Genomic DNA, 72,089 nt, shown 5'->3' on the forward strand with positions numbered 1-72,089 from the left:
CTTACTTTGATGGAGCCTCTCAAAATAACAAAGCTGGAGCAGGTCTAATCATCCATATAACCGAAAGACATTCTCTAAAAGCTTCTGTAGGATTAGGCAGTGGCTCAAATAACTATGCAGAATTATATGCTCTTAAGCTTCTCCTATGTTGGCTGATTCACAGGAACATCTTCACAGTTCAGATTTTTGGGGATTCATTAAATGTTATCAAATGGGCAAATGATCAAAGAAGATGTCAAAATTACATATTGTATCCTTTATTAGAAGATATTCAGCATTTAAAACTATCTTTTAATGCCTTCTCTATTCATCACATCTACAGGGAACGCAACGACGCTGCAGACAAGCTTTCTAAAGAAGGTTTACAACAAGATATGGGCAGATGGAGAATAGTGGAGGAAATCAATGGAGGCACTCACATCTCGGACCAGCCTCCTTATGTATATATTGCATGCATATGCACATAGTAGAGCTGGTCATACTAGGTTCTTTTTGTTTATAGCTGGAAAGTCTGCTTATTGAAATCTGTTATAGTCTTTTATGATAGTGTTGCGCATTCTTTTTCGTCTTGGGTTGTTTTCCTCGATAGAGGAAACCCGGGGAAAGATGCCAGTAAATGTTTTTGTTACCATAAACATTAAACTGTTGACTCTTTTTGAAAACGCTGAGGAAGGGAGTTGTTTTCCTCTGTGGAGGAGGCTCTGTTTACGCTCAGAATGACCCATAACTCTCAGTTAAAGGAAGGTAGAATAGCCTTCCAGCAGGTATTATGATGCTCTATCATACAACAAAAGGAAGTTGCGGCATGTATATGTAAATTTTTATTATGATTATAAAAAGTTCATTTTTTTCTTTGGAAAAAAAAAATAAAATAAAATCACTATTAGAAATATCATCTAATTTTGCTTATAATTGTGGTTATATAATTTGGAAGCTTCTCTTGTTCTAATTTCTATATCACATAAGAGGAAGATAATCCTAATGAGCACATATAAGTAATCAAACATCATAGTTATAGTTTCTTTCCTTGTGGTTGTTCCCTTAATTCATTCTGATTTAATTGGTTGGATGAATAGGTTCTCAAGTTCTAAAATTTTTAAATATTACTTGAATATTCTAAACATAGAGAAGTTACTTGTAACTCACTTGTACTATTATAATGTTATTTTGGTTTCGTCAAGATGTTTCTCAACATCCCTGATGACACTCGCTAACAATTTCTCCCATTTGGAGTCTTATAAGACTTCCAACCAAATAGGTATTTTTCATACCTATCTTTGTTGAGTGATAGAATTTTAGGTAGGATAGAAGAAATTGACCAAACATTTGTTATGTCATCTAGGAGGCAAAGATCAACTAGAGGTGAAAAGATTAGAAGAAAATTCCATAGACGCATGGAAATTTTTTTCACTAAAGAGGGTTCATGTTCTTATGATAATGAGAGCATAGATGACATGGAGGTGCCCTTGAGGTACACACATCTAGTGAAATAATGGGTAACCAAGGATATTCTTGGAATAAACACTAATTTTTCTATCAATGAAAGGATATACCACATTGCCCCATTGCCATTACATGGTTTGCGTTTATTTTCCATGGCTGTTGTAAAGGTATGTTATGGCGAATTAACTGAACTGATGGAGTATGTCGGACCTTGTTACATCCAGAATGATTGGGTATGGTTAATCCAATATACCAAAAGTATGTGAAGATATGGCGTGTCCGCAAATTGTATACAACTAAAAGACAATGATCAAAATAAAGGGGCAACTATGCATTTTGATGGAAGGCCAAAAGAAGCAAGGAATATTATAGGGTTTATAAATAGTACGAAGCTCGCGACCCCAAATAAGCAATCCAATTTCATATTCGAGGGGTGTGAAGGAAATTGTGTATTTGTATGTGCCATAAAATCAATAGCTGCAGAGGAAGAGTTTCTCATTGATTACAATTTGAATCAAATAGATACAAATGTTGTTATTATGGGGGTGGTATGTATTCTATTTTACCCAACTTGTAAACAATGTCTATTATATGTTATGATTGTCATTTACTACAATATATTGTCATGCATCTTGTAAGTTAAGGAAACATTTTAATATGTCATGGTTATAATATTGTCAAAGGGCACCGACCTCGCAGCAGGAAAACATCAATGTAATCGTACGTAAAATAATATAACCATGAGATTTATTCTAGTGAGAAAGTTTTATCATTTTATCCATTATAGGGTAAGTAAAATTCATATTCTTAGGCATCATATAGCTAAATGAAATATTCACTATGCATATGACCAACCTTCCTTACAAGATTATATGAATCCTATATTCCAAATGTTACTTTAAACATGCATTCTTAATATTTCACACAATCATTTAATTATTTGTATCTTACAATGAGCTTGCAACTTGACCGAATGCATTACTTCATCTTATTCAAAGTATTGTTTCTATACAATATGGAACGTATATTGATCCTATCATAATGCCTATTCCAAGAACCTTCCAAGATGATGACTCTTACAAGATCATGATGATCCATATTAGCAAAAAGACTTCCTTTAATATTATTTTAGACATTGAATTGAGGAATATTTATGCAAAATGGTCCCCAAGATTTTTATTCTTCAAATACTAGATGATTTCAAGCAACTCAACCAATATAATTTTAAACATGCTACTATCATATGCTTCTATCCATGATGCCATACTAAATCAAGATGATGCATGCTCTTTAGGGATATTTTATCCTTTCATCCTTTCTAAGACAGCTTGTAGCACTTACTGCAATTTTGAACCTCAGGTAACCCTAGACTTCCATATAAAAATATTTTTTCTTTCTTTGATACAAGTGCCCAAAATATAACATGAAGTTTTTATATAAATTGAGATATATGTCAGTAGCGGTTTTCTTATTAATATAATAATGAATAATTGTGGATGAACTGCTTGATTTGATTTTAATGTGTCATTATGAACTTTCAAGATATCATAATATTTACGAGTAACTATTTAACTAGCTAAATTTCCCCTCTTATGTAAAAAATGGAATTTTTTATTGATCTAAAATGTTTCATCAAATTAAAATCTTTGAATGTTTATAGTCGAGGATGGTAGAATAAAATTACAAATTACAGTTATTTCATAAATAGGGTGAAAAGGGGAAGGCACTAACTTCAAATCAATCCACAGATGCTCCTGAGGAATTTCTTAGTGAAGAAGCAATTTTTTGTCCATCGATCTGATCCAAACAATAAAGAAGCTTCAAATGAAATTAAACAAGAAATTAAGTTCTTTAATTCAAAGTAAGTTGTAGGCAAAAGAGATAAGAGGCCAAATCAAAACCGTTATGGGAAAAAATTATCATTATGGGATGAGAAAATCATTTAGTTATCCCATTTATTTATTTATTATGATTTTAATAATCTCATCCTCTATTAAAAAAAAAAAAAAACTCTTTATTTTACAGGATTTTTTGAGTGAGTGTGATCCTTATGTTGTGACTATGGTGGTCGTTGTTGGTATCAGTTTCGATGTTCCACTTGTGAGTGATGCACCAGTCACTGAGACCGGTACGCCTGCTGAACCACACATGCCAAGATATGAACCCCCTGAAAAACATACACCAAGATCTGCACATGATGTTTTGGATGTAGAGCATGATACCATTGCACAATTTGAAGTGAGTTTTGAAGTGAGTTTTCCTAGATCTTCCTATGTTACTAGCACAGGAACATTATCGATTACAGTTTTTGTAGATGATGACAATGTCCTTGTGAAATTAGAGAAACTTTTGGGTATTTAAGAAGTGTTTTAGATATTAACTACAATCTAATTGAAATTAATGTATAGCCTGTGACTATTTTAAACTAATGATAATATTGTTTTGTAGAAAATGATGTATTTTATAGGTGTTCGTATGACCTATCCTTGGAAATATTTGAGCCCACCATTCACACAAACTAGAAATATCAAAGTTCCAAGTTGAAGGATGAACTTATGAACAGGACGGTTGGCATGTTCGGTGAGAGTACCTTCAATAAACTAGAGTTACCTCGAAGGTAGGATTACATTTAAACATCTGTGGGTTCCATTTGGAAAGGACTAGGTCGTATGAGTGCCCTCCAACGATTTCAAAGAAGGAGTGGAAATCCCTCGTGGAAGAAGCAAATGAGAATGCACTTTGAAAAGAAGGGAAGACACCACCTGGACCAAGAAGGTATGAGGCATTTTTAATAATGTAATTATGATGCTTTATCATCATTGTGACATCTAATTAAGTTTTTTCAGTGTTTTCAATATAGGCTCCCAAATACATCCAATGCCACGAAGGCTAAAATAGCTAAACATGGGCAACATCATTTATGCCTGGGTGGTTATTCAAATCTAGCCACAAAATGGTAAGTATTAAAAAAAATTGCATCCAAATTAAAAATTCTTAACAATTTTAATTTAAGATCACTGAAGAAGAAAAATTCATGTTCTCATGCAAAATTGCAGGGATCACAATTCAAAGAGGATCCCATGGAGGAATACCTCAAGATTACTTTCAAGCATGGCTATCAAGTCGTGGTTGAACGTTGGACAAGCTTAACATCTTCACGATCTTCCAGTGCCCAACCTAACACTCAGGTAAATAAAAGCAATGAAGAGCATTTATAAATTATTACTTGTACAATCTACTGGTTATTATTTTTTACCATAAATTAATGTGCTTGATTGTAAAAAGAAGGAAAGAAATGTAGATACAACACGTGATCCTAGTGACGATGGAGTGCCTCTTGAAACTGATTTTCAACTCGGTACTGGAGGTATTTCAAGTGTTATAAAAAAATTGTAGTATGGATTACAATTAAAAATATTTAAATACAAACAGTGTATTAATTATAACCTTTCATGTTTCTTCTCCAGAGCATGTACATGATGAGTCCAGACAAGAGGAGGAACATATGGCCACGTCTTAAAGTATTTTGTGTCCCTCCAATACCGAAACATGTAAAGAACACTCTACTACTATTTTTATTAATAAAACACTTGTAATAATAATAACTATAAATATGAATTTAACATTTATTTATTATTGTAGTTGATGCTTCGCCTCTTTGGAGCAGCATAGACATATGACCATCTCAGGAGCAAGGCATGCAGAACCCATAATAGCTGAAGGGAAAGCACAAGACGTCCTTACAAAATACCAAAAAAATAGAAAGAGACCGAATAATAAATTATCGTACTTGTTTGTTTAGAACCTGGTTTTTTTAGTACGACATTTTTTACTAATAGGTTGAATGCCTCATGGCATGTGCACATGTAAATTTCACTATCTTAATAAAAAGTTATGATTTTTCCATTGGAAAAAATTAGAATGACCTTGTTTGTGTTCTTATCATCAAATAAATGTGAAAACAGAAATATTGCAAGCATTAAAATCATTTAAAATTTTATATTATGCATCAAATATCTTTTGTATCTAATACAATGGAAACTTTGTGAACTTGCTTGCACTAGGAAGAAATTTAATTTGTAAATTCTAGTACCTAATAATTCTAGGTTTTACAGTACCTTTGAGTGAATCGCAATCTTCTCATCTTGTGTAGATATTAATTTAACAAGAAGACAAGGTAGTCAAGTTGGGAGAAGAAACAACTATATGATATATTTAGGAGCAACTACTGATGTCATTCCTTTGAAAGTGATGATACAAATATGCCTTACAACCACTAGGGCATATAGGAATGTATGTGGCATGGATTCTAAGAAAATCAGGATGGGAAGAGGAATAACTCCACATTTTTGTGATATTAAGTAACTCAAAGCATGCATATATACAAAAGGAAGTGGCTACTTTCTTCACATTCCACGAGGGACTACTTTTATTTCTTAAGACTATTCATTTCACATACCTCTGAATTATGTAGAACAACAACAAATCCAAAGTATTATGTATCTAACATTCCCCACTTAATTTGAATGGGTATTTTTGAGTCTAAGCATCATTTTAAAAATTTTAAAAGTTTATCTTCCAAGTGATTTGGTGAAGATGTCAATAATTTTCTCATTTGTGGAACAATATCTCAAATGAGTAGCCTTTCCCTCTACATGATATTGAATCATATGGTACTTTATCTTGATGTGCTTGGTTTGCTCAAGTAATATGGGATTCTTGGCCACCTTTATTTCAAAAGTATTGTCAACCATAAGAAGAGTAGTGTTCACTTGTTTCTCCTTCACTTCACTTCATCATAAGTCAAGGCAGACACATTGCATGGGAATGGTGCCTCCTTTGGGAGGATCAAATTTCTATAAAGTGAGGTTTAATGGCCATTGTTTCGTATAATGTGTTTTAATGCTTCATCTCTATCTCTTCTTTACTTATTTCCTTTCTATCTATACTATATGCAAGATAGGTTATTGCAATCTATTTATTTCACTACTTCCAAGAATGTTTATGAAAGGAAAAGAAAATGTTTTCTTTATTTCACTACTTCCAAGAATGTTTACGAAAGGAAAATAAAATGTTTTCTTTTGCTGTAAATATATTTCAGAAAAATTGGTAAGGTCTGAAAAGAAGGTAGGATATTATTTGTTTAAATAATTGAAATAACTTAATGTGAGATTGATTATTTGTTTACATAATCGCAAAAACTTTTATTTTGTTTAAATATGTAGTCTGGGAGACATGACGACAGTGATCCTGATTGGTTTGATGATGGTGGGTTGTTCATTTCTCCCGACCCAATCATAACAGTCAATAAGCTTGTGGTTAGAACGAACAAAAAACTTGTTCGTTTGGTTCGCATTAGAAATAAAATTCTAGATATTAAAGATAGCATCAACATGTTCAACCAACATCTTCAAATATATCAAGTAATAACCATATTTTAAAGTGATTTTTTTTGTCATAAGTTCAATTATGATTGTTTGTTTTTTAACTTTTACATTATCTAATAAAAAAACATTTTCTTTCTTATATAGGATTTTTTTCGCATAGATCACACCACAACATACAGACACCTCAAGACAGCTTTCAGTGGCAGAGAGTGCCATACATAAGGATCATGTACCAAAAGACGAGCATAGGGCTGTTATTCTAGAAGTGTCGACTAGTGCATGAGATAAAGAAAATTCTAATGGTTTTTTATTAATGAAATACTTGTAATAATAATAATAATAAAATATCAATTTAACATTTCTTTCTTGTTACAATTGATGATCCACCCCTATTGCGGTAGCCTCAATGACGTGATGAGTACATGACTAGGCTGTCAAAAATAAAGAAAAAGAAAAAGAAATGATTGTACTAGTTATATCATTGGAAACATCATGTATCATATTATGAAAACATATTTTTTATGATGAAAATTATTGAGATGAAGTATTTTATGTCTATGATTGATGAATGAATGTTATATGTTAATGAATAATTCATATATGTTTCTTTATGTACACGACCTTGTTTCATATTATGTAAACATATTGTTTATGATAAAATTTATTGACATGAAATATTTTGTGGATATACAAATGAATGAATGAATGTTTGTTATTTGTTTTTTTAGGTATCTTAATGTATTGATTTCAATTATTTCCTAGATAGATTGGGTATTGGGGAATTTAGAGTCATGCGAGGGGGGGAGGGACCATGAGAGCTTCCACTTTCAAGTGGTTGGTTGTCTTCAGTAGAGAATCAATTAGGATTTGGATAATCTCGTAGTAAAAAAAACCTCAATCCAACAGAACAACAACAAAGTCAATGTTGACTTTGTTGTTGCTTCGTCGAGTGGAGGGAGGTTTGCTCCAAGATTAAACTACTCCAATAAATTTATTCTTGAAAACGGGAGGATCTCATTCAGGTATTCTTGCACTCAAGTCCTTTTCATTATTATTTATTCATGCAATTAAATTTAATATTTGGTCAAACTTAATCTAAGTTTTCCTCATTGATCTCATGAAAATGTGAAGGACAACTAGTATCAATTCGTATGTTGAAGTGGAACAACTATCGAAAGAAAATAGCTCAAAATGGTAACATTACATTTATCATTCAAGGTAAGTTACTTTCAAGTTGATTCATTTTTGCTTCTACATAATGCACTTAACTACTTACTATACTTGTAGTCATATTAGTGGTAGATATTTGAACTGACTTGACATGTATTCTTTATTTTAAAGGGATTTGTTACACAACCTAGTAATTCCAACTTACAAAATTATTCATATTAGCAAGAACATACTGCCATGGATGGAAGAAGGTATGAGCAACGGTAATTCAAAGGTGTATTATTTGTTTTTATTTGTCACTATCTAGTCAAAAGTGATGGAACAGGGTTGATATCATGTGTAGAAAGATGAGGGATACATGTAGTTTTGATCTTGTGGTGTTTCCCATTACTTACATGTTCAATTTCTATTTAGTTAATGCCTTCAACAGAAATACTACAAGCATTCAAATCATTTACAATTTTATATTACGCAACAAATAACTTTCGTATCTAATACATTGGAAGCTTTGTAAACTTGCTTGCTCTACGAAAAAAATTAATTTGTACATTCTAGTACCTACTAATTCTAGGTTTTACAATACCTAAATTAAATTACACTTTTGAGTGAATTGAAATTTGTTGATCTTGTGTAGATATTAATTTAACAAGAAGACAAGGGATTCAAGTTGGGAGAAGCATTTAGAATTGATGACACCAATTGAAGTGAGATAACACTAGATTTCTATCATTGTATATATTGGTTAGTTATCTTAATATATGATAACTAAGGTAAAAATATGTTTCATTTGTGAGATCTAACACATTTATTTATTGTGATTTGTTGTTTACAAAAAAAAAATGATTTTTGGTTTCACTGACCTTGGTTGGAATTATAAAGAGCCTCTCATACCCCTCGCTTCTTTCGATGCCTTCACCTTTCTACATCCATAGGAAAGGAATTGTTCACGACTTATACCCACTTTTTCGTCATACTAGATCTCACATTTGGACAACTGTAGGTAACTTCACTTGAATAAATAGAGTGTTGCTTTAGACTGAACATAGACAAAATTCTTGTTATCTAGCACAAGTAAGATCTCTCTAAATAGGAAAGCAATAATCAATGAGTTATCTTGGTGGGCCTATGGCCATTACTCGTACCACTTTCCGAAGCTCCCCCAATTCAATATTCCCTTGTGGATTATCGCACAAACCCAACTATACCACCTATCACACTTGCATTAAATCCTAGACCTACCTTCTCCCCATAACACTTAATCAAGGATGGTGGCAAGGAAAAAAGGAAAAAACCCATGTCATCATTAGTCAAATGTTACTTTTTTTGCACCAAACCATTTGCATAAGTAGATGAAAAAGGTACATAATTTTTTTTTAACAAACCTATCCATGAGGCACGATCCTTGTTTATGTATGTACATAATATTGCTAGTTTGAAGAAGTACATAGCTTTGTTTACATTGATTCTTTCAAAAACCATTCCCATTGGAGGTGATATCTCAGATGTAAATTTTATCTATGCAGTGGATATACCACGTTTGGATGAGAATAAAAAGGAGGTTTATGACTTGAATTGACATCTTCTAATACATATTGATGGCATTGGATTTATATGTGAAGATTAGGCTTCATAATGCCCAAAACATGTATTTGAAAGCAAACATTTAAGAAATCATATTTCATATGCCTACCCCTTACACATTCAGTGTCGTCTTTTCTATAATTTCTATGCAGTCAAAGGAACATTTCTTGTTAACAAAAAATTTCCATGTAAAATGATCCATTTTCAATAGTCGATGATCAAAGTTGAAAGAGATGAAAATTATGTTCGTTACCCAAGTATCAACTCATTGGAAATTTGTGGAACCAGCTATAAGTTGAGCATAGAATCTCTTTCAAGACATTTGATCACATTGCTTACTTATGGAGGGGTTCCAAAATATTTCTTCATTGAGCTTGTAATCAATGCTATAGAAAAAATTCAGAATGAACTTAAAGATGAAACAAAATCTTGGAAAGTTGTAAAGAAATATAGAGATTTAGATGATGACCACATATGTCTTAAAATGTTATCATGTGGAATTCCTTTGCATGAATGAATGCTTATTGGATTGACCGGAACCACCCCTAGGGTACCATGAATTCATTGTGAAACAAAGACCTCAAAATAGGTATATGGCATAAGCACATCCTCCTATAAGCAATGCAAAGGAAAATTTATGGCCAGCTATAGACATAGAGTCGATTGGAGTTTACCCAGAATCTGGTCGTTAGTTAGTCCCCTGATGCCAATAGGAAAAAGAGAGGAAAAGCGTATAAGTCCATCAGCTAACGCAATATTCCCATGCTAATGGTAAAATACCCTAATAATTAAAGATAAGGTTAGTTTATGTGTTGCATTTTTGGTACCTTTATGTGTTGAATTTCACATGGTATTCAAACATTTATGATCATTTGATGTCCAATACTTGTATCCATTTCACTTGAATGAATTAACTTATCTATGTGAAGTCATTTATAGCTTTGTTTGATCGCTATTGACTTAATCATAAAATACAAGCTCCTAGGGACCTCTTGATCAACTAGAAGCTTTATTGAAGTGTTTATTCTCTAATTTTCATTATTGGCATATCGTTTATCTATAATTAGTTATAGTTCGCATTTATAGTATGGTTCACACTTATTTGTTTATGTATCTTAATGTCTTTCTTTCAACTATTTCCTATATACTAGATATATTAGGTATTGGGGAATTGAGAGTGATGTGAGGGGGGGAGAGGGGCCATGAGATCTTCCACCTTCACGTGGTTGGCCTTGTTCAGTAAACAATAAAATTAGGATTTGGATCATCTTGGAGCAAAAAACCCTCGATCCGATATAGAGACAACAAAATCAATATTGACTTCGTTGTTGCTTCGTTGAGTGGAGGGAGGTTTGCTCCAAGATTAAACTACTCCAATAATTTATTCTCAAAACCAAGAGGAGCTCATTCTGGTATTCATGCACTCGATTCCTTTTAATTATTATTTATTCATGCAATTAAATTTTATATTTGGTCAAATTTAATCTAAGTTTGCCTCATTGGTCTCATGAATATGTGTAGGACAACTAGTATCAATTTGGATGTTGAAGTGGAACAACTATCAGAAAAAATAGCTCAAAATGGTAACATTACATTTAGCATTCAAGGTAAGTTACTTTCAAGTTGATTCATTTTTGTTTCTGCATAATTCACTACACTACTTACTATATTTGTAGTCATATGAGTGGTATATCTTTGAACTAACTTGACATTTCCTCTGTATTTTAAAGGGGTTTGTTGTACAACCTGGTATTTCCAACTTAAAAAGTTCTTCAAATTAGAAAGAACATACCTCCATTGATGGAAGAAGGTATGAGCAACGATAATTCAAAGGTGTATTGTTTGTTTTTATTTGTCACTATCTAGTCAGAAGTGATGGAATAGGGTTGATATCATGAGTAGCAATATGAGGGATACATGTAGTTGTGATTTATGGTATTTCACATTGTTTACATGTTCAATTTATATTTAGTTAATACCTTCAATAGAAATACTAAAAGCATTATAATCATTTACAATTTTATATTACGCAACGAAGAACTTTTGTATCTAATACATTGGAAGCTTTTTGAACTTGCTTTCCCTAGGAATAAATTTAAATTATACATTCCAGTGCCTACTAATTCTAGGTTTTACAATACCTGAATTGAAATGGAACTTTTGAGTGAATTGCAATCTCTTGATCTTGTGTAGATATTAATTTAACAAGAATACAACGGAGTCAAGTTGGAAGAAGAGTTTAGAATTGATGACACCAATTAAGGTGAAATAACACTAGATTTTTATCATTGTATGCTTGGGTTATATATCTTAATATATGATGAAATTCTTTATAGATTCAATATACATGCATATTCTTGACATTTCTAGAAAGTAATCTCTTCTTTTTTCGCAACTGCTCAAAAAATTATTCTCAAGAAGTATTCCTTTTGGCATTTTTCATGTTAGGAAAAATAAATTTGATAATCATGTTTTAATTCCATTTCATTATAGCACATAGATCCAGACACATTCTAGTATCACTACCAATCTAGGTATCATCAAGCTATAGCAAAAATATTGATCCACCAGGGTACCATCTAGGCTATCTTGCAAGGTACTCACTCACCTCATCAACGATCCAAGTGTCATATATATATGTACACAAATATACGTACAAGAGCATGAGATTAGCTTTATCAAATGAGGGTTATCATGTAATAATAAGGAGAGCATCTAGGGTTATCAAAACTTTAAATGAGAAATTAAAATTTAGATATTCAAGACCTAGTTAGGGTCAAAATCATGGTGTAAGAAATCAACTTGGGTTACACTTTCATGCCCTAGACACTTACAACAACCTTTTATATGGTTTTGTTACAAACCTTATATATTATCGTCAAAAATTTAATAGTAAACCTTATATATCCAAAAACTATGCCATGTTATGGTTTCAACCATAATGGAAGCATCTAGGGTTTCTTTCTCAAGTTCTAGAATCTTATTTAAGATTTTACTAGGTTTTTATCGTAAATCCTAGATAATATCATATAATCCTAACAAGCTAGGTTTTTATCGTATGCCTAGCAACAACCCCTAAAAGTTATGGTTTCACCAAATAGCTCAAAATGGTAACATCACATTTAGCATTCAAGGTAAGTTGCTTTCAAGTTGATGCATTTTTGCTTCTGCATAATGCACTGCACTACTTACTATATTTGTAGCCATATGAAAGGTAGATATTTGAACTAACTTGACATTTCTTTTGTATTTTAAACGGAGTTGTTGTACAACCTAGTAATTCCAACTTAAAAAGTTCTTCAGATTGGCAAGAACACACTACTATGGATGGAAGAAGGTATGAGAAACGATAATTCAAAGGTGTATTATTTGTTTTTACTTGTCACTATATAGTCAGAAGTGATGGAATAGGGTTGATCTCATGAGTAGCAAGGGATACATATAGTTGTGATCTTATCGTGTTTACCACTGCTTACATGTTCAATTTATATTTGGTTAATACCTTCAATAGAAATACTACAAGCATTATAATCATTCACAATTTTATATTAAGCAGCAAAGAACTTTTGTATCTAATACATTGGAAGCTTTGTGAACTTGCTTGCTCTAAGAATAAATTTAAATTCTACATTCCAGTACCTACTAATTCCAAGTTTTACAATACCTAAATGGAAATGGAACTTTTGAGTGAATTGCAATCTCCTAATCTTGTGTAGATATTAATTTAACAAGAAGACAAGGGAGTCAAGTTGGAATAAGCATTTAGAATTAATGACACCAATTGAGCTGAGATAACACTAGATTTCCATCAATGTATGCTTGGGTTAGTTATCTTAATATATGATGCAATTCTTTATAGATTAAATATACATACATATTCTTCACATTTCTATAAGTAATATCTTCTCTTTTCGCAACTACTCAAAAAGTTTCTTCTCAAGAAGTATTCCTTTTGGAATTATACCTGTTGGGAAAAATAAATATGATAAGCATGTTTTAGTTCCATGTCATTATAGCACATAGATCCAAGCACATTCTAGTCTCACTCCCAACCTAGGTACCATTAGGCTACAGAAAAAATATTGATCCACCAGGGTACCATCTAGGTTATCTTCCAAGGTACCCACTCACCTCATCAATCATCCAAGTGTCATATATGTGTGTGTGTGTGTGTAGACAAGAACACAAATATATATGTATAAGAGCATGAGATTAACTTTATCAAACGAGGGTTATCATGCAATCACAAGGAGATCATATAGGGATATCAAAACCTTAAATAAGAAATTAAAATTTAGATATTCAAGACCCAGTTAGGGTCATAATCATACGGTAAGAAATCAACTTGGGTTACACTTTCATGCCCTAGACATGTACAACAACCTCTGTTGTGGTTTTGTTACAAACCTTATATATTATCATCGAAACTTTAATATTAAACCTTAGATATCCAAAAACTACGCCATGTTAGGGTTTCAACCATAATGGAAGAATCTAGGGTTTCTTTCTCAAGTCCTAGAATCTGATTTCAGCTTTTACTAGGTTTTTATCATAAACCCTAGATAATATCATCAAATCCTAACAAGATAGGGTTTTATCATATGCCTAGCAACAAACCCTAAAATTTAGGGTTTCACTAAAGTGAATAAATAGAAAAAGATAGTTATTACAAGGGTTGATTTAATCTAAAGATCAAACACCTTAATAATATAAGAATCTTTATGATTCTGTGGAAAAACCTTAGAGATGATAGAGTCAATACCATAAATAGATTTTAAAGACAAAAATGATCATACCTGCTCATATAATGGGGACTTGCTTCAAATCTTAGAATTTTAAACATCTCTTGAGTTGCTTCTTCTACAATTTTGAAAGGACTCCATATTTAAGGGCTACCTCTTATCATGATAGCATATTCAAGGTCCACCTCCATATGAGTCTACTTTTAATAGAGTTCCCAAGGATCCAACTTGATTACCAAGTTTGTATTCATAATACTCTAAAACATCCTTATTCTCCTAGTAACACATCTTCCTCTTCTATCTTTGCTTATCATGAAAAATATGCAAATGGCATTATATGGATGATTGTAGGCTAGTATATCCACTACCGCTAGGATGAATATGAAAATAAACCTAGATATATGCTCCTAAATGACATCTTCAGAAGGGTTCCAAGACCAAGTTCTACTACATGCTTTTTAGATTTATTATTAAAGAAGGTTTCTATATGAGGATATCAAATGTTGTTCTAATATTTTTTCAATGGGATATTATGACTTATAATCTTAGATAGGTTGTAAATAAAAACCCAAATTTTGATCTTTATCCTTGTAGATTTTATTACCTTCTTCATTATAACATATAGGGGATAATTCTCAAATTCTTTAAAAAAATTAGGATTGGCACACTCCCTTTGGAAAACTTTTGAGCATCTTCCATCATAATGAAACCATAAACACGTTTTGTGGTATTCCCAACTATGCCAATGAGATATGCCAAGTCAAGTGTTGGGACAGGATCCCCTGGGTCAAATTTTGATAAAATATTGTAAAGTCTCTGCATTTTGAGGAGCGGAGCGCGCATCACGCAAGTCAATAAGATTCAAGGGGTTTTCGGAAGGTCAAAGCCCCTTAGTTTTTGTATTGTTTTGAGATCCATCCATGGTTTACGGACCATGATATTGTAATAGAAAAGAGTATATAAAAGGGTGTCTTAGCGAGTCTAAGGATATAACTTAATGAACAGAATGGGATTTTGATATGTTCTAAGTCTGTACAATGTTTCTGTTTTTTGGTGAAGGGGAAGGCTCCTATAGCTAAGTACACGGAAAGCTTGGTAAGCCTGCAGTTGAGTGCGTGGACCCCTACATCTGTGTGCACAGGGTCTGGAAAGATTGTATAAGGAAGATCTGAAGTAATAAAGGATATTTGAAGCAATTCTATGTATATTTTTATATACTTGTGTATTTTTTGTATTTACGCACAATCGAATGACATTTATCTGTATTTTGTCTTAAGTACTCTGCGAAGATCTAGATCCATTGTTATATGTTACCTTATGCATGATTAGACGTTTACAGGAAGTATATAGCTCTGTTTAACTGAAAATCACTTTAAGTTCATAAATTTCATGAATAAAGGTTCGCGAAGGTAAGATCAGGCTTGAAATTGAAGAAACGCCTCAACCCCATATCACATAGCCTTCTAGTTGTAGAATCCTAGTTCTAGCATCCCCCAATACTGCCTCGGGTGAGACTGCAACCTGCGCTACGCAGGTTGTTTCCGAAAGCGTTGGTAGTGTAGTGTTTTGTTGGTTAGCGCAGCTAACTCTGAACCTGGGTCCAAGCCCCCTCAAGCCAACAAATGGTTATGTTTCTGGGACGATATCTATCTGAGGGATGTGTGATGTGGCGTAAGTGGATACCGACTAAGAAGGAAATCGAGAAGTGGACAAAACAGCCAGAGCCATAACAAACAAGACTCAGGCTCATACTGTTATCACTCCAGGAAACTCTCCTAGGTTGCAGCTCGGAGATACCTGGTAACATATAACCTTCAATATTGTTCTCAGAACTATTGGAATGGATGATGGTTTGGATCAAGTCAGATAACCATTTCAGCTCTATTCTCACTCAAGACATACATGAACACCCTCAACAATACAAGGCTTTAGACCATTATCCATAGTTTATAAATTCAATGGATAGATGGAGAATACCAACTGTACCAGCAGATGCATGCATAAACACATATGAATGGCTAGCTACAGGAAGTAAATGGAGCTTGCAAATCTAATATATCAATGTAGAGATAAGATGACAGTTATCTGGCATTAGACACAGCAGAAAGCATGAATAAACTATTCAAGTGCAAGCATAGAACAGTAGAGAAAATGGGAATTGAACATGTAATAGCAAAAGAAGCTTATATTGTTGGAGTGAAGATGAGAAGATAGAGAAGTAGAGTCTCCACAGTCTCCAAAGGTTGAACCCTCATTACATTTTGCTTTCAGATATTTATAGCTCTTTACAATGCTCTCGAGCCTTCTGAGGCTCGAGAGGTCTTAATCTATCCCTGTGTCTCTTCAACAACTTTGATGCCCTGACTAGGCAAGCATGGCTCAGAGGTTCCTTCTTCTGACAGCAGAATAACCTCATTCTGGTATTTTGCAGCGCTGGCAGGGAGCTCTCTCGTGCCGGAGATACTCCATGATGTTTGTTTTGATGAGCTGCATTGGGTTGTTGATGCTCCATGATCATTTGTTGTTGTGGCTGTGTTGCACTGTGGCCCTTTTTATTCCCTTTCCAACCTTCTATCTCTGTCTTGAAATGGCTATTCGGGCCTCTGTTTTCCCTTTAAAATGTTTAATAATGAGCGTTTTCTGTTTTACACAAAAAATACTGCAATAATGTAAAATCTCTCCAATATCTGTTCCTTTTGGACTTCAAAAGTCCTCAAACATGGCACATATATCTATCGGGTCCGCCCTTTGGGTCATTGTCGCCTATCGCAAGTGGCCTGGCCCTGTGTTTCCCTTTGTATTGTGAAATACTTAAAAACATGGGAAATACACTAAAATATGGCTTCCTCTAGACTTCAAATTTTATAGATTTCATTCCTGAACCCTTTCGAGTCCGGGACTCATCGCAATCGACATTGCCAAGCTTCCCTTTGTGTTTCGTTATATAACGAAAAATACATAAAATGCATTAAAAATGGATTTGGCGCGGACCTCAAATATTATATAATATTATGTATATAACCATCAGGTCTGGTTATCGCATCGCGCATATGAATGTATAACGGCCCTGCCCCTTAGTGCTACTCCGCTGCGATATAGCGTTGCGATCTGATCGCAATCGCATATCACAAAACCAGAGGTCTTTCATATAACACGGCGTATGTCCCTACCGATTGCGATCTTCGATATCGGAGATCGCGATATCGCATCGGCCCGGTTCTATCACGTGTCCGCCTTTAATTCGCCGTCTTGCCTCCGCCGATTGCGACCTACCGATGATCAGAGATCGCTGATCGGGGGTGTCTTGCGCCCAGTCTTAAGTCCTCCTCTCTGCAGCGCCGATTGCGATTTGCCGCTTAGATCTGGGCCGTTGATCGGCCAGATCTAACGGCAGCTGTGCGTTGCTAGGTTCATGCCTGCAATACTCTGTTTTTTCACTGTTTTGGAGTGTTTTAGCCTCCCGATAGTGTTTTTCTGCCCTTCCAAGGGCTCTCGGCATGTGATGGTTTCACTCTTTGGGTGATCTTAAGAAGATTTTGAAGACTTCAAGAGCATTTTTGGATCCATTGGCATGATTTTGCTGGCTTATGGAGACTTTAAAGAGCATATTTGGATCCATTTTTGGGCCATTTGCCAACAAGGTTAACACTGGCTCCTTCTAGGGATGAAATCCTCCCTGTGAGGTTTCAAGAATCACAGAATAATACCTTTCCTGTAAAAACAAAATCAAATCTTCCTCCTAGTGTTCCATTGGGCATGGAATCTATTTTGTAAAACAAAACAAAACAAAAAAAAAAAACATATTTACAATACCAAGGCTTTAAAGCCTTAAATGAAATAAAGTTTCAAAAACCGCCCATTTACTACGCTACCAAAAACATCTCCTCCTTCCAAACTATGCAGAATAAAGGTACTGTTCTGCTGAATTTGAGCGATGACAAACGGACATGTCCATAAGGAGTCAAACTTACCATGATTACCTTTTCTTTCCTTAAATGAATCTCATTTAAGAACCCAGTCACCAACTTGGAAATTGTCCACTTTTGCCTTCCTATCAAAGGTTTCTTTGATTATCTTCTGATGAGCTTTGACTTCTCAACTAGCTGCTCTCTGATCTGTTGTAGTTCAACCAAGTTATTCATTCTTCTTACCATGTCATTCTCTTCATCTTGTTCTTCTTGCAAGAATTTAGTCACGGCGAGAATCAGCTGGATAGGGAAAACAGCATCAGCGCCATAAACCAGCTTAAATGGAGAATTCCCTATGGATTTTTTGATGGTAACTCTGTCAGCCCATAGCACAAACTTCAACTTGGAATCCCAACTCTTTTTGTTGTCCTCTAACAATTTTTTTATTACCCTTACCAGACTCTTGTTAGATGATTCTGTCAAGCCATTGCCTTGAGGATAATATGAGATAGAATGCATCACTTGAATGCCCATGGATTCAGTGATGTCCACCAATTATTTTGCCTTGAAAGCTGTTGCATTATCAATTACTAGTTTGGTTGGGCAACCAAATCTAGTGAAAAAATTCTCATTCAAGAAATTTATGGCAACTTGATGATTGGCATTCTTAGTGGGTATAGCCTCAATCCACTTGGTGAAATAATCAGTGGCTACTAAGATCCATTTGTGTTGGCCACTGGAATGTGGGTTGATCTCACCTATAAAGTCCAAGCCCCACTGCTGGAAGGGACCATTGACATGTACTGGCTTCAAGGGCAGAGATTTTAGCTGCTGTCTTCCTGCAAACCTCTAACACTTGTCACAAGATTTCACAAAAGAAAACACATCAGAGAACAGAGTAGGCCAATAATACCCAGCCCTCAGGATTTTGTGGGCTGTGGTTTTCCAATAATGATGCCCTCCACAGATGCTAGAATGGAACTGGTGTATGACTTCCACAGATTGTTCTTTATCTAGACATCTCAAGAGGATTCCTAATGGGTCTTTCCAATAAAGCATATTTTTATTAATGCAGAATTTGGCTAATCTGAGTTTAATGGCATGGTCTTAACTTGAGCTAAGCCCTGGAGGGACTTATAGCTTCTAAAAAAAATGAACTATGCTAGAATACCATTCACAAGTGGCTAGATTTTCAGCCAGAGACTGATTTTGTTTTTACTCTTTTGTTGCTCCCTCTGTCTGCTGATCTTCTAAATTTAGACCCATGCAATTTATGTCTAACAAGCTGCAATTTTCTTCAGCCATAAGTTTAGCCAAGCCCTGGCCTTTGACAAGTTTAGTGGGCTTCACCTCTATGTTAAACTCTATGAATTTGGCAATCCATTTAACTCTCTTACCATCAATATCTGGCTGAGTTAACACATCTTTTACTTACGCTGAAGGTACATATGCAACCACTTTGGAATGCATAATATAAATTTTGAATGCCTTTAAAGATTTTATGAGAGCATAAGATTGTTTTTCAATAACGTCATACCTCAGTTCAACATCCCTTAGAGTTTTGTTGAAAAAGGCCACGGGGTGTTCTATGCCTTCATCATTTTTCTGCAACAGAACTGCTGCAAGTGTATCATAAGAGGCAAAAGAGAAGATATAAAACTCCTTAGTGTAATATGGGTTGATTAGTGTGGGAGCTTCCATGATAGCTTGCTTGATGGCTTCAAAAGAGCTTCTTGAAGCATCCGTCCATTTTATTTCCGATTCTTTCTTCAGCATGGAAGTGATGTGCTTTACTAGATCTGCAAAGTTTGGAACGAACCTCCTTACAAAATTAATCTTACCTAGGAAGGATTGAATGTCCATTTTTGACCTTGGGATGGACAATGTCTGAATTGCTTGAACCCTTGCTGGATCAATCTTCACACCTTCAGCAGAAACATGTCCCAAAAGTTTGCCTTCTTTTAGAGCAAACTGTGACTTCTTTGGCTTCACCGAAATTCCAAACTGTCTGCACTTTAGGAAGACCTTCTTCAAATGTTGCAAATGGTCTTTGTGACTGCTGGGGAAGACTGTTATGTTATCAAGGTAAATAAGGACAAACTTGTCCTTCTCTCCCACAAAGACTATGTCCATGGCCCTCTGAAAAGTAGGCCCAGCATTCATCAGTCCAAAAGGCATCTTGGATTACATGAAAGTGCCCCAAGGAGTAGTGAAGGTGGTTTTTTCCTGATCTTCTGGATGTACAACAACCTGATTGTAACCTAAAAATCCATCTGAGAAAGACATGACTCTGGCCCGTGAAACTCTTTGCAGCAAGTGTTCCATCTTAGGCAAGGGGTAATTATCTTTTTTAGAGCACTTGTTCAAATTTCTAAAGTCAACAAAAAGCCTGATTTCTCCATTTTTCTTTCTTACTACCACAAGGTTAGCTATTCACTTTGAATACCTTAGGGGAACTATGATTTTGGCATCCAACAGCGTCTTGATTTCTTTCTCAATCAAATGCAGTAAGAGAGGGCTGATAGGTCTTAATTTCTGCTTAAAAGGGATGGTGTCCTTTTCCATAGGAATCTTATGCTAAATGATGTGTGGGTCATAGGTTTTAAGATCGTTGTATTCCCAGGCAAAAATATCAGCGAATTGCTTCATGATGGTGCAATACTCGGAATTCTAGGCAGAAGACAAATGAGTGGACAGATTTATGTATTTTGGATGGGCCAGGCTCCCTATACTGTGTTTACGAACATCAGACTCATTTTTTGTTTTGGCAGGGTTATAAGGCACATCGTTATGATCGAACAGTGTCTCTAGAGGCACCAATCCCTTTGGTATATGGTTACTAGGCAGCTGGACAATGCTTCCTCGGCCGATCTCGTTTTTTAGCTTGGACTGGCCGCATTCTTCCATGGTTTCATTTTCTTGGTCGATGTGTGCTTTAGAAAATTCCTCAACGACTTGTAAAAACCTGTTAATTTCATCATCGTCTTCAAAAACTTTCCAGTATTTGACATTGTCAGGTAGAGACGGTCTATATTTCACCTGAACTTCATACGTCAATTTAGGAGGCAAAGGAGGAATAAACGTGCTAGCAGACACAGCAAGGGAGTCAGAAAGTTGGTTCTTCATTCTCGGAATGTAAGAAATGCTAAAATTATTAAAAGAATCCTTGAGCCTCCATACCTCATCTCTGTACGCCAGCCTTGGATGTTTTTCTTGGAAAGTTTTATTGACCTGCTGAATGATGACATTTGCATCTCCAAACACTTTGAGGCCTTTGATGCCCATTTCTTTAGCAGCGCTTAAGCCCAAAATAAAAGCTTTGTACTCTGCTATGTTATTTGTGACCTGAAAGGTTAATTTGAAAGATAAATGAATGTATTCTGTGTGGGGGACACAAGGACTACACCTGCGCCTGCAGCTTCCTTAGAGCAAGCCCCATCAAAGAACATGTCCCAAATTTGTGGGCCTTCTTCCTCAGCGATCTGGCAAACTGGTTTTTTAAGTTGCGTGGAGGCCAACTGAGATTCTTCAATATGAAGAATACATGCTCCAAAATCAGTGTCAACAGCGTAGATAGGATGATTAGTGGGATTCCTTTCATCGCTGATGATATAATCCAACTAAGCTTCTCTGTATAATCTCCTGCTCTCACCTCCGAAAACTGGGATAGTGGGGTAGGACAGATCATTTTGTAATGTTCCACCTAATCTCTTGATCCAACCTCTGGAAAGTAACATGCCAAACTTGGGGGGTACATCTGCTACCACAATATCCATCATCATGCTCTTCATGGGCAGTTGAGACAAAGTGATGGCTAGGTCCTTGATTAATCCCAAACATTTCACTTTTCTAGAGTCAAAAGAAAACAAGTCATGATAAGACTTGGTAATGTCAAGACCCAACTCATCCATGACAGCTTTGGGCATTAGATTATGGCTGGCTCCAGTGTCCAGAAGGCAGTTGTGAAGGATTTTATCATGAATAGTCAGAGAGACATAGAATGATGGGGAGTTGTCTTCACAATTTTCAATCATTGGGCTGAGGATAATAGCTGGCTTGTCATCTTGCAGATTTACATAGTTAGTGGAGGCTTGGATGGCTTTAGGCTCAAGGCCCTCGAGGATGGATCTTTTGAAAGACTCATTCTTCACTAGTTCAATCAGAGGCATAGGTATTCTTAGTTTCTGAATTTCTGTTTGAAAACTAAAAGGAGAAGGAGACTTGTCAAGGCCTCTTACCTCATGAGCTGGAGCTTTGAGGATGATAGGATCAACTACTGGTCGCTTCTGATTATTAGCTTGTTGTATTGCAGGGACAGCAGCTCTTTGAACAGGGGTTTCCTTGGCATTATTCATCTTCGACCTCAGATTATATCTTTGTTGATCTTCAGTTTGTAGAACAGCTTCACCATCCCATTCTTGGTTAATCTGGTCATTAAATAATGACTTTTCATAGGCAGCTGAGGTCAAAAAGGAGGCATTGCCTTTGTCTTCCAGACAATGGATCTCATCATCTTCTTCAAATTGCTCTTCTTCCATGACTACATTCTAGAAAGGGATCTTCACCCTTTGATCTTCATTGGCATCTTTGCTTCTTTGCAAAATCTGCAACTGCTCATTATCTCTTCTATATGGATTTGGATTTGGATTTCTAGGAGCAAAGGTAGTAAGAACTCTTCCTTTCCCAGGGTGTTTCTCAACCTTTAATTTGGAGATTTCAGAGGCTAATGACTCTATCTTTTTGGTAATTTTATCTATCTTGGGATCTGAAGATGATGATGACTCACCCCTCTGTCTTCTTCTATCAACACTTCCCTTGAGCTTCTCAATGGCCATGATGTTTGATTCTACTTCCAAGGCTGCATCCTGCATATCAGCCAAAGTAGCACATCGCCTCTCCCTCAACAATAAACAAAGGTCAGAATCAAAGGCACTGGCATAGGTGAGTTTAGCAGAGGTAGTAGTAGGTTTTACTTCAGCTGGTATCTTGTTGTACATGCACTTAAACCTCTTATTAAAATCAGACAGCAATTCACCATTTTCCCTCTCTAAGTTCCCAAACTAGTGTGGTAGTAGAGGAGATCCTTCTTATCCCCCCAATGCTTTAGGAATGCATCATCTAAAGCCTCAATATCTGTTATAGATCTTGGGGTCAGTTCTCTGAACCATTTTCTAGCCTCTCCATCTAGGCTTTGGACAAAGACTCTCATCCACACATCATCTTCACTAATGTCCAGGTTATCAGCATAGCTATAGAATGACTCAAGATGTTCTTCAGCTGTAACACCTTCAGTCCCAATGAACTTAGGCCTATATTTCTGATATTCTCCAGTGGGCATGGCATTCAAAGGAGTGGGTAGTATTAGAGGTCCATACCTAGCAGCTATGATTTTTTCCATTTTGGTGGGTGCTTGTGGTCCTGCCATAGCTGTGGTGGCTATAAGAGTACTGGCAGTCTGAATGATAGAGGGCTGAGGAGTGACTGACAAGACTAAAGGAGTTTGATGGATAGGAGGTGAGGTTCCCTTTGGGCTTACAACAAAAGGAGAACCTAAAGAATAATGAGCTTTATGAATCTCTGAGAGTTTTTTTTCACTGCTAGTATTAGATGCTATACTCTCAACATGTATTTGTTCTATTGCGGGATTTTTCTTGAAGAGATATAGAATATTGTTTAGGTTTACCTGAACCTGATGCTCCTTTCTACAATACCTTTCTTTCTCTGATGATTTTTTCAGGATCAGGTACTGGATTAGCTTGTAGCTTCTGAGAATTTCTCTGAGTATGCCTCACAAACTGAGTCAAAACTATGAAGTGGAGTCGCCAATAAGTTCGGCCTCCAGTAGAGTCGCCAGATAGATGATTACAACCAAAAAAGTGCCCAGACTTTGTCTATCATCAAAGCTGGATCTGTGTCATCTTCCAGGGAAGCTGAACTTCAATTTCCTCTCCCCGACGACAGCGTCAATTATGTTATCACTCCACGAAACTCTCCTAGGTTGCAGCTCGAAGATGCCTGGTAACATATAATCTTCAATATTGTTCTCAGAACTATTGGAATGGATGATTGTTTGGATCAAATTAGATAACCATTTCAGCTCTATTCTCACTCAAGACATGCATGAACACCCTCAACAATACAAGGCTTTAGACCATTAATGTTCAATAGTTTATAAATTCAATGGATAGATGGAGAATACTAACTGTACCAGCAGATGCATACATAAACACATATGAATGGCTAGCTACAACAAGTAAATAGAGCTTGCAAATCTAATATATCAATGCAGAGATAAGATGACAGTTATCTGGCATTAGACACAGCAGAAAGCATGAATAAACTATTAAAGTGCAAGCATAGAACAGTAGAGAAAATGGAAATTGAACATGTAACAGCAAAAGAAGCTTATATTGCTGGAGTGAAGATGAGAAGCTAGAGGAGTAGAGTCTCCACAGTGTCCAAAGGTTGAACCCTCATTACATTTTGCTTTCAGATATTTATAGCTCTTTACAAGGTCTTAATCTATCCATGTGTCTCTTCAACAACTTTGATGCGCTGACTAGGCAAGCATGGCTCAGAGGTTCTTTCTTCTAACAACAGAATAACCTCATTCTAGTATTTTGCAGTGCTGGCAGGGAGCTCTCTCGTGTCGGAGATACTCCATGATGTTTGTTTTGATGAGCTGCGCTGGGCTGTTGATGCTTCATGATCATTTGTTGTTGTGGTTGTGTTGCGCTGTGGCCATTTTTATTCCCTTTACAGCCTTCTGTCTCTATCTTGAAATGGCTATTCGGGCCTCTGTTTTCCCTTTAAAATGTTTAATAATGAGTGTTTTTTGCTTTACAAAGAAAACACTGCAACACTGTAAAATCCCGCCAATATTTGTTCCTTTCGGACTTCAAAAGTCCTCAAACATGGCATATATATCTATCGGGTCCGTCCTTTGTGTCACGATCGCCTATCGCAAGTGGCTTGGCCATGTGTTTCCCTTTGTATTGTGAAATACTTAAAAACACAGCGAATACACTAAAATATGGCTTCCTTCGGACTTCATATTTTATAGATTTCATTCCCGAACCCTTTCGGGTCCGGGACTCATCGCAATCAGCGCTGCCAAGCTTCCCTTTGTGTTTCGTTATATAACGAAAAATACACAAAATGCATTAAAAATGGCTTTGGCGCGGACCTCAAATATTATATAATATTATGTATATAACTGTCGGGTCCGGTTATCGCATCGCGCATATGAATGTATTACGGCCCCGCCCCTTAGTGCTTCTCCGCTGCGATATAGCGATGCGATCTGATCGCAATCGCATATTGCAAAACCAGAGGTCTCTCATATAACACGGCGTATGTCCCCGCCGATTGCGATCTTTGATATTGGGGATCACAATATCGTATCGGCCCGGTTCTATCGCGCAACCGCCTTTAATCTGCCATCTTGCCTCCACTGATTGCAACCCGCCGATCGACAGAGATCGCTAATCGGGGATGTCTTGCGCCCAATCTTAAGTCCTCCTCTCTGCAACACCGATTGCGATTCGCCGCTTAGATCTTGGTCGTTGATCGGCCAGATCTGACGGTAGCTGTGCGTTGCTAGGTTCATGCCTGCAAGACTCTGTTTTTTCACTGTTTTGGAGTGTTTTAGCCTCCCGACAGTGTTTTTCCGCTCTTCCAAGGGCTCTCGGCATGTGATGGTTTCGCTCTTTGGCTAATCTTAAGAAGATTTTGAAGACTTCAAGAGCATTTTTGGATCCATTAGCATGATTTTGCTAGCTTATGGAGACTTTAAAGAGCATATTTGGATCCATTTTTGGGCCATTTGCCAACAAGGTTAACACATACCACTCTTAGTGACCCGAAGTCAGTTCCAATAAAAAGAGTGTGTCATATCACTCTCACTGATCCGAAATTAGTTCCAAATAAAGAGAGTGTCTCATACCGCTCTTATTGACCCCAAGTCAGTTCCAATTGATCCCAGATCAATATCATCCTAGCACAGTGAGTACGGTAGCACATGATGCATCCATCGGTAGTACTATGGTCCCTATCTTCATTTCCCTACTCATTGGCCAGATGAGAGGTACTTCCCATGAGTCCCAGACTACATGGGTAGGATATCTCAGTAGGAGAAGGATGAACCACTCATCCTGCCTACATGTTGCCATGGGGTATCACAAGGGAAGGCTAAACCATTCACCCTATACATAGAAAACCACTAGGGGAAGGATGAACCACTCACCCTATGGTTGCTCATCGCTCCAAGAAGTACCCCAAACCCCCTGAAGCTCCCAGAGTTCAATGTACATATCATACAGGACCCGCATAAGAGGGTCTCTCCACAACTCCTAGTCATTCTCGAAAAGTCAAGAATTTGACCTTTCCCAGGGACTTTGTCAGAATGTCGGCGACCTGCTCATCAGTCCCAATATGATGGAGCCTTATTGCTCCTCGTTGTACCATATCCAGGATAAAGTGGTACCTGATATCAATGTGCTTGGACCGATCATGAAATACAAGATTCTCTGATAAATGAATCCCACTCTGGTTGTCGCAGAGGATCACGGTAGTATCCAGCATATGTCCAAACAACTCACTGAAGAGCTTCCTCAACTAGACAACTTCACAAGAGGCCATACTCGGAGCAATGTATTCGGCCTCATCAGTGCTCAAAGCCACCAACTTATGCTTCCTGCTCATCCAAGATATCGAAGCAGAACCCAAAGAAAAACAGCACTCAGAAGTGCTCTTGCGATCCACCACATTCTCTGCCCAATCAACATCAGAATAACCATGCAGTCTCACATCTCCAGTAGTGTATCTTAGTCCATGAGTGATTGTGCCCCAAAGATATCTCAGAAGATTCTTGGCACCAATCCAATGTGAGTGATGAGGCTCAACCATATATTGGTTCAACGTGTTGACTGCAAAACATATATTTTGGACGTGAGTTTACCAAGAACGTCAATGCTCCTATGAGTTGACGATACTCAGAAGCATTTCCCAATTCAGGTCCGGCAGCACTACCGCATAACTTCTTGAAGTTAAGCTCCATCGGGGTAGTCACAGGCTTGCAGTCCACCATCCCAAATCTTTCCAATATCTTAACCATGTATTTTCCTTGAGATAGGAAAATTTCTCCTAGCTTTTGCTAGACCTCCAATCCTAGGAAGTAGTGCATCAGTCCTAGGTCCTTCATCTCAAATTCGGAAGCCAACTCCCTCTCACATTTGTGAATGAGAGGGTCTGCACCAATCAAGAAGAGGTCATCCACATAAAGCACCAGTATGAGAGGCTTATCATCTTCAACCTTAAAGTAAAGGTTTGGATCGGCTTCACTCAACAGGATCTAATTTCTTAGTAAATAAAAAAAGTTCGACAACAACAATTAGAAGCATGTGAGAAACTTGTGAGAAACTTTTGGAGGCAAGGGGAGTAACCAAGCACCAAATTGACACGTGAGTGAAGCCGAAGAGAAAATTGGCCACGAGAGATCCCAAGAGAGGAACAACCACAACTTTGGAACCAACTCAAGTTGGATATATCAAGGAAAAGTTCTCCCTATATCCTTCAAAGTGGGGTCATGGGGAATGGAAACTAGTTTGTTAAAGGCACCTACTTGCAAGCCCTAGATTTTCCAAAGATCACTCAATGCACACATCTTGAAAAAGATATGGAATCTAATTTTGTGGCCAAAAATGGCTTCCTCCCTTTGGTTATTATTGAAAGGGAAATTTCTTACGTGGGATAATTTGCAAATGGAAAGGGCTTTGAAAGCCTCTATGTGTCGACTTTGTAGGTATACCACAAAAACTCAAGAGCGCATTTTTCAAGAATTGTAGCCTTGTTAGTGTCTTTGGGACGAAGGAGCCACCATGCTAAAAATATCAATTAAGAATTGACAAAATGTCACCCAGATTTTGAGGGATTGGATTATAAACTCCTTCAAGAATGGAATGTTTAACTAAATTTGAAAGCTCTCCAAAGCTTCATTACCTATAACATATTGAAAGAAAATAACAATAAAATCTTCAAGGGCATCAATGACCCCAAAGATGAGATCTCGCCAAAAAATAATAGCTAACATCACGAAATCACCAAAAGCAACTACATGGAAGATTACTAATAAAGAAGTCAATGAACAAGAAAAAATTATTCTAAGAGAATGATTGTTGAACATCAACTAATTAACCATTTGGAGAACTTGCTACTAACCCACGATGGCCTCTCCTCAAGTATGGACTCCCCCCTTCCTTATCACTACATTAAACTGAACTTTGATGGTGCATCCCCAATAAACCTAGGACCAATAAGAATTGGTGGGATCTTTAGAGGTGAAAAGGAAACATTCTCTATACCTTTATAGCAAAAAAAATTATGGAACTCCGAGGAGTAGAAATCAAAAATTGGTTTGCTAAGCTCAATGCTTACTTTATTGTGGAAGGGGATTTTATGATCATCCATTAAGGCATTACAAATACTTAAGGAGGGCTCCCAACATGGGAAGTGACCAAAAACTAGAACTTTCTACAAACCCATCAAAAACATATTGAGCATGCTAAAAACCTTCTAGTGACTAAACCTCATCCCATGTCAAACGTGTCATGAACAAAACCCTTTAATTAAATAGCTGAAATTGGTGCAAAAGCATTGGGAATAAACATGGCTTCAAGCCAAGGAGATTTGGCCACGTTGAATCTTGGGAGGACCATTACCACCCTAGCTATGGAACACTCACTACAAACAAAGAATAGAGACACTAAGCATCCCAAATGAGGCGATTGCTTTTCATAGTTCAAAATGTATGTGATTGGAAAAGAAGGCACGTGGAGGAAGTAATGGAAGAGAGGAGGGGCAGAGGAGAAGCCTTGTCACTGAACCCTATGTGCTTATAACCATATCCTGCCCAACCAAGTTGAACTCAACAACCTTACCAGATAATAATTATAGAGTACGGGTAGAAGTAACGAGCCCACAAACTTATGATGGTTGTGGATTTGACAATCAAATAGACGCTTTATCCTCAAGAAAAACTATCTCCATTCACAACTTTGTGAAATTTGTGGAAATATTATCCGACATATGTCCTACACACTAGGAAAAATAGAAGGTGCTTTTCTTTAATGAAGGTTATGGGGTAGGGATGCCCCCTCTTACAACAAAGAAAATGAGGAAAAGACAAAGAATGTTAAGGAGAAGAAGCTCCTTAACTGCCATCTTAGAAGGGAAGAAGGGGACGGAAGGACCATATCTGAAAACTATTCTCAAGGCACTAATCAAATAGGCATTCTAATTATAACAAAGGGTATATTACACCCACCTTAAGGAAGAAAGATGCAAGAAGTTGTTTAGGTAATACAATCATTACAACAACAAAATAATACAATCATTATTACAACAAAATAAAAGTTGAAAGAGTGTTTTCAATCAAAGGAGACTGGCACTACTCAAATATGCATTCTATTATAACAAGGGGTAGATTACACCCACCTTAAAGAAGAAAGAAGCAGGAAGTTGTCTAGGTAATACAATCATTGCAACAACAAAATAAAATTTCAAACAGTGTTTTCAATCACAGGAGACAAGGAGAACACATCCATTGAATAAATACAAACTCCATCGATCACAATCTGTATTGCTTCATGGAATTTATGATATACAACACCTAGAAAATGTCATTATGCATCAAATGTGGAAATTGAAACCAACGTCATCCAGTTACAAAGCAATCATTGAGACGCTATCAAACATACAAAGCTAACGGGAATGATGAATCTCAAACCAAAAGAAAAAGAAGTAATTTTGGCAATTGAACATACCCTCTACCGCTCGACGAGAACTTCAGATATACCAAGCCAAGAAAAAATACATTTGTGTATCAAAAACAGCGAATAGAACGCTACACAACAATCAAGAATAATTTCGTGCAGAGCATAAAGCCACTGAAACAATATGTTTTGGGCCACCATGGATAAGTAAAAGGCTTTACATCAGAGCATATCATAATCAAGACAGAAACACATGGGAGTCTGCCATGAGTCATGACAAGCATGATAGCCATCCTAGAACCATCTATGTGCAAATTATCCATTTATAATCTTCATTGAATTTTAGAACTTTTTTCCTGCTAGACCTCTTTAGGAACCTTGTTGAGGTCCACTGATATTTGCAAAAAATCCCTCAGACATTTAGAGCTCCACCAGGCCGGGTATTTTACAAAAAGCTCATTGCAGCACTATATTGTTGCATTGGTATGATATTTAACTGCTCTATTTAAGACAGAAATACTATTCTAAGCAAGGTTCTATGCAAAAATATTTATGTCATAGCATTCAAGTCATAGAAACTTCGGGTAATGATAAAGCACTCAATTACAGTCAAGAAAATCTGCAGATGACAGATACATTTAACCGCAAAACACATTCAGTTGCCTTGTTAAAGTCACAGTTGCAACCAGATTCACAATCACCTAAATTGTTTGAAAGAGCCATCAAGCAAATTCTGTCACTATATCAACCCATATGGGCCATGGCATTCTCAAAGTGGACCCTGCTGAAAACTGAAACTCAAAGATATTATTCATGTCTTGCAAAAACATTTGATGGTCTTATTTTGTCTTGGGCGAGAACCTACTTAGTAGTTTCATGCTATACAAATTTCAATTCTAATGCACCGATATTGTTTAATGTTAAAATATTCCAATATTATCATTTAAAGGTTAGTACCTAGGTAAAATCAGGGAGAAACAAGCGTTATAATAAAACCACCACTACGTGACACAATTCATAAACAATTTCATAACTGCAAAGATTTATTTTTTATCTTTGCAAAAGCATTTAGTATATTCTTTCTCTGGGAGAAAACCTAGTTAGTAGTTTCATGCTACACAAATTTCAACTCTAATACACCGATATCGTTTAATGTTAATTATTCAAATATTATCATTCGCAGGTTAGTTCCCAGCTAATTTCAACGAGAAACAAGCGCTATAATAAACCACCAGTGGATAACAGAACAGTCAAGAAGGAGAATGTTTACCTTTACGGACACTTCCATAAACAACTCCATAACAGCTATCAAACGAAGCCATCATGCAATGATAGGTGTAGAACAAGCCCTTACAGTAGTCTAATATCTTGATACCAATTGCCATGAAAAACACAAACTCGAGTATGTTGAATTCTGTGTTTTATCCACACATACTTCTAAGCAATAATCGTACAAACATCAATGTCAAACTTGAGCGGGGACTTTCACCATAACGTTACCAGCTTCTGTTACATACTGCAACCCGCCTCCAATCAAGGAAAAAGATAAAATGATATATTACAAATTTGACGTTTGAAATACTTGCATACACCAAAGCCAAAGTCGAGGATCAACTGTCATTGCAATTTACATGTTATCAGACTCATATTCGGTCCCGGCACAACACTAATCATGCCTTGCACTTGTATCAACGTTTTCAAAACTGTCACATCAGATCATGATCTGCACCAAAATAATAGGTCGGCCATCACATCTCTATATTAATTCTTCTTATATTCGAGCAACAGATTTCTGCATAAATAAGAAAACTTACCAGCGATAATTCACATGATCAATCACATTATCCCTCAAGTATACTTCATGTTTTTCTTGTATGAGATATGTAGCACTTATTAGCATGATATACAACTTTCTAGTATGTCAAATCCATTTCATATTTGCATGAAACATTTCCATACAGCCCATGTTAAAAGCAAGTAAATCTTGCAGCAAAACGGCCCTCTTTTTAAACACAAATCTAATAAAAATCCAGTAGAGGTTTCAGGCATGATCAGAATTTTGAAAATTTGATATTTGACCGAGAGAAGTTTGCTACAAATTTAGACAGTTCCCATGTTGTAGTATGTACTTGAGGATCCCTTCAGAAACAGTTCCCTGGGTGATCTACCAGCTTTGAAAATCCACTTTATCAATCCGTTTGGTCTTTCATGTTCTCCGTTGTATTAAATTTTCTGGTATCGAATCTCTTCTTCGGAGCATCACTAGGCTCCAGATTTCTTCAATAAGTATTCAAATATCCACTCCCATGTCCTGCAAAAGGCCGCAACGGAGAGCTTGCTACTTAGCACAAAAGAGTTTGAATTCCTATGCCGGGATAAAAATTTTGCAACACTGGCATCTGAGATATGACCAACTGATCTTGCCAAAGTCATCACGGGGCAAATAAATTAGGAGAAGCTCAACATGTAGCTTTTGATGTTTAACAGAGAAATACAGACCTGCCACTCTCAATTAATTAAATCTGCGTCTTTTTCTTCAGCTCGTACCTTTCAATCAATTGAAACAATAGAAGACGTGTTCGATCAAGTGGAGCCAACTCTCTCAAGTTGTGGAATGCTGTACTCCTCCGAGGGGGTGGAGGATGTTTTTAGGACCTCAGATGCATTAGCTTTCTGCGCAATCGCCAAGCTAGCTCATGCTCGCCTTTCCTAACAAGGCTGTGGAAGACTCTTTGACGAAGTTCGATGTAAGGAATAAGGCCCTTATCGGTCATTTGAATGAGAATATTCGCCGCTGCTACACGTTCAAAGTTTTCATAGCACATCTCAGCCACCATTTGGTAATTGTGAAAACTCAAGGAGAGATCTCTCTCATTGAGAAAATTCACCATATCATAAGCTTTTACACAATCTCCAATCCTATCAAGTGCCCGAATAATAGTAGTGTAAGTCTTTTGTCTGGGAGTAAAGCCTTCGTGCACTGTCATTCTATGGAGCAATTGCAATGCCCCATCTCCATCTCCGATTTCACAGGCACCCCAAATCAATACGTCATAGCTCTGGGAATCCGGCTCACAGCCCGCCAACCGCATCGAGTCAAGGAGAGCAAAGGCCTCATCGACTTTCCCTACTGCCGAAAGAGCCTTCAAAACAAGATTGCAGGTGTTGCCATCAGGTCTGTACCCAAATTTCCTCATTTTCTCTAGAATCTCTTCAGGTCTACATATTCTTGTCCGCTCACACCAGGCATTCGAGAGAGCAACAAAAATCTGCGGATTAGGGCGGTAGCCTAGACGAATCATCCCTTGTATTGCAGCCAGTGCCAATTCTAAACGGCTTGCTTCACAAAAGTGGAAAACAACAGCATCATATGCATCCCTTGGCTCCGGAAATTTCATTCGAAAAAATGCCTGCAACATTTCGTCCACAACTCTATCGTCTTCATTCAGAAATGCAAATGTTTGCAACGCCGAAACTCCCTCCGTCTTCATTTTGGTTAAAAGGTGAGCCACGAACTTGAAATCTCTCTTTCTAACTGCGACTTTCACCATTTCATCATATGTATCAGAATTGTGATCAAACCCTCGCTGCGACTTGGCCCATAGAAAGAATCTCTCTGCAGATTCTTCGAATCCTTGGCAATTGGCCAAAACCCTTTTCACTAACCCTGGTGAAAGTTCGAACCCCATACCTTCCAATCTCGTTTCTATATCATTCCCTGCCCTGAGAACCCTACAAATCTGCTCCATTTCCTCTTCCTTAACCATGCTCCCACGGCCATTAAGATAAATTCCCCTTTTCATGAAACCCCTCTTCTCCTCTTGCGGTAAGTAGCTCGATTTATCTTCATCCCGCACTGAATCCGCGTATTCTTCTTCGTTTAAGGCATTTTTACTGCGGCCAGAAGAAGAAAAAAAGGCCACGGAAAATGAAGAACTTGCAGGCCACATATTTGACAAAACCGTTGGACGTATGTGAACATATTTAGAGTTTTCGCAAGGTAATTTACAGAGAGGCCAAGATGCGAAATGGAATTTTAACGAAATTTTATGAAGAAAAACACGACTATGATTGAAATGTGGAATTCTTACAGTGTTGTACACTTGTCCTCTTAATGGAGTGCTGAAGCTCAGCGGTATTTGAATTAGTCTGACCATCTCCGCCGCTGTAAAAACCCTAGATGTAGGAGATTCGAACTCCTGACCTGAACATTGCGTGCAACAATGGTGGTGTCCTCCAAATTTGTTGTTTTTAATGCGTGCTATGCATAGATTGGTTTTGCAGCCGTTATTGGCAGGAGAACGAGGAGCGTGTTTATCAGCGAAATACTTGTGAATTTGGAAGCCTTCACATGGTGCAAGTCTTTTCGAAGTTGTTTCAATGTATAACTTCTTCCTTCATTTCATGCCATGAAGAGAAATTGTACACAAATGTGAGAAAGCTTAGAAACAGTTTTAAAAAATAAAAAATTATAATTAAGTTTTTAAAAAAATATAATATTTAGGATTATTAGGGGAGGCACACTAGTTGTTGTGTGTTTCCCCTGTTACAATTTCAAACATTAGCTTTTATGTTAAATCATTAATGTGGTATATATTGACATAGTAATATTATTTGTTGTGGTGGGTGGGCGCTTTAATGTGTATTTTTTTCGTGCTTTTCCACATTGTTTTCGGGTGCTTTCTAGAAGGTATTTGAAACCCTGTGTAATGTTGTTTGGGCTCGATGTGTGGGCACTCAACTGGCCGATACTTGTTCAGCCGACCTCCTTCTTTGTTCCAACTTGAACTTTGTCATTGCGTTCATGGGTTTATGTCGTTGTTTCATCCGGTTCGTGGGGGATTTACCATGGTTTTTGTGGTGGTTGATGGTTTCTTGTTTCATGGAGTGTTGCCCCATGCGCGTAGCACACCAGCTGTTAGTTTTTTCATCTGCATTCGACCTTGTGGGAGATTTCAATCGGTTTGGTGGTGGACATGGAGGTTTCGCACTCCAATGGGTTTTCATGAGGGTAAGTGTGCTTTCAGTTGGTTCTCTATGAATTTTTTATGGGTTTTTGCAATTTCTCTCTATTTGACCCCATTGTCTTTGTCTTTGTTGCAGGTAAGCTTTGGCAAAGTGATGGGGTCTAGTCGATTGTTGCAGCAATGTTTGGGCATGGAAAGCTTCGGCAAGGTGTTGGGGACTAGTCGACTATTGCAGCAACATTTGGGCATGGCGGTGGCTTCGTGATTGGCTCTCTAGTAAGATTTTTAATCCTACCAACTACAATTGTTACTATGTTTATCAACACATTCATCTGCTAGGAATTATAGTCCAATGAGCTAATTCTTATGTGGGTTTTAGTGCATTTCTCATATTGTTCTGTGGGTTTTTTGTCTGTAGGCATTATGTGAACTTTTGTGGATTTTGTCTGTGGGTGTTATGTCAATTTATGTGGGTTTTTGTCTATGAGTGTTATGTGAAAAAATTTACAGAAATTGCATAATTTTTTGCAGAAAATTCTAGCCAAAATATTTGTAGATTCTTTTTTGGATTCTAAAATTTTTTTGCAACAAATTATTTGATTTTGTTATTGTATGAGGGTTTGTCCCTACTATAGTTTAGTCTTAGATTGTTGTAGCTTAGCAATTGATGTGTGAGCATATTCTCTCCTAAGCCAATGTTTTGTTGATCAAACCTTAGGGTTTTGATATTTTCCCAAGGAGTGGGTTTCTTTGTAAAATTATTGTAAATTTCCTTAGAGTTCTAGAAGATTCTAAGATAGTGTTGAATGTAAGTGCCAAGTTATGATAGCTTAACATGTTGGAAATAATACTGAGAGGGGGGGTGAATCAGTATTATCAAACTCTTTTTCAATTTATACAAAGATTTGTAGATCTGACTAATGAAACTTGTGTATACCCCCCAGACTTATAATGAAATTTATTCTTTAGATATTGATCATTAATCTGTGTGTCAAAATCATATAACAGTAAGCAGGAACAGAAAAGTAGAGCAAACAGTCACACAAAAGAACACAAGATATAAGGTGGAAACCCAATGTGGGTGAAAACCACCTGCTGCAATATGTCTCTATCTTCTTTCAATTAGAAACTTCTTTTTACAATGATTATGTACTGGTGCAGTCTTATACCAGTACGCAGGCTTCAACCTGCAGAAGGCTACAACCTTCTCTCGTTCTCCAGATTCTTCTGGAAGGGAGCTACAACCCCCTTAGCTCTTGTACTAGCTGAGGTACTAGTACATAGGTGCTGACCTACAGAGGACTTCTCTTTTCTTCCAGGGACCACGTTTCATAAATTTTCAAACTAGATCCATGAATATCAATCAAACATCAAATAGATCTGCAATCAACCAACTTCCTTGTACAAATATTGAATCAATAACTTCTCAGAACACAGTACTAGTAACCAGACACCAATTCAGAACCATGAACACTGCAGAAATAGACAAAAGCAGCTAAAACATATTTCAAGGAAAATTCCGCAACTTCACCACTAGAAACCTGCGTACGTCTGCAGTATTCACTTCTTTAACTTGCGGGCATCCGCACCTCCGCTGTGCCCAACCTGCGGGTATCCACACTTGCGCTGTGTCGAGCCTGCGGGTATCCGCACCTGAGCTGTGTTGAGCCTGTGGGTATCTGCGCCTACGCTGTGTCGAGCCTGCGGGTATCCGCGCCTGCGCTGTGTCGAGCCTGCGAGTATCGATAATTTATCAGACTTCAATTATACCCCAAATTATCAGATTTACAGATCTTATCATGTGCCAAAGAGATCTCGACCCAACAGTAGATCCGTCTTATAATGCTCAGGTTTCTCCTTGATTCAGGTCCAGCTATAACTCACCAACCGATCACCAGTATTTCAGATCTTGCTCATCTCAAGATATTCAACCCATTAGTTGCCTAGCCAAATGATCTCCTTTCCTTTTTATAGTCTAGGCCTTACTCAAACCATGGTCCAAAACCATAGAGATCCAATACTAGGGACCCAAAACCTGGGTTCAATACTTTAAATGCAAAACCACGGACCAAAACCATAGGATCAAAAATGTCGGACTAAATACCATGGACCAACCATAAGATTTCCCACGTGCGTGCTTTTCTCTGCATGAAAGTGCATGTATTTTACGTCCGCACTTTTTGTTCGAAGAACCTGCGTACAAGTCCGCAACTTTTGTTCAGCGCACCTGCATATGTCCGCGGCTTTGTGAATAGGAACCTGTGGGTATCTCATTTTCTACTATTTTGAGAGCCTAAACTTGTGATTTGCACTTTGAGTGAGTTGCCATCAAGGACAACACTTATGTCATCGAGCCAATCCTGTGTCATAATGCCAACAATCTCCCCCTTTGGACTTGATGGCAACCCAAAGTCACTCAAAGTCTTTTCTCCCCCTTTGACATCAAGGGCAAAAGGTTATGCTCCCCCGGAGTACAAGCTGAAATCTCTGCTCTGCTATGTTGTCCAAGCTCCCCTTGACATATAGGCAAGATCTGCAAGAAGATGTTCTACAAAAGAAATATGACTTTATACATCATAACTGACCTTCCTATCACCAAAGACTCATACATACGACTCCCAACCAAGTGGGGATACATGATAGAATAAGTATATTACATTATCCATCCCAGGCATAGTGGGGCAACCAAGATAGGCCGTTACATGACCTTGACAAAAGAAATATAGAGACAAAATATCAGCAGCATCTGTCAATCATTATTCAGATTAGTATCCATGTTCTCCTTCTGCACTTGCTTCTCCTGATAATGCCAACAATGCATTATTAGAAGAATATATGCTCCCCCTGAACCTGTGCCAGATGGTCTCTGACAGACCCATATCAAACTCTTCTCATCCTTGCTTTTCTTCAAGTCGACTGCACCCACATAAACCAGCGTATGTACACGTATACCCCATATGAAACTCACGTACAGCCAACAATCTCTGAAACAGACAAGATTCAACAGCAAGATGATGCATCAACTACCCCCAGCTTTTGTCTGAGGTATTCAAAGGTCTCCCTGGGCAGTGGTTTGGTGAGAATATCAGCAACTTGTTCCTTAGAGGGAACATACTCCAATTTGACCTTTTGTTCAAGCACTTGTTCTCGGAGAAAGTGATACTTGATCGGTATGTGCTTAGTCTTTGAATGCATGACAGGATTCTTTGAAATATTGATTGCACTTGTATTGTCACAGAAGATGGAGATAGGTGGAGTACAAGTGATTTGAAGATCTTGCAATGTTTGCATCATCCAAAGGAGTTGTGTGCAGCAAGATGCAGCAGCTACATATTCTGCCTCAGCTGTAGATAATGCAATAGAGCTTTGTTTCTTGCTGAACCAAGATACTAATCTAGGACCCATGAAGAATGCACCACCACTAGTGCTTTTCCTGTCATCCATGCTTCCTGCCCAATCTGCATCAGTGTATGCATGAAGTGTGAGATCTGTACCTCTAGGATACCATAAGCCATAGTTTTGAGTTCCTTGAAGATACTTGAAGATTCTCTTAACTGCCTGAAGATGAGTTTCCTTTGGATTTGCCTGAAACCTTCCAACTATTCCCACTGCATGCATAATGTCTGGTTGGGTACCTGTTAGATAGAGCAGACTACCAATCATGGATCTATAGGTTGGTTGATGTACAGCTGCTGATTCATCATTTGCGCTGAGGCTGCATCCTGTCACCATAGGGGTACATACTAGTTTCGAATCCTCCATCCCATATTTCTTCAAAATCTACTTGAGATATTTGGTTTGTGATAGAAAAATGCCATCTTTGTTTTTTTGGACTTGTAAACCAAGAAAATATGTGAGCTCACCAAGCATGGACATTTCAAACTCTTTCTGCATCACCAAGGCAAAATTTTGACTCATGTCTTCTTCATTGCTACCAAAGATGATATCAACAACATACACAACCAGTATCAGCAACTTATCATTGTCGATTTTTATATATAGATTGTTATCAATTGATCCTTTTATAAAACCTTGTTGATGGAGGTACTTATCCAACCGATAATACCATGCCCTTGGAGCCTGTTTAAGGCCATATAGATCCTTTTTAAGTCTACATATAAGTTTTGGATCATTTCCAAGAATAAACCCATCTGGTTGTTCAATATATACTTCTTCATTTAAGTCTCCATTTAGAAAGGCAGATTTTACGTCCATCTGAAATACTTTGAACTTCTGAAAGCTAGAGAGAGCAAGGAACATTCTTATGGCCTCAAGTCTGGCAACTGGAGCAAAAGTTTCTTCAAAGTCTATTCCTTCTTGTTGTGCATATCCTTTACAAACAAGTCTTGCCTTGTTTCTAACCACATCCCCATTTTCATTCAGCTTATTTTTGAAAATCCATTTTGTCCCTATGACATTCTTATCTTTTGGTCTAGGAACCAACTCCCAAGTGTTATTCTTTTCAATCTGCTCGAGTTCTTCTTCCATGGCCTTGACCCAGCATTCATCTTTGCAAGCCTCTCTTACATTCTGCGGTTCAGTGGAGGAGAGCAATGCTAGATAGCTTGAAGCTTCTAAAATGGTTCTTCTTGTTTGTACACCTGCCTCTTTCTGCCCCAAAATTTGAGATTCTGGATGATTCTTCTGAACGTATCTGGATGGAGTCTTTTCTTCTATCCTTATCTGTTCTTCTGGTGCCTCATGGGTTTCTTCTTCGTCATGAATCTGATTTGATGTTGACGGATAGTCTTCGCCATCTTCGAAATCTTCAGATTTTACCTGCCTAGGAGTGTTTCCTTCTTCATCAACCACTACATCAATACTTTCAACAATTTTACCAAGTCTTTTATTGTAACATTTGTAAGCTTTGTTGTGGGGAGAGTAGCCAAGTAAAATGCCTTCATCTGCTCTAGGTTCAAACTTGCCAAGATTTTCATCAGTCCTTTTAATGTAGCATTTGCTTCCAAAAATTTTGAAGTATTTTACCGTGGGAGTCTTACCGTACCAAAGTTCATGAGGAGTCTAAGTGTTGTTTACCCGAACGTTTGTCTTGTTGAGAATAGTAACAACGGCAAATGCGGCTTCACCCCAGAAGGTTGCGGGAGTTCCAGACTCATCAAGCATAGCACGAGCCATTTGTTGAACCATTCTGTTCATCCTTTCCACTACTCCATTTTGCTGAGGAGTCCTTGCAGCAGAGAATTCCTTTCTTATTCCATGTTTTTCACAAAAATCGAAAATTTCATCTGAAGTAAATTCCCCTCCTCGATCGGATCTGAGGCATTTGATTCTGTGATCTGATTCATTTTCCACCAAAGCTTTGAATGACTTGAACTTTTCGAAAGCTTCATCTTTATACTTCATGAGTCCTATCCAACACATCCTTGAAAAGTCGTCAATGAACAATATGAAATACTCTTCTCCTCGAGGTGACCTCTTCCTAGTTGGACCACATATATCGGTGTGGAAAAGTTCAAGTGGCCTGCTAGCTGATCCTTCCTTCTCAGGGAAATTAGTTCTGGTTTGCTTACCAAATTGACATGATTTGCATATTGTATTGTCTGGAATTCTGATGTCAGGAAGATCACGAACTGCCTGATATTTGCATGCTTTCCTTATCTAAGAGAAGCTAAGATGCCCCAGTCTTCTGTGCCATAGCCAGTGTTCATCATTCTTGCTTAAATAACATTGTTGTTGTTCTCCCTTGAGTACATATAAGTTATTTGGAGTTCTTATGCCTCTGATCATTGTCTTTCCTGTATCAAGCTCACGAACAATACATCCATTTGATCGAAATATTACCTCAGTTCCTTGATCACACATTTGACTGACACTCAATAGATTATGTTTTAAGCCATCAACATACATAACATTACCAGCCTTGACCTTTTCTTTCAAACGAACAGAGCCTTTACCTTTTATGAATGCAGGGGTGTCATTTCCAAATGAGACCTTCTTTTCCTTTTCTAAGGCACTATATGACTGAAGTTTTTCTTTATTACCTGTCATATGTTTCGAGCATCCACTGTCGATGTACCATTGATTTTCCTGTCCTTCTGCATATAAGGCTATCCCACATCTTTCTGGTTGCGTTTCTTTCCTTTTCCATGTTTTGGAACTCAATGAGGCTTGCTCCTTCTAAGTTGTTTGTCGAAACCTGCTTCTGCATTCAGAATCTTCATGACTGAAATTGTTACAGATAGAACATTCTATTTCATTTTCAAGAGCAGAGAAGTTATTGTAGGTTCTTTTCATGATTCATGTCATACTCCTTTGTTTTTGAGCTTCCCTAGTCATGATGGTCTTGTAGGAAACACATTGAGCAGCTTTATGACCAAAGTTATGACAAGAGAAACATTGGCCATTGAAGAAATTCCTACGATTATCAAATCTACCAACCATATGATTGTAGTTTCCATCCATTCTTGAGCCAAATTGAGAATGATTTACCTGTGGTCGGTTGAGGCTTTTGTTCATCCTTGACATAGATTGCCCCCGATTTACTTGATAGTCTTTGATCATTCTTGAAGCAAATTGTCCCTGATTTACCTGGTGATCTGCATTATGCTTTTGTTGTCGATTGTCAACTTGTTCACTTCTCCTTGCTACATCAAGATAACTTTTGGATGTGGATGGCTTCTGTGCTTGTTTCTGAGCTTGAGATGCTTCTTCGGAATATCCGAGACCAGTCTTAATTAGAGGAGAACGTTGCACTTTGATAATCTCATCTAGAGTTTCAGATCCTTTAGCAAATCTGAGATTAAGGGCTTTTGTTTTCTCAATTTCTTTTCTGATTCCCACAATTTCATATTCTAACTCTTCATTGTGTTTGTCTTTTTCAACAAGTTGGAATGTTAGAGTATCTATAATCATATTCTTTTCCTCTAAACAAACTTTAAGTTTAGAAATTTCTTCATAAAGACCTTCTTCATTTATAGCATCCAAGAAATCATCATCTTCAAAAGCCATCAAAAGTCTATCATCATTACCTTGTTCATCTTCATCACTATTTGACAATCCATCACTATCTTCATGCGTGTAATAGCTCTTCTTATTTACATTCTGTTTTCTATTCCATCTAACAGGTTCCTTACCTTTGTCTAGTTTATCTTTATGAGGACATTTTGTAGCATAGTGACCGACTCTTCCACAAGCAAAGCATTTGAAAGGCAGCTTACCTCTGAATCTTCCAGTTCCCTGTTGAAGGTTCTTGACAAAATTTGATTCTTCCTCTTCTTCTGACATATGTCCTGACTCATAGTAATCTCCTTTCCTGAAGCCTTGAATGCAGCTTCTCTCCTGTCTGATGGTCCTCCTTTTCTCATTTCGTAAGCAGTTAGAATTCCGTGCAGCTGTGACATGGTAAGGCTCTGTAGATTCTGCTTTTCTTCTATGGCAGAAACTTTTGAATCAAACTTAGGAGACAAAGATCTTAGAACCTTTTCAACCAAAACAACTTCTTTTATTTCTTCACCCAAGTTTTTCATACAATTTACGATCTCATCTATATGTAGGAAATAGCTAGCCACACTTTCATCATTATGCATTCTGAGACTTTCATATTGAATTCTAAGAGTTTGTAATTTTGCTCGTTTTACTTGTTCATCTCCTTCATAGCTCAGAACAATCTTGTCCCATATTTCTTTTGCACTTTTGAGCTGCATAACCTTGACGAATTCTGATTGAGATAGACTTCCTAATAGAGTATTGACAGCTTTTGCATTTGTTTCATACTGCTTCTTACCAGCTGCATCTATAGGAGTTGCTGATAGAAATGTGTATCATGTTTCCATAATATCCCAAACTTCTGTACCAAGCAATTGAAGATAGGCAGTGATTCTTACCTTCCAATAGATGAAGTTGCTTCCATCAAAAATTGGTGGCTTGATAGATGCTTCCTTTTCGTAGTTGCTTGTGATGATAGATCTTCCTTCAAGCGATCAAGCTTTTCCTGAAGGACTTGCTCTGATACCAATTGTTGGAAATAATACTGAGAGGGGGGGTGAACCAGTGTTATCGAACTCTTTTTCAATTTATACAAAGATTTGCAGATCTGACTAATGAAACTTGCGTATACCTCCCAGACTTATAATTTAATTTATTCTTCAGATGTTGATCATTAATCTGTGTGTCAAAATCATATAACAGTAAGCAGGAACAGAAAAGTAGAGCAGACAGTCACACAAAAGAACACAAGATATAAGGTGGAAACCCAATGTGGGTGAAAACCACCTGCTGCAATATGTCTCTATCTTCTTTCAATTAGAAACTTCTTTTTACAATGATTCTGTACTGGTGCAGTCTTATACCAGTACATAGGCTTCAACCTGCAGAAGGCTACAACCTTCTCTCATTCTCCAGATTCTTCTGGAAGGGAGCTACAACCCCCTTAGCTCTTGTACTAGCTGAGGTACTAGTACATAGGTGTTGACCTACAGAAGACTTCTCTTTTCTTCCAGGGACCACGTTTCATAAATTTTCAAACTGGATCCATGAATATCAATCAAACATCAAATAGATCTGCAATCAACCAACTTCCTTGTACAAATACTGAATCAATAACTTCTCAGAACACAATACCAGTAACTAGACACCAATTCAAAACCCTGAACACTGCAGAAATAGACAAAAGCAGCTAAAACATATTTCAAGGAAAAGTCCGCAACTTCACCACTAGAAACCTGCATACGTCCGTAGTATTCACTTCTTTAACTTGCGGGCATCCACACCTCCGCTGTGCCCAACCTGCGGGTATCCGCACCTGCGCTGTGTCGAGCCTGTGGGTATCTGCACCTGAGCTGTATCAAGCCTGTGGGTATCTGCGCGTGCGCTGTGTCGAGCCTGCGGGTATCCGCGCCTGAGCTGTGTCGAGCCTGCGGGTATCGATAATTTATCAGACTTCAATTATACCCCAGATTATCAGATTTACAGATTTTATCATGCGCCAAAGAGATCTCGACCCAACAATAGATGCGTCTTGTAATGCTTAGGTTTCTCCTTGATTCAGGTCCAGCTATAACTCACCAACCGATCACCAGTATTTTAGATCTTGCTCATCTCAAGATATTCAACCCATTAGTTGCCCAGCCAAATGATCTCCTTTCCTTTTTATAGTCTAGGCCTTACTCAAACCATGGTCCAAAACCATAGAGATCCAATACTAGGGACCCAAAACCTGGGTTCAATACTTTAGATGCAAAACCACGGACCAAAACCATAGGATCAAAAATGTCAAACTAAATACCATGGACCAACCATAAGATTTCCCACGTGTGTGCTTTTCTCTGCATAAAAGTGCATGTATTTTACGTCCGCACTTTTTGTTCAGAGAACCTGCGTACAAGTCCGCAGCTTTTGTTCGGCGCACCTACGTATGTCCGCGCTTTGTGAACAGGAACCTGCGGGTATCTCATTTTCTACTATTTTGAGAGCCTGAACTTGTGATATGTACTTTGAGTGAGTTGCCATCAAGGACAACACTTATGTCATCGAGCCAAACCTGTGTCATAATGCCAACATAACACAATAACATAATGTTTATATATAGCACTTAATATATTATATAATAAGGGTTAACACTTAATTCACGGGCAATCACAATTTACCAATGTGAGTTTTAGACCATCACAACTCCTCCCAATCAACACAATTGAACCTACATAGCATGTCATTCGTCTTTGTTCTTTGTTGTTAATTGTTCATGAGGCCACTCATATGTCAATTGGTCAGTTACAAAATACACTCATGAGGAGAGGTCAAGGATATGGTGGCAACTTGGCATTGTTCTATGCTTTCTCAACACTACATTTCTCATAGAATCTTTAACCTTGTCCTTAATATAGTGATGTGAATGGGGACTTCAAACCAAAGGTTCACCGTGGTTTTTATGTGTTGCATTCTTTGTTAATAGCCTTAAATGACCAGATGTCATTCATGCTCCATGACAGAATGGTAGAACCTCTTTATCATTATATACATGACATAAGCTCAAGCCTCAATCAACAACAAGACATGTAGCTAAAGATGGCTACAACATGGAATTTATTTTCTAGATTATAAGCATTTATACCAAAATAAAATGTGGATCAACTTCTCATGGCCTCAAACGGGCTTCATTTTTTTTATATGAGATAGATTAACATCACAATTTTTGAGGTTTCAATGCAAATGAAAATTAATTTGAGAGTGAGGATGTTGGGTTTTTTCTAGATTATTTCTTCACTTGTTGATCTATTAACAGTGATTCCACTTACATTATAACCTTTGTGTCAATTGTGAACCAAATTATGGCCCCTGATATTTGTGTCATAACTTCTTTTTGTCTATTCTCTCTCAATAAGATATATTTTGCATACAACATTTAATTTTAGGTTGAACTATATTAACAACTATTTGTTCTTCAAATTTGTAGTGGAATGTTTGGTATTTTTTTTTCTTTTTATTTACTTATGAATTGAAATTGGACATAAGCAAGTATCGTTTTTGTAGCCATAAACGTGCAAATTTTATTTTTTCTAATTTGGGAAAATTTTGGCCACAAACCCAAGGACCTATGTGTTATGAACAAAGTTCATAAACGCAGCAAAATACTCAAGAGAACCAAAATATATAAATATTCATGGTTAGACAAAAATATATTTATATAAGAATGTACAAAAGATATGAGATATGCTATGTTGATGAGAATGTTACAAATGAGGGTCCCATATATATACCTAGGCAAGTACCCTTTCACGAATGGTCATGTCCTTAGAGACAAGCCTCATCAATACTAATTATTAGTTAATTAATTATTATTAAAAAATATTTTTATTATTTTTAATATATTTTATTCATAAAAATGTCTTCCTCTTCAAAAAGTTGTGTCCTCAAAGCTTATCGCTGACAAGGTGTGTCATTTGTTTATTGTCTTGCAATTTGTTCACATCTTTTTACAAATGTTGTCATCTTCATTGATACAAGATGATAGGATCCTCTGATTGACCAATTAAATTGGTGAACTAAAAAGGGATTTGACCATCCTAAATCAATGTTTTGTTGAATCTTGTGGTTACTAGAAACTTGATATGGGGTTTTATCACAAGATTGAATTGTGGTGACATCGACATTTTTTGGAACATAATTCATTTGTTTCTTGTCTAAATGATATGGATCCACAAATTGGTTGAGATGTATGCTTTTATGGTTTAGGTGTCAATATGGACTTCTTGTGATCTGACTTTCTCTTATCATGTGTGTGGCAGTTTCTTGATTTACTTCAAGTATTGATGATGTTGAATTGGTTACAAAATCTTCACTTGGAATTTCAAAATCTGAATTGCAATATCTGAATATGTTTTTACTTCAATTGGTTTGTCATCTTCTTGAGTTGTGGTATTGACTGGATCAACATTTGTTCCTTTTATCTTCAACTTGGATTGTTACTTCTGAAGACTTTGATGATTCTTTTGTGATAAATTCTTCTAATTTGTTTATCAATGGTTTCTTATCAGTTTTAAGTTTCTTAATTTGAGTCAGTAATTTCTCGTTCTGGTCCTTCAAGTGAGCAACTTCCTTGTTTTTGTCTGTAATAATCTTTTCAACTTCCTTCTGCATATTTTACATTGACTTTTGATTTTCTTGAAGAATTAATTTTGAGATAACTTTTACATCTCTAGTGTTACTGAGTTTGGCCCCAACGTATCATCTTGTGGCGTTATTTTTTCCTTTTGTAGGAAAATGTCAAAAACTTAATTTTTGTATTCAGGAAGAAGGATCCTAGTGTTTCTATCCAAGTGAACCCAAAATAATGTCACCTTGATTTCTCCATAGGGTGTAAACATACAACTTTGATATAAATGTATAGTATCCAATATTTAATTATAAATTGGTTATGTTATATTGTTTTTTTGAAAGCAGTCTAATTTTTCGATTATATTTGACTCAGGAACCACTGATTGGTTGGCAATTTCAGGGTTTATATAATTTTTACTTTTTGTGAGAGAGATAGAAATAATGACATATTTTCCTGCCAAAGTCCCCTTACTTCTAAATAACACTTGGGCATAACTAAATATAGTTTCTGAAAACCTTCCTTTTGTCATCCTTAGTGACTTTTGAATTGAGTCCTAAGGTTTAATTTTTCAATTTCCTTGGACTTTGACGTAACCATTTTCCACTTTATATATAAACACTTTAAATTACTTACTATATATAAACACTTTAAATTACTTATATCCTTACTCTCAGGAAATTAAAAAGTACCCTAAAAGATTTTGAATACCTTTTGTTACTTATAATAACTAATATGAGTTGTTATTTCTTCCAAGTCTCATGTTTTATTCCAATTGTATCACGATTTGGATAATGGAGCAATCTCCTTTCTTTTTTTCTTTACTTTAGGTGGATACTCTAATTAAGATATAACCCATTTTTATAAACAATATTTTAATACCAATGAAAGGTTATGATTGTGTTGAGATTTGTAGCTTGGGAGGTACTTCAATCCCTAGGGTTTAGGGTTTTGGAGGAAAACTCGGAATCGAGGGCTCAGAACAGAATTGCATCTCAGGTAGAAGAGGTATGTTTTTGTCTTCCTTAGCTGATGTTGTTGCTAGTGGATGAGATCGTAGTTTAGGAAAACCAAAAGAGAAGATTTGGGAGGGTTGTAGTGGCTTGCTCCAAGCCCTAAGTACAACCTCTTGAAGGACTAAGAGTGTTAAAAGAGGCAAAATTGAAGAATCTCAAGATTGATCTTTGAAGGACGAAAGAAGGAGGTCAAGGGAGTTGTTTGACTAGCCCTAGATTGCGTGTTAGAGAAGGACATCTACAACATAAATGGATAGCCCTCCATGCCCTAAGTCTATCTTCATCGGACAACACAAGAAGACAATAGTGGGAAGAAGTCCCTAAGAGTTGTGTCCTTGAAGGAATAAGGAGCAGCTAGTAGGAAAAAAGTCCCAGAGATGTTGACTTCTTGAATGACAAAGGAGCAACTAGTGGGAAAGAAGTCCCAAAGATGTTGACTTCTTGAAGGACAAAGGAGCAGCAAGTGGGAAGATGTGAAGACCTGAGTTGTTGAGTCATTGATGGACGAATGATCAGCTAGAGGATAGATTGGATTTGTGTTCAGTTACCTAAATAACTTGGATCTTTGATAGAGGCAGAGTTGTGTTGTTGCAGATCGAGAGGCAAAGGACCTCGCAGGTGTGTTCAGGGTAGGACCATGGCAGTAATGAGTGTCAACTACATCAGCTAGACGGTGAGTGTATCATGTTCAGGGTAGATTGGTTATCGAAGTAACTAACACCAAACCCTAGTTGTATTCTTGTATCAGTGGATGTGTGAGGGTCATTATCCCTGGTATGGGGTCCTTAGACAGTTGTATTACAGTTTATTAATATAACGAATTTGGGTTGTTGAAAATTGTAAAAAGTTGTTTATATTTTGTGCACTAGTAGATTTACTACTATATTTTGTTCCAATGTGAAAAGTAGTTTGTTGTGGTAGTGTCGGTGATTCTAAGACCCTAAACTAGATTCTAGTGCCATGGAAAAACAACATGGTATCAGAGCTACTTTTAAGGGCTAGTGAATCATAGTGTGCACAACAAAGTGGCTCAGAGGGAGCTAATATTATCCAAATCATGGAGCAGAGGATTCAATTGAAGATATGGAGGTGTGGTCTTGGTTGGCTTGGCAACAAGGTTGGCTAGGAGTTCTGGTGGATTAGTGGTGAACTTGGTGCACAATAGTTTGTTGTAGGGTAGGTTTTGAATCGTGGAATTCGTATGACTTGTCATGGATCATTGGGACAACTTAAGGATTTCTTTAGCATGGATGAGATTGGCATGATCGAGATTGCTTCATGTGATGGATAGGATGTTGGCAAGCCAGTTTCTTCATTGAATCGTGATGTTGCATATCCGAGATTGGAGGGATGTGAATGTGTTGTGTTTGATCCAGGAGGATGAGTGCTTGTAGTAATGGGTTGCAGTGAAGTGATGGCCCATGTTTAAACACAACTTAGACTGACCTTGTAGGACATGAGATCAGTAGTAAATTGAGCTAGTGGAGATCATGTAGACTCGGAGGTAGTCTAGCTTCAGAGGGAGCAATCCCATGGAAGTGTTGAGATCTTCAGGTTCATATGAGAAGAGGCAAGGGCAAAACTGAGATATCATGGTTCATTCTATAGAGTATGTTGTAGTGATCGACACCAGATCGGCTAGTGTCGTTGGTGATGATGATGGAGACTTCCTAATGTTGGAAGTACCTCCCTCACTAAGAGGGAGTGTTGATATTTGTAGCTTGGGAGGCACTCCAAGCCCTAGGGGTTGGGAATTTGGAGGAATGGGCACCAAAAATTATTTTGTGGGCTTAGAAGCCAAGGTGGGGGTTTTGTACCTAGAGGTGCAAGGCCAAAACCATGATGGGATTTGATGATTTAGCACATGGAGATGGAAGAGAACCCTTAAAGGAGCAAGGGGCAACTTCAAGCACCATGAGATCCCTTGTCAAAGTGAAGATATTAATTTTTGAGTGTTTTGTGTGGGAAAAGTGGCATAAGAAGAGGGTCGGCTTGAACTAAGGAAGGCCCTAGGTTGAGCTAGATGTTGCTCTAAGGAAAAGTATAAAAAGGAAGGAAGAGGAGCCTCATTCCTCATCCAATCAAGGTTTCTCTCTCTCATGTGAAGCAAGGAGGCCAAAGTTTACCTCAGAGAGTCGTAGCCCTAGCAACTTGAATGAAGGAGAGAAGAAGGCGTGGCTTTAGGTCTATCTCGTGACTATTTTGGGTGTGATCTAGGTAGGTTAAGGCTGCGAGGAGAGGAGGTCTTCCAGGAGGCTAGGTCGACGAATTTATGGGCATAAAATTAGTGATAAATCTCTTTGTTGTAGACCGTGTACTTTTGTTATGAATGTGGGTGGGATGAAGCCTTGTTTAGGGAGGTCGAGTAGCCTACTAGGCTCCCTAAACTAGGTTGCAATCATCTCCAGCTAAAGCGTAGTAAGAAGAGGCTTGTAAGTGGGATAAGTTTTTGTTTTTTGCAAGGATAGAATGCCCTAACCAGGGTCGAGTTCCACATAAATCTAGCTCAGATTCCAAGGTGTGTGGGGAGAAAAAGTGGATGACTTCAAGGTAGAGAGGGAGCAGGATTAGGTCCAAGTTTTGGAAAGTTGATTAGATCATCCTAAGTGCAGAAAATCAAGGGAATGCACCTCAGAAGCAACCAGTGAGTGAACAGAAAAGTTCTGGGCCAGCTTCGTCCTAGTTTGAAGATGTTAGTCTCATCTTTATAGTGGAGTGGCAAGGCAAGAAGAGGAGAAGGACATCGCAGCATATGGAGGAGTTTTGAAGCAGTATTATGGGCTATTGTAGTGGGTCAAGAAGCCCTAACTAGTGGGCCAAAAAACTTAGAATCTAGGGCTTAGAACAGAATTTCATCTTAGGTAGAAGAGGTATGTTTTGGTCTTCCTTAGTTGATGTTATTACTAGTGAATGAGGTCCTAGTTTAGGGCAGAAGTTGGAGTAGACAAAAGAGAATTTTTGGGAGGGTTGCAGTGGCTTGCTCCAACCCCTAAATACACCCTTTGATTGTTAAAGAGGCAGCATTGAAGAAGCTCAAGACTGGTCTTTGAAGGACGAAAGAAGGAGGGCAAGGGAGTTGTTTGACTAGCCCTAGATTGTGTGTTAGAGAAGGACATCTACATCAGAAGTGGGAAGCGCTCCATGCCCTAAGTTTGCCTTCATCAGGAAGCACGAGAAGACAATAGTGGGAAGAATTCCCTAATAGCTATGTCCTTGAAGGACTAAGGAGCAACTAGTGGGCAAGAAATCCCAAAGATGTTGACTTCTTGAAGGACAAAGGAGCAACAAGTGGGTAGATGTGAAGACCCGAGTCATTGAGTCATTGATGGAAAAATGATCAGCTAGAGGGAAGATTGGATCCATTTTCAGTGACCTAAAGGACATATATCATTGATAGAGGTAGAGTTGTGTTGTTGTAGATCGGGAGCCAAAGGACCGAGTAGGTGTATTTAGGGTATGACCATGGCAACTATGAGGGTCAACTACATAAGCTAAATGGTCAGTGTATCATGTTCAAGGTAGATTGGTTATCGAAGTGATTAACACCAAACCCTAGTTGTATTCTTGTATCAATGGATGTATGAATGCCATTATTCTTGGTACGGGAGCCCGAGATAATTGTATTACAATTTGTTAATATAACAAAGTTGGGTTGTTGAAAATTGTAGAAATTTTGAATAATATAACACTTATTCACAGAGATTATGCTGATTATACACTATTTGCAGAATGCATGCATAATACATAACCTCCTCTACCATTGATCATCAATTTGCAGTATTCAAAAACAATCGCATGCGCACATTGAAGCATCAATCACACAACACAGTATATCACGGGGAAAGCATACAACTGAAAACCCCCAACTATCTGTACATTATATTGATTAAGAACATGTAACAATACATAGTAGAATACTCCTCACAAGTACTCAGTACTATCTCTACCTGTTACACACAAAATAGCTCAGATCTAAATCAATCACAGGTTCAAATCTCCTCCGTTGCTTGCCTGCCTCCACTGCGCAATCCTGCATGAGAATGGATGAGAATGGCTTATCCAAACTCGTATTTCCCTTGGTTGAACCACGCAATCCTCATTGGCAATACTCAATCCATTGGTTGTGCAAATATCATGCACAACTATAGTCACAACTAACAGCTGTCTTGCCCTTTTACTCACCTCTAACACTTGTCTCCACTGAACTGTCCATGCACTGAGTTAACTGATGTATTCTTTAGTTGATTTATGAGTTAATAATTAGTGAATTAATTAATAATTAATTCACACCACTCATCACTAGTGTATTTGCAGTTAGACTAAATACAACTAGTTCAACTAAGTCAAACTGAACACAACTCCATCAACTCCTAAATCAACTCCACCAAACTCAACCACTTGAGTTCTAACTGAAGTCCTTCATGCAATAACTCAACTAACCCATAAGAAAAGCGTATTTCCTTCTGGCAGTTGCATGTGCCACATCCATAGCTCGAACTGAAGTGCTCCAAGAGGATAAGATAATGTTTATAGTCCAAATATTATTAAGAGCTAATAATATTCCACTGTTCTATTTTTAGCATGGCAGTCTAAAAATAGACTCTGCCCATATGTCTAAAAATAGAAGTCCATCTATTTTTACCAACATGACCAATCATCCACAAATAGCATCCTGCAACTCATAGACCATGATCCATATGTCTAAAAAATAGACATAGTCTAAAAATAGACTTTGCGCCAAAAATAGCCTTCGGGCCCACTTAGTGAAGCCGATTCCTTTCCACTAAGCTCCATCATCTTGTTGCATTTTCAACACTCCCTCTCAACAAGATATGGATTATCTGCAACCCCTATCCTGCAACTCTGGAATGTTTTGCATGCAACACATTTGCCCGGTCCACTTGCTCCAACAGCACTTGGAACAAAAACACTCCCAACTGACCACTCTATTAGGCTAGGAACATACTCTGATGCTGAAGCTCTACCTGCTGCTAACAAGTGCTCCCTCTCTGACATCTGCGCTACTACAACATCTCCATGCATCTCGCACCATTACACACCTCTTCGTGCCACCTAGCACTGTGCAAAACACTTGTGCCTCTCGCATTGTTGCAGCTTGCTAGCTATGCGCTGTCCTGGGATTCCATACACTGTCGCTCTCTCTGCCGCTCCATCCGCATCTGTCTCTACCTAATCAGTCAGCTCCTGCTACTCCACATCGTGGCTCCCAGAGCAAGGTCTCATCCAAGAGGTTGGGTACCTCAAGGATCTTGCCCCTCCTCCTTGGGACGATCACTCTATATCACCCCACCTCCTACCTGGAGGTATGGCTGCATGTGATCCCTCAGCCCACCTGGCTCAAAGTTTCCCCCTACTGGAGGTCTCTGCATGAGTAGATGTATCTACTCGATCTCCTCTCAGCTTCCCTTGTTGTGGTTGCTCCACAACCTCCTGAAGCTGCTGCACCAATCGTGGCTCATCCACAATCGTCTGAGACTTCTTCTAGCTCTGCATGTTGAGAGGTAATATACGCTCCCTCTCAACCACCAAGTCTCCATCAGTTGCCTCGCTGCTTAAGGCTTTGCATGCATCTTGAACCTCAAGAGCATACAGGTTCTTGACCCATGAACCAATCTGCTTCACCTGTCTAGTGATGATGTGTCTAAGGAAAACCTTTCCCTTACTGAAGACTACATCATAGCCTTCGTATTCCAGCATCGTCATCGACACCAAGTTTCTCTTCAGTCCTGGTACATACTTGACATTGGTCAAGGTAAGGCGAGCTCCCTGCTCCCTCTGAAAAATAACCGTGCCTACACTTGAGACACTATACTTCTCATCATTACCCATCGCTATGAGTATCTGGAGATCTTTCTCCTCCAAAGTACTGAACAAACTCTTGTCACCGGTCATGTGGAAAGAAGCTCCACTGTCAAGAAACCAACCACTTCCCACCATGGATGAAACCATGCATGCGAAGAGTGTGAAATCCAACTCAAATTGTGAAGCAAGTGCCTCACCTTGAGATCCTTCCCTGGATCCCTTCTTGGATTTCCTCCATGGACAATTTGCAGCATAATGGCCCACCTCATGACAACGAAAGCATCGCACTTTCGATTTGTCAACCTTCTTCCCATCATTGGAAGAACTGGATTCGGAAAGAGAAACCTTCTCCTTCCCCTTATTTGATTTGGCAGCCAAAGCACAATCTTCTTCATCAGGTGCCTTTGATGAAGATCTGTCCCTGGTATTCCGCCTGATCTCCTCTTGCACAAGATCTTACCAAAGTCTCTCCCATCCTGGCAATTTCTCCTAACCATTGACTGAGTCCTGATAGGAATGCCAACTCTTCGAAAGACCAAGGAGAGCCAAGCTCACCAAGTCCTCATCATCGACAGTCACCCCCACACTTCCCAGCTCATCCCGACATTGAGTGAACATCGTGAGATACTTGGGCATACTGTCTCCTTTCTCACACTTAATGTTTTTGAGTTTATTCTTGAGCGCCAACTTCCTCTGGTCGCTCTTGCTTTAGAATAAATCTGTCAACGCTTTCCACATCAAGTATGGAGAAGCCTTTTCATGCTGGCTGGACACAATGTGATCCTTCACGCCTTCCAACAGAATCCTTCGACACTTTGCTGTCTTCTTTTGCCAAACCTCAACGTGAGCAGCATCAGTAGGCTTTGGGACCTCAGCCTCTATGAACTCCTTCAGCCCATTGTCATCTAACACCACCTCCATCCTGTCTTTCCATGTAATATAATTTGAGTTGCCTTCAAGAGCATACACCAATCGCAATCCGTTGAAATACATTTCAACTTTGACACCAAGAAAACACTGCTACAAATTCGAATTCCACCAGCTCAAAACTCAACCGCTTCTGATCTAAAATTCGTGAGAACAAAGTATTTCTCGTACAGAGATTGACTGTATGGGATTTTACCGGATATCTCACCTTCCAAAAGAAGGATGAATCCAGAGGCTACCTAGCCCGATTACAGACTCTGCCTGAAGAAATAAAATGTAATCACTTTCTGAATAATAGATCTGATGATCAACTCCGCTCCGATACCATGTAGAAATTTTGAATAATATAACACTTATTCACAGATATTATCCTGATTATACACTATTTGTGGAATGCATGCATAATACATAACCTCCTCTACCATTGATCATCAATTTGCAGTATTCAGAAACAATCGCATGCGCACATTGAAGCATCAATCACACATATCAACACAGTATATCACGGGGAAAGCATACAGCTGAAAACCCCCAACTATCTGTATATTATATTGATTGAGAACATGTAACAATACATAGTACAATACTCCTCGCAAGTACTCAGTACTATCTCCACCTGTTACACACAAACTAGCTCAGATCTGAATCAATCACAGGTTCAAATCTCCTCCGTTGCTTGCCTGCCTCCACTGCGCAATCCTGCATGAGAATGGATGAGAATGGCTGATCCAAACTCGTATTTCCCTTGGCTAAACCACGCAATCCTCATTGGCAATACTCAATCCATTGATTGTGCAAATCTCATGCACAACTATAGTCACAACTGACAGCTGTCTTGCCCTTTCACTCACCTCTAACACTTGTCTCCATTGAACTGTCCATGCACTGAGTTAACTGATGTATTCTTTAGTTGATTTATGAGTTAATAATTAGTGAATTAATTAATAATTAATTCACACCACTCATCACTAGTGTATTTGTAGTTAGGCTAAATACAACTAGTTCAACTAAGTCAAACTGAACACAACTCCATCAACTCCTCAATCAACTCTGCCAAACTCAACCACTTGAGTTCTAACTGAAGTCCTTCATGCAATAGCTCAACTAACCCATAAGAAAAGTGTATTTCCTTCTGGCAGTTGCATGTGCCACATCTGTAGCTCGAACTGAAGTGCTCCAAGAGGATAAGATAATGTTTATAGTCCAAATATTATTAAGAGCTAATAATATTCGACTGTTCTATTTTTAGCCTGGCAGTCTAAAAATAGACTCCGCCCATATGTCTAAAAATAGAAGTCCATCTATTTTTACCAACATGACCAATCATCCACAAATAGCATCCTACAACTCATAGACCATGATCCATATGTCTAAAAAATAGACTTTGCGCCAAAAATAGCCTTCGGGCCCACTTAGTGAAGGTGACTCCTTTCCACTAAGCTCCATCATCTTGTTGCATTTTCAACAAAAATTGTAAAAAGTTGTTTATATTTTGTGCACTAGTAGATTTACTGTTATATTTTGTTTCGTTATGCAAAGTAGTTTGTTGTGGTATTTGGATTAGTAGTGTCAGTGATTTTAAGACCCTAACCTAGATTATGTTGAAAATGCAACAAGATGATGGAGCTTAGTGAAAATAAGTCGCCTTCACTAAGTGGGCCCGCAGGCTATTTTTGGCGCAAAGTCTATTTTTAGACTATGTCTATTTTTAGACATATGGATCATGGTCTATGAGTTGCAGGATGCTATTTGTGGATGATTGATCATGTTGGTAAAAATAGATGGACTTCTATTTTTAGACATATGGGCGGAGTCTATTTTTAGACTGCCAGGCTAAAAATAGAACAGTCGAATATTATTAGCTCTTAATAATATTTGGACTATAAACTTTATCTTATCCTCTTGCAGCACTTCAGTTCGAGCTACGGATGTGGCACATGCTGCCAGAAGGAAATACGCTTTTCCTATGGGTTAGTTGATCTATTGCATGATGGACTTCAGTTAGAACTCAAGTGATTGAGTTTGGTGGAGTTGATTGAGGAGTTGATGGAGTTGTGTTCAGTTTGACTTAGTTGAACTAGTTGTATTTAGTCTAACTGCCAAATACACTAGTGATGAGTGATGTGAATTAATTATTAATTAATTCACTAATTATTAACTCATAAATCAACTAAAGAATACATCAGTTAACTCAGTGCATGGACAGTTCAGTGGAGACAAGTGTTAGAGGTGGGTGAAAGGGTGAGACTACTATCAGTTGTGACTATAGCTGTGCATGAGATTTGCACAATCATTGATTGAGATTGCCAATGATGATTGCGCAGTACAAGCCAAGGGAGAAAGAGCTTGGATCAGATATATTCTCACTTTGGATTGTGCAGTAGAGGCAGGCAAAGAGTGGAGGAGATTTGAACCTGTGACTTGATTTAGATCTGAGCTAGTTTGTGTGTAGCAAGTAGAGATAGTACTGAGTACTTGTGAGGAGTATTGTACTATGTATTGTTACATGTTCTCTATCATTATAATATACAGATAGTTCGAGGTTTTCAGCTGTATGATTTCCCCATTACATACTGTGTTGATATGTGTGATTGATGGTTCAATGTGCGCATGCGATTGTTTCTTAATTCCACAAAATTGATGATCAAAGTAGAGGAGGTTATGTATTATGCATGCATTTCGCAAATAGTGTATAATTAGGATAATCTCTGTGAATAAGTGTTATATTATTCAAAATTTCTACAGATTCCATTAGCATGGAAAAACAACAAATTGTGTGTCGGTGCATTACACCGATTTTTTTACCAATTGATGTAAATAGACAACCGCTAAATTGGTTGATCCAAGCACACATAGGGACTGCGGATGTACGAATGGCCTGTAGGGGTTATATAGTCATGGTTGTGTGAACTGTACAGTGTGAGGAGGTGTACCAACAGCTGAAAAAAATCTTGCATGAGGCATAGTAAATGAAAGTTGGTGGCAAAGGTCGTGTAGATTTGCAGTAAGTCAAAATGATTGCTAGTCAAATCAACTGCGGTGCTAGTCGAGGTGGAAATAAGGCTTATATTTCGCTACGTACAGTAGTGGGCTCTGGCGGCGGAAGTGGCAGTGGATCTTCCGGCTGTCGTGCTTTTTATTTTGGTTGGTCGGGCAGTAAGTACTGGTGGCAGTGCAGCTGCATTTTTTTTAACTTATATATATAATTTTATTTTTTTAATATATTTTGATTTTTTTATATAGCTCCTTTTTTACTTTTCTTTTTCTTTTTTAGTGGCCAAAGGCCTCACGATAAAGCAGGGAATCTCTAAAACTATATAGTGAAATGCTTCAATCACGATAACAACAAAGTTGACGAAAATTGATGGTCAAAGGTCGGATCAAACTAGCTTTGTGTAGCGGTTAAGCAACCAAAGGATAAAACAACTCTAATACCAACGTTATGAACAAAGTTCTTAAACACCATGAAATACTCAGAAGAACTAAAATATATAAATATCCATGGTAGGACAAATAAATATGTATATAAGAATGTAAAAAAGATATGAGATATGATATGTTGATGAGAATGTTACAAATGAGGGTCTCATATATTTACCTAGGTGGGTACTCTTTCTCAAATGGTCATGTCCTTAGAGACATGCCTCATCAATATTAATTATTAGTTAATTAATAATAATTTATAATTATTATTATTATTATTATTATCATCATTCATAACACTATGCCACCAACAAATAGTTTCAGCCACTAGCCAAGGAGTTTCGAACTTGAGTCAGCAAAGCATTGCCCAAACAATCCAAATAGAAAGGAACAAAATCCATATAGGGTGAAATGTAACTGAATAATATGAGTGTGGTGAATGATACAACTACTCGTGAAATTATAATTACCATTGAAAGGTCACAAATGAAAGGAGACCACTATTGAAGACATATATATATATATATATATATATATATATATATATATATATATATATATATATATATATATATATATATATATAGATATATATATATATATATATATATATATATAGATATATATATATAGTGTTCAATACACAAGACTGTATATGAAAGGCATGGATCGGTGAATATAATAAGTTATATTGCATTTCCATTATGATGACTAATGTTAATGACTAAGACAAAAGTTATTCACGATAAGAGCTTCCATTTGAGCTAAGAAAAGCCTTGTATCCAGTATAAAAGGATGTTATAAATGGTGTATGTTCTATCTATACTTCACATTTGACTAATAAGTTACATCCTTGAGCTTAGTCTAATTTGGTATGTAAAGGAAAAACATAAATCTATTTGCATTATGAGCTATGCTTTCTCCATTCTAATACACTATGAATGTATCTTCTACAATTGCTTTTGATTACAATGCCGCAAATAGTATGGAATATTATGATATAGGATTTAATCCAAAATGGCCATGTAACAAGCAACAGAGGCGATCCTTACAAAATCCACAGCGCAATGTAGTTACACCAAAAAAAATATGACACCCCTATGTTTGATGGCCTCCAAAATCTTCATTGCACAAGCTTCTCGAGTTGCTAACTTGAGCCAAGTTGGTTGGCCTACTACATAATGGTTGAATAGGATGTTTAGATTGTTGCCATATGATTGAGTCCAATTCACCCCTTGTAGCCATGAAGGAAATGAGTAGCCACAATTCACACTTGTGTTACTAACATGTGCATTAAGTGGAGATGTATGATAATCATACATAGGATTTACACGTTCACTGGCAAGAATATAGCAAGTGAATAAAGCCCCTTGTTGATAGCGGGGGGCTTGGATGTTTATGAGGTCTTGGTTTAATAGTGTATTATCTTTAATATGGTCCAAGTTGTTTGACATCATCATGATTTCCTTTACTGTGCTTGCATCATTGTCAACCCTATATGTCATCCCTTGTTCTTTTTGAAGCAATTGTTGAGCCTTTCTTGATTCATTTTCCTTCATTTCCAATTGTTTTTTATGGTCCTTCTCTTGCCTTACTTTCTCTCTTTCAAGCCTTTCCTCTGCTCAATGTTTTGTTGCAACTATCCTTGCTTCCTTCTTTTCCTTGGCTAAATCCTTCATTTTTTGTTTTAAATCATGAATCTCAATTTTCTTTTGTTTACACTCAACCAATAGTTTTATATAGTCTTCTAGGGTGAGTAACTATGAACTTTGGTCTAAACGAAGATTATTTATGGTTCCTTCTTTTCATTGATGCTCTCTATACTCGTAGCTTTAGGGACCGACCAAATAACTGCTCCTTCTTTGACACTTTTTGCTCCTTGCTTGGCACTTGCCTTTCAATATCTGGGATAGCTAAATGAACTCTATTGGTCTCTTCACATGGTTCTTCATTCTGTATAATATCTTCTTCCAATGATCCATTGTCCACAAAAAAAATGAACAATTTCATTGTTCAATTATGCTAGTTGTGAAGGCATGTTCATGCTTTCTTCATTGGTTCTTGAGACATTATGTTTGTTCATATTCATCATGGCTTCTGCCAACCATGATGGTGGGGTGGGGTTACTTGGCATGGAAATATCAATTTCTCAGCATGATCACCTACAACTACATTCACATTCTCATTGTCATTTTCAACCACATTCTCATTGTCATTTGCATGATCAACAATCATTAAGAATATCACATGCAAAAGTTGCATGTGCTTTAGTTGGCCTAACAACCTCCATGTTACTATCAATTGGTTTAGGATTATATTTTGTTTCACTTACATGTTCATTGTCATCACCATAGAAACGTCCTTTAGAGAGGGATTTCATATTATTAGTTGCAGTGGTATCTTCTTGTCCATTCACATCTTCTTGGGCATCAACATGTGCTTAGACATCCCCTTCTTCTTAACCATCCACATCAAATGCCTCGCTACAACTAGTATCATGCATAAGAGCATCATAATTCAGTGGCCAGATTCCAATCCTCCTAACCCATACTTGATATTTGAAGGTGTGAGAGACCTTTTAAAGGCTTTACTTGAAAGCTTAGCTAGCTCAAACTTTTTCACCTCCACCCCTAGATTCTTTTTCATCCATGAAGCTCACTTTGACCTGAAATAGTTCTTGAAAGGCCCAAACACACTCACATCAAGGGGTTGCAATATATGAGTGGTATGAGTAGGAAGTGTTAATAGGTTGATGCCCAAATTGTTAGCCTCCTCAATTTTTTGCACAACAATGTGGCTTCCATGGCCATCTAAAACCAGGAGGTGTCTATTTTCAAGTGAAACACCACCTGGAATAGATACAACAAGGTGGAAAAGTCAATTAAAAAAAAAAATATTTAGTCATCCATGCATGGGGATGTGCAACCATGCATGTACCTAGTTCACAATTTTGTATATAGTTTTTCAGTGAGATTTGTATGGTTAATAAAGTGTGAAAGAAGCCTTTTGCAACTACAACATATTTTGGATATTGCACCCATTTTGAACATCGCAGGTCCAAACAAAGGCTTCTTGGTTTGTTTATATGCTTGCAAGGAAAGACTCAGTGGAGTTCTTATGGAAGATGGGCATGTAATCAATTATTAATCTAGGAAATTAAATAAGCACGTGAAGCACTATGTCACACATGTCTAGAGCTTGCAACTATTGTAAATGCATTGAAAATATGGAGACACTATTTTCTTAGAAATAATTGTTTAATCAACCCCATTTGAACACTAAATAGGCTACGTGAATGGTTCTCATTAACGAGTTTGAATTTCAAATCAAGAACATTAAAGGAAAATAAATTAAGTGGAAAATGCACTCAATTAGAGAATGCAAACAATACATATGGAAACTGATCTAGGTAGATATTGATGGCCACCCAACGATTCCACTTGTTCATAGCACATTTTTCTATTTTGGTAATTTTCTATTTTTTGTAGTTTTTAGATCCTGAACTTCTAGAGTCGTTTTGATGTTAAAATAGACCTTTCCAATGGGTTATCATGTGTGCAAAATGGATATTGTATGCCAAAGTTACAACCTCGAGAAGTTGACGTTACAACTTACCCCATCTAGGCTCAAAATACTTTGGCGCTTCATCTCCTAGGGTTAGGTGTTTGGATGTTTAAGGTTTCTTATAACTTATTTATGATAACTAAAGGCCTATGAGATTCATTATAAATTGGTTTATAAAGGAGTGTAGCCCTCACATATCTTCTCAAAGATAAGATAAGAACTATTCGAGCTAGTTTGTTTTCATTCTACATGTATATAATTTCAACATTTTCCATTTTTTAATTGAAGTCAAGTTTCACTGTATCTTTATGTTTTGGTTATAAATATGTATATCATTCCATTCCCTCCATAAATTTGGATCAATGATATCAAAGTGATTTGCTCTTTCTTTGTTTTTTTGTTCATGTTGCCAATGAGGTTAGGGCATAAGGAGTTGGGACTCGAACTGCTTGAGCCCTTGCAATACCATCCTCACTAACCTTGACGACCTCCCATGGCAGAATAAAAGAAAGACGAGGGAGTAGGAGATCTTATTAAACTATTGCTTGAATAAGCCCTCAAGCGACAAAGGAATGAGATGATGGATAATTTTTCATAGATCCCTCGACAGATGTTGATAGGTGATGCATCTTCATCAAGTGGCCACTTTGGAAGCACTTCCCCCTTTAAGGTACAAGTTAATTTTGATATTCCTATATTTGAAATCCATATAGATGCAGATGCTCTAGACAAATGGTTAAATTTGCTAGAAGGGTATTTTTTCGGTCCACAATTTTTCTAATAAAGAAAGATTACCTTTACACTCTATAAGGCCACCCCCCATCTCAAGGATTAGTGAGAAACTTATTATGAGCAAAGGGCCACAAAGGAATCGACACTATTTTCAGTCACACCCACTTGGAACTCTTTTAGGGATGTTGTTAATGAATAATATTACCATGTTGGAAGCTACGAAGACAAGTACATGAGATGGACCACACTGTGACATGAAAGGGACCAAGCAATGCCATAGTTTACAAATATATTTCATACCATGCACACCAAGTTGGGTATCAATGACTCTAAGCGACATTTGGTGCTCAAGTACCATGGCTTTCTACATGGATACATCCAGATGAAAATGGAGTTACTGGACATCTCCCCGCTTGGCACAACATGTCGATATGTTGTCAAGATCAAACAAAAATTTAAATAGAAGAAGTCAGACTTTGCATCTGTGAATCCTTCACAATAGGAGAAAGGCAAGGGCATCCCCAAATCGCAGAAAAAAATACATATCCATGGTGGACCATCCTAGCACAACCCATTTAAAGCACAAACAAAGAATGCTAATAGGAAGATGAAGAAAGACATGGGAAAGTGGTGTGAGTTCTACAAGAGCCCCACTCACAACACCAATGAATGGCATGCAAGGTATTCATTGGTGGTCGAGCTAAAATCCTTAGAGTTAAATGCAGGTTTTGATTTTGAATCGATCATAAACAAGGGAAAGTAGATCAATGATGTGGAACCCAATGCCGCCATTGCTACCACCAAGGTCCAACAAAAGAGCCCAAAATCCAAAGGAAGGTGAGCACCTCTTTCACTCACAAATGTGGGTGAATGGTGCCCCATTATGTTTCTTTGTTGATAGTAGGAATCAAAATAAACTCATCTCAAGAGAGGTCGTTAAGCATTTGGGCCTATCGACAACACCACACCCATATCCATACACCATCGGGTGGCTCCACTAAGGGCGAGATCTTTGCGTTAGCCAATATTGTCACCTTCCCTACAACATCAATCCTTTCAAGGACAAGGTATTATGTGTTGCTACTCCCCTTGAAGTTTGTGATGTTCTATTAGGCTAACCATACTTGTGGAAGCATCATGTTATGTATGATTCTAGACCTCATAGTGTTATTATTACTTTGGGTAGATAACTATATGGGATACTATAGGTAACCTCGCCTACTGCCATTTCTTTGATCTCTGCTAAGTAATGCAGTAAGGTGATCTCCCCGACTAGGAAATTTGTCTTCTTCTTGATTCACAATTAAAGTAAGGAGAATATTGTGGTCACATCCATGGATTTGACACATGGCTCCTCCACACAGCAGACGAAAGTGGATAAGGTTGATGGAAGAAAACAGAGACATCTTCTCCTCACCCACGGGGTTACCTTTGCACTATCATGTCAAAGAATTTAATTGATTTGACCGGTGACACACCTCTACCCAATGGGCCAATCTATTATAATTCTCTTTTGGAAGATGAGGAAACAAGTGACAGATCCAAGAGTTTCTACAAAAAGGGCACATTTGACCAAGTTCCTCACCATGTGGAATCCCAATTGTACTTGTGCATAAGAAATATGGGACCTGGTGACTCTACATTGATTATCGGGCCCTAAAAAAAATCACAGAAGGGAACTGGTACCTAATTCCCTGACCAACCCAAAGGGCCAAGTACTTCAGTTATATTTATTTTAAGTCTTATTATCACTAAGTCCCAATAGATTTCTTTCAAGTCCAAGGAGGGCCTTTGTTGGTCATGCCCTTTGGTTTAATCAATGCCCCAACAACTTTCTTGACGTTGATGGATGATATCTTGTAGCCTTTCACGAACTCTTTCCTGGTTGTTAAAATTAAAAACTAGGGCCAAACTCCATGTGGGTCATCTTATTAATGGAAGCTGATATTTTTCTTATATCCCTCTCAACGAGAGGTGTAGGATTGATCTAAAGATCATTCGATTCTGATAAGTATTCATGGAGATATGAATTTATTTGTGTTATGGGTCAATTCGTCAAGGTCAGCTAGCAACCAAATAAACCCCTCATATGCTCAACGTTTTAGTATAAATAGAAGAGGTCCTCAAGTCATTTGAACTCACTCTCACACTCTTGTGATCTCTCTCTTCATTTTGTTTTGGGTTTTGATGAAAGAGAGATCTAGAGGGAGTTCCCTAATCTAATACGTTGTCCTAATGAATATCAAATCACAACCATGGAAGTAAAGGTTATACGCTGCCCTAGAAGAGATGCCCTAGACCCTAACGTTGTCATGGAGGAGTCCTATACATAGCTTCTTATGCACTGCCATGGAGAGCCCTAATTACAGTCAGGGATCATCCCTAGACGTGGAGGAGAAAGGGTCTTCTAAGAGTGTTTACGCTGCCCTAATTTACGGTCAAATGCAGTCACGAAAAAGCAACAAGGAGAGGCTGAACGCAGGTCTATAAGAGACCCTAAGACATTGTCCTTAAATTCCCTAAACGTTGTCCTAGGAGAAGTCATCTAGACGCAGAGGAAGGAGGGTTTTGTTATGCCCTAGCCACAGAAAATAGGAGGACTAATGCAGCCCACTAAACGCAGTTGAATGACTGTATAGAGGAGACCTAACTCTATGGAAGACAAGCCTTAAAAGTTGTCAAGAAAGGGCTCCTATACGCAGTCAATGTATGATCTAATATGAACTTATGGAGAGCACAGATCCGATGATGTATGAGGCTCTAAACCACAGTCTCAAGAGGTCTCTATGGTGCCCTAGGATGCAGTCATATATGCTGCAACAGGAGGCAAGTATATGCAATAAAGGGGAGGCCTTAATGCGCAGTAAAAGGGAGCATCTAACCACTATCAAGGAGACCTAAGAAGAGGCTCCTATCCACTATCCTAAAAGTGCCCTTAATGCTAGCCAAGGTGAAACCATCGTAGAAAAGAGAAACCTTAGCAGCAATGAGGAGGTTTGGTTGCAAGCTTATGGAAGACCCATGAAATATCTCTCATCCATAGCTAGAAGAGTTGCTAATTCACAGCCAAAGGAAGCTTCAACATAGCTATAGGTGACAGCTCACTGCTGTAGATGTTAGTGCTATGATAAAGGTTGTTCTAGGTATGGGAATACTTGCAAGTGGAAGTCATAGTCATAAGGTAAACTTGAGTGGTGAAGGAGTCTGCACTCAGACTTATCTCAGACCATGTAGGGCTAACTTCAAATGATTGGATGCTAACATTCTGAAGCACTGATGATTATAAAGACAGTTACTTTTGTGTTGCTATGTGTTGCCATAGGCCATAGCATCATAACATGGGTCTCTTAGAGCTTCTCTATTGGTCAGAGATTATGAAGGAAGATTAATACAGCCACAGGTGCCCTCATCAGATCAACAGCGCTTCACTATCAAGGGACATGCTACAGTTCTATCATTGATTGAAGACTGTCATGGAAATTCAGGATTGCATCTTAGATTAGTCATCATTAACAGAATGATGGACTTACTGTTGTTGTTATAAAATCTCAGATTTATGTATATGTACTCTCTCTCTCTTCAGCGATTTATGTTTATGTTCTATCTGCAGTTTACTTTAATGCTGATGTGATTGCTAATATGGAAAAGATATTGAGCTAACTGTGAAAATTTAAATAAATTGCTCTAAGCATAGAACATACCTAAACTTAACATGGTATCAGAGTTGAGGTGGAGACAAAGCCCAAGCAAGAGTGAAAGAGCAATCATCGAAGGCAGTTGGGAAAGGAAAAAAGGATAAATGGATTTCTCATCCCTCTTCTAATTCACCAAGGGTGAAGTCGAAGCAGAGAACATTACCAGAATGGCGCAACGAAAGTTTCTAATGGCCTACCTGAAGATCACTTCTATGGGAAGTTCGGATCTAAGGGAGGAAGAAAAGGCAGATGCCTTGGTTGAAATAAGTTCGGCCATTATGCGAAGGAGTGTTTGAATGGCAGGGACACATCACTTGATGATGATAACAATCATTCCAGGGACATCTTCAATGATCAGAGGAATGACAGTGCAAGTCATCAAGGAAACAGCCGACTCTTCAGAGAAAGCAAGGAACCCCAGGTATGAAGAATCAAATGTTGTTTCTGATAAGATAAAGAAGTGTTATCTTGTATTGGCCCTCTCCTTCAGATTCTTTGGGAATCTGGCTTATTGATTGTAGTGCTTCAAGGCACTCCATCGGATAGAAGGGTGTTCTCTCTCTAATTTGGTAGAGATGGAAACATTCGTGGGATCATACTTGGAGCTGATGCCACCTATCCCGGAAAGGGTGTTACCCCTCAATTGAATGAGGGTAACTCGATTCATTTACAAAATCTCTTTTATGTACCTGATCGCAAGAAGAACCTGGTGTCCATTTTGGCAATGGAAGTCAAAGGTTTCATGGTGGCATTCATCGAGGGAAAGGTACATGTTTGAAAATAAAATTTTCAAAGATTATTTTACTCAAGGGTTCAGGGTTGGAAATTTGAATCAAGTTGCAGGAAGTCCATTAGGGACCATGTCAGTCGACACATAGCACCCGAGGTCTATGAGTTAGATGATGACAGGGATGCCTGAATTCAAAAGGAGCATGAAGGTACATGTCTGAGATGTACCGAAGGAAAATCTTATAAGGGGACCATTCCCCTCATGTAGCAAGTCCACAGGTTTGGAACAATCCGAGGAAGTTTGAGATTCATGATTGGGAATCTCATGTGTGCAGATGGAAGAAAGCCCTCTATGGCTTGAAGAAAATCACCCTGGGTTTGATATGAGAGGATTGATAGCTGTCATATGAAGCTGAGGTTCACTAAGAGTGAAGCCGATCCAAACCATTGTTTGAAGGTTGTGGATGATAGACCTCTCATACCAACACCTTTTGAGAACGACCTATTTCTGACAGGTGCAGACCCTCTCACTTGTAGAAGTGATAAGGAGTTGGATTTCGGATATGGAATGGTAAACTACAAGCCCGTGACTACCTCGAGGATCTTAACTTTTAGAAGTTATATGATGGTGATGCGGGACCAGATTTGGGAAATGCCTCTGAGTTTCATAAACTCATTTGCATTGATGTTCTTGGTGAACTTCCGTCCGGATATATGTTTTGCAAGTAGCATGGTGAGCTCATATTTGGTTGAACCTCACTGAATTGGTGCCAAGAATCTTCTGAGACATCTTCGGGGCACAATCTCTCATGGATTGAGATACACTACCGGAAATATGAAGCTGCATGATTATTCGAATGTTGACTGGGTTGGCAATGTAGAGGATCACTAGAGCACCTCTCAGTGCTGGTTCTTTCTGGGTTCTACTTTGATATCATGGATGAGTAGGAAGCAAAAGTCGGTTGCTAGAAGCACTGCTGAGACCGAATACATAGCCACGAGTATGATCTCGTATGAGCTGCCTGGTTGTGGAAGCTCTTCAGTGAGCTATTTGTACACATGATGAATACCACTGTGATCCTCTGTGACAACCAGAGGTGGATTCGATTGTTGAGGAATCCCGTATTCGATTATTTCTCCAACGGATAGACATCAGATACTACCTTATCTGGGATATGGTAAGTTGATGAGCGAGGAGGCTCCATCGCATTGAGACTAATGTACAGGTTGTAGACATTTTTTAAAGCCCTGGGGAAAGGTCAAATCTATGACTTTCCTGAATGACTTGGAGTCGTTGAGAGACCTTCATATAAGGGTCTTGCATGTTGCATGCATTGAGCTCTGGGAGCTCTGGGGGGCTTGAGGTACTTACTGGAGCAACACACGACCATAGAGCGACTCACCCTCCCATAATGGTGTGTTGTGTACAGGGTCAATAGCTCAGCCTTCCCTTGTGATACCCCGAAGCGACTTTGGGACAGGATGATTCGTTCTCGTGTGAGCCAGGATGATTAGTTCTCTTGTAGGACACAATGATTAGTTCTCTTGTCAAGGCATCCTACCCATGCAGTCTAGGACTCATGGGAAGTACCTCTCATCTGATCAATGAGTAGGGAAATGGGGTTAGGGACCATTAGTAGTACTATCGATGGATGCATCGTTGTATCTACCGTACTCCCTATGCTAGGATGACCTCCATTAATCTAGGATCAGTATGAGTGGTTTGAGACACTCTCTTGTGATATTCATCTGGGATCAATGGAACTGACTTCAGGTCAGTAAGAGTGATATGACACACTCTCCTCATACGAAACTGACTCTGGGTCAGTAGAGAATGGTATGAGACATTCTCGATCAATTCTTCTTCTTCATGGTTCAGTAGAGCAGAGCAGAGTAGTACAAGGCACTGACAGCAGAGATAGTACAATCAGATATATGGATCAGCAGATGGAGTTCTCCCTAGTTGAGAGGGAGTGTTAAAAGTGGAAACTAGGGCCAAACTCCACGTGGGTCATCTTATTAATGGCATTTGATATTTTTCTTGGATCCCTCTCATCAATACGTGTAGGATTGATCTAAAGATCATCTGATTCTGATAAGTATTCATGGAGATATGACTTTATTTGTGTTATGGGTCAATTCGTCAAAGTTGGCCAGCAACCAAATAAACCCCTCATGTGCTCAACGTTTTAGTATAAATAGAAGAGGTCCTCAAGTCATTTGAACTCACTCTCACACTCTTGTGATCTCTCTCTTCATTTTGTTTTGGGTTTTGATGAAAGAGAGATCTAGAGGGAGTGCCCTAGTCTAATATGTTGTCCTAATGAAGATTAAATCACAACCATGGAAGTAAATGTTATACGTTGCCCTAGAAGAGATGCCCTAGACCCTAACACTGTCATGGAGGAGTCCTATACACAAATTCTTATACGCTACCATGGAGAGCCCTAATTACAGTCAGGGAGCAGCCCTAGACGTGGAGGAGAAAGGGTCTTCTAGGAGTGTCTATGCTGCCCTAATTTACGGTCAAATGCAGTCACGAAAATGTAGCAAGGAGAGGATGAACGCAGGTCTATAAGAGACCCTAAGACGTTGTCCTTAAATTCCCTAAATGTTGTCCTAGGAGAAGTCATCTAGACGCAGAGGAAGGAGGGTTTTGTTATGCCCTAGCCGCAGAAAATAGGAGGACTAATGCAGCCCACTAAACGCAGTTGAATGACTGTATAGAGGAGACCTAAATCTATGGAAGACAAGCCTTAAAAGTTGTCAAGAAAGGGCTCCTATACGCAGTCAATGTATGATCTAATATGCACTTATGGAGAGCACAGTTTCGTTGATGTATGAGTCTCTAAACCACAGTCTCAAGAGGTCTCTATGGTGCCCTAGGACGCAGTCATATATGATGCAATAGGAGGCATGCATATGCAATAAAGGGGAGGCCTTAACCGCAGTAAAAGGGAGCATCTAGCCACTATCAAGGAGACCTAAGAAGAGGCTCCTATTCGATGTCCTGAAAGTGCCCTTAACGCTGGCCAAGGTGAAACCATCGCAGAAAAGAGAAACCTTAGCAGCAATGAGGAGGTTTGGTCGCAGGCTTATGGAAGACCCATGAGTTGTCTCTCATCCACAGCTACAAGGGTTGCTAAGTCACAGCCAAAGGAAGCTTCAGCATAGTTGTAGGTGACAGCTCACTGTTGTAGATGTTAGTGTTATGATAAAGGTTGTTCTAGGTATGGGAATACTTGCAAGTGGAAGTCACAGTCATAAGGTAAACTTGTGTGGTGAAGGAGTCTACACTCAGACTTATCTCAGACCATGTAGGTTTGGCTTCAAATGATTGGATGCTAACATTCTAAAGCATTGATGATTATAAAGACAGTTACTTCTGTGTTGCTATGTGCTAGGCCATAGGCCATAACATCATAGCATGGGTCTCTTAGAGCTGCTCTATTGGTCAGAGATTATGTAGGAAGATTAATACAACCACAGGTGCCCTCATTATATCAAAAACTCTTCATTGTCAAGGGACATGCTACAATTCTATCATTGATTGAAGACTGTCATGGCAATTCAGGATTGCATCTTAGATTATTCATCATTAACGGAATGATGGACTTACTACTGTTGTTATAAAATCTCAGATTTATGTATATGTACTCTCTCTCTCTGCTGAACTATTGAAGAACATATAAGAAGAATTGATCAATGGTTTCCCCACATTGGGGTTTGTCCTTGGCTAGCGCCACATCTTGTGTCCTCTTGTCTTGGCTTATCTTCAGAGATTTATGTTTATGTTCTATCTACAGTTTACTTTAATGCTGATGTGATTGCTAATCTGGAAAAGATATTGAGCTAACTGTGAAAATTTAAATAAATTTCTCTAAGAATATAACATACCTAAACTTAACACTGGTTGCATATTTATATGGCTTCCTCATCTTCAGTAAGAGTTAGACAAACACTTGTAGCATATTTGGCAGGTCCATCACACTATATGGCAACACAAGTTGTGTGCTAACTTGGAAAAATGCTCCTTCAGCGTGGAAAAGATAATATCTAGGCTACATCATTGATGAGAAAGTTGTGCATGTGGATCCAGCCAAGATCCAAGTCATTTGGGATTGGTCGACCCTGACGACTCTAATAGAGCTTCACAACTTCTTGGGATTTGTTAACTTCTACCAAATATTTGTGTTGAGGTTCTCTTATATCACTTGGTCCTTAAGTCAAGTGACCAAGGGCAAAGCCAAAGCAAAGATTTTTTGGTTTTAGTCATAATAGAAGGAATTTAATGAACTAAAACATTGCCTTTCATTTGCACTAGTCCTCACCCTTCCAAACCTGCAACAGTGATTTGAGATTGACATAAATGCCTCCAACTATGTTATTGGTGCAATCGTCATTTAATAAGGATATTCAGTGGCATATCACAGTGAAACAGTCTAATATTGTTCGGAGATACCCCACTTATGATGAGGAGATGTATTTCATCGTGCAGGCCTATCAAGAATGGAAACATTATATTTTTGGGAAGGAGATGATCATCCACATGGATCACAAACCTCTTCAATTTATGCAGACATGAGTGAAGTTATAGAATGGCCACCATCAGAAATGGTCCACATACTGCAACAATTCCATTTGAACATCAAATACAAGAAGGGTAGAACCAATCATGTTTTAGATTGCCCCAGTCAACCCTCGGTGTTGGCACTAACCACAATTCTTAACTCTTGTGGGAACAATACCTTTGGATGGCCACAACTATACAACAATGACTCAAAATTCCTTACCACATACCAAATGTTGATGGTGGGCAAGCAAGTTCCAGACTTCGATCTCGAGGATGCATTGTTATGCTATCTTGGCCACCTTTTTGCTCCTATAAGAAAGTGTGACAAGATGATCTGGGAGGCACATTACAGTTGGGTAGCAAGGAACTTTGGTGTGGAGAAGATAGTGGAAATACTGCAGAAGTATTTTTATTGGCCGAAACTTTGGTTGGATGTTGGCAAGTATATCAGGTCATGCATAGCTTGCACCATTGTCAAACCAACCATTAAGAAGCAAGGCATGTACACCCCTCTACCTACTCCTAATCGGCCTTGGGAATCCATCTCGTTGGACTACATCTTTGGCCTTCCTTCTACCAAGCATGGTAATGTTTGTGTGTTTGTGGTCATTGATAGATTTTCGAAGATGGCCATTATGGCTACCTGTAATAAGAGTATCACAAATAAGCCACTGCCAAGCTCTTCCTTGAACGAGTGTGCCTACATTTTGGGATCCCATAGACCATCATATCATATCAGTATAGTAGGTTCCTAAGTTCATTTTTGTCAAGCCTCCTGTCATTTTTCATCACCAATCTCACTAAATCAATTGCCTTCCACTCCCACACTAATGGCCAAACATAGGTCATCAACAATATGATTGTGCACCTTTTTCACATGTACAACTCCAAGCATCCATGCACATGGGATGAGATTTTTCCCAATGTTTTGTGAAAAATCCTAGTCCAAGGGACCCCTACTGCAGCAATCTGAATCTACTTAACCTACTTGATTTTTTAAATTAAATTCATCAAGTTATTCTTCTGAATACTTAAGCAAATTACTTATGCACCCTACACTAATTAAATATTTGATCTCATGAAACAA

At 38.0% G+C, this 72,089-nt stretch overlaps 1 protein-coding gene across 2 annotated transcripts; it reads right to left on the reverse strand.

The window, feature by feature from the left end:
• Nucleotides 1–31,147: 31,147 nt before the first annotated feature.
• LOC149160688 (Pentatricopeptide repeat (PPR) superfamily protein) lies at nucleotides 31,148–34,425 on the reverse strand. Of its 2 annotated transcripts, XM_089436760.1 has the most exons (3): nucleotides 32,550–34,425; nucleotides 31,817–32,313; nucleotides 31,148–31,725 (listed from the first exon to the last, which is right to left on the reverse strand). In XM_089436760.1, exon 1 carries the CDS (start codon nucleotides 34,157–34,159, stop codon nucleotides 32,651–32,653), a length of 1,509 nt encoding a protein of 502 aa, XP_089292886.1. In that variant the 5' UTR covers nucleotides 34,160–34,425; the 3' UTR covers nucleotides 31,148–31,725; nucleotides 31,817–32,313; nucleotides 32,550–32,650. The 2 variants fall into 2 exon arrangements, with proteins under 2 accessions (XP_089292886.1, XP_089292885.1); XM_089436759.1 differs by having other exon boundaries at nucleotides 31,520–31,725; nucleotides 31,817–34,425.
• Between the last annotated feature and the right edge of the window lie 37,664 nt (nucleotides 34,426–72,089).

This window comes from Pinus tabuliformis, chromosome 5_2 (assembly GCF_031772625.1).
Source record: "Pinus tabuliformis cultivar Carrire ecotype Pingquan chromosome 5_2, CPIR1, whole genome shotgun sequence".
Lineage (NCBI taxonomy): Eukaryota > Viridiplantae > Streptophyta > Pinopsida > Pinales > Pinaceae > Pinus > Pinus tabuliformis.

Bases quoted from the DNA above. Each gene is read 5' to 3' on its own strand.
- LOC149160688 (XM_089436760.1), bottom strand. From the start codon at position 34,159: ATGGTCAGACTAATTCAAATACCGCTGAGCTTCAGCACTCCATTAAGA.